Genomic DNA, 72,089 nt, shown 5'->3' on the forward strand with positions numbered 1-72,089 from the left:
TTAATTGACTACTAACAATTTATACATGTTGATTTACATATCTGAATGAAAAAAACATGAATTCCTTAACATTGCAATATATGTTTATTGCTCTTAAAATTACAAAATAAAAGACTAAGAATGCATTACTTTGCACTTGTATAGAGATAGCATTCAATAAAACCTTGAATCCTTGAAAACACATAGCTTACTGAAACAAGCTTACTGAACACATAGGGCCTAGCTTACTGAAAAAAAGTTCTTCTTTCTTCTTTCAAAAAGGTCACCCAAAATACTTGTTAAGAGCAATTAAAAGAATACAGTAACCAATGTAAACTTGAGGGCTTTAAGCTAATACAGAGAGTGCTTTTCCAAAAAAAAAAATTTAACAGTGGGAGCCAGCAGCCTGTCATGGAGAAAAAAAAATCTCGGAATGCTCCACGTGAAACTTTGACGTTCCGCCCTTTTTCTATCGTGTCTAATGATTTTGGTTAATATGCACGAGGGAGGGAGGGAGGGAGGGAGGGAGGAGAGAGAGAGAGAGAGAGAGAGAGAGAGAGAGAGAGAGAGAGAGAGAGAGAGAGAGAGAGAGAGAGAGAGAGAGAGAGAGAGAGAGAGAGAGAGAGAGAGCGCGCGTGTAGTTTGAAGACTGTGAGTGCGCGCAGCCGGGGCTCTCTCTCGTACGCGCCCTGTCACTGTCACTCACCGATCAAATAAGGCTTTGACAGCCGCCAAAAAAAAAGATCAATGCAGAAAAACCCCTGGATTGGTTATATAATGTTGGACAGAATGTTGATCCAGCCATCGCGTATATTCAGCGCACATAAGGTAAACGTTTTGCAAACGTTTTTTAGAGAAATAAAAACAGGTCGACGAATCGATGCGCATATTTTGCGTCGACGTATTTTTTGCGTCGACGTCATCGATGACCTCGACGCGTTGTCCCAGCCCTAGCTGGTAGCCAATGGCTGCAAAGACAACTGTTTGGTTACCAACATTCTTCAAAGTATCTTCTTTGAAACAACTCGATGGTGAGTAAATGATGGCAAAATGTTTATTTTTGGGTGAACTATCCCTTTATAAACACATTTCTTAGAGGAGACTTTAATAAATGTGTTCTGATCAGACTCAGACACTTTATTAACCCTCTGGTGTTGTTCGCATGGCAGTCAAAAATTTAATTTTGGTCAATTTCCAACTTAAACTGTGGTAGATCTTGAATGCTTTGAAGCTCAGACTTAAGTTTGGTCTCTTTTTAAAGAAGACACTTTGCAGATTATTGCTGGAGTGAAAAAGTTTATAAAGTGAAACTTAAAAAGTTATGTATTTTTATGAAAAAATGTGTAAAAAATACTATTTTAATATTTTACAAAAATGTATATATTTTTAACATTTGTTTTACTCTAAAACTGCAAAAAAGTCAAAGCCAAAAAATCTAAACCAGTTGTTTTCCAAATTTGTGGTTGATATCTCAAAAAAATTTGCTTCCGCCAAGATTTTTTTTGGGCGCAGTACCAAACGTTTCCACTAGATACAATTCGCTTCCTTTTCCTTTACAATGCTGTCATTTTTTAATCATGCCCATTTTTTTTATGTTTGCATAGCAAGTGCCAAAACCTTTACCAAATTTCGTTACACTCTGAAGAAGTAAAAAAGTAACATCATCATTTGTTCAAAAAATGACTGAACACCAGAGGGTTTATTAAGATGCAAGTGTTAAGAAGATAATTAATGTGCTTTAAACTTTTCATGTGTTTATTTCTATTGAATTTCCTGCTAAAGACTTTAGGTTCTGTAATCTTCGTGGGAAATCGTTAACTGGAATAACTAGTTGCAGAATAAGCGATCATGCCTGTTACAAGCCTTGACGTCTCTCCGGACATGTGAAACAGCGTTCACGCGGTGTTTTCCTGTAGCACCAGGTGCAGATGTTGGCAGGCGCTGCTTCGTAGGCCTTTATTCCCCAGGAGCTTCTCTGATTCCAGTCTCTCTATCAGTCTCCAGGGTCTTGTCTCTTGCAACGACAGCAGTTTTTCTCTACGATCGCTTCAGTACGGAACACCGTTGTAAATTTGATCAGTGCTTGTGAAAATTGCCCAGGTCTGTGCTTCTAATGAATACATTCACGAGTCCAGTGTACAAATCAGTTTAATGACCGGTGGCCAGCTGGACAAGTCAAGTTCAGAGATTTATTCTGCTCTCTCAGACGAGGGAAATCTTCCCCCCTGATGTTCCTGTACGTACTTTAGTAGACGTTTTGACGTTCATGTGGGTAACACTTCATTTCATACCTTTTCAACATATCTGTGTGACTCCACATCCAGGTCACATTTCACCCCCAAAATATATTCATTCAAGTTTTATGCATGTGCTATATATGTATTTCTTTTTAATTTAAAATATGAATTACTTTTAAAACATAATTACTTTCAAGGCTAATTTTTATCTATCTATCTATCTATCTATCTATCTATCTATCTATCTATCTATCTATCTATCTATCTATATAATACAAAAATAATATTTATCATTAAATAATAAAAAAATACTATTTAATATATGTAATATTTATACATTGAACACAACTAATATAATAGATTAATCTTAATACATTAAAAGTATTTTAGTATTTTATATATTATTAACTAACTAATAACTAATTGACTATCACTGGATTATATTTGTTTTGTAAAAACAATGTGTTTTTGTAATAAATAATAAATAAAATTCATTTTTGTTTTCATTTAATTGAAATAATAACAATATGAATCTATTATATTCATTATAATTAAAAATTGTGTATATTCATTTTGTATTTATATTAAATAAATTAAAATATTAAGGAGATAATAGTAATACGAATTGGGGGGAAATGTGCAAAATTTTCTGCATATTAGGCAAAATATTATTGTGTCTGTCTTTTGATTTTTGGGTGAAATATGGCAGGTGAGATTGATCCGTCTGTTCAGGAGGGCTTTAAATAAAGACAGGAAGTCCACCAGTCAGTTTGCTCTGTTTAAAATAAAATAAACTTCGTGAAATCTACTTCAGTGAAACGTTGTTTCTTTTCAGGTAAGAAGCGGACATAAGAGGTCCAGAAAAGGATGTAGATCCATGTGTTCTGCCAGAATACCCTCAGCGAGCTAAACTACCCAGAGCTGTTTTTGTTTTGACTATGCTGTTTGCCTAGTTACCGTTTTTATTGCATTTGTTGACACTGTTTGCTTTGCGGACTCAGAATCAGCTCCAGCGCTTTTAATGTAAGAGACGTTCATTCATCCGCACACAGTCTGGTATGAAGCCGTCTGCCTGAGCCAGACTCAGCCCTGTCCCCAAACCCCCGGATGTTTGGGGTTGGGATGTGGAAGTACGGCTGCCATCTCCAGTCCAGGTGCTCACGCTGACATATGTCAGAAGCGTTCGGTGCCCGAGTCAATTAGCTTCTCTGGGGTAGAGCAGGGAGGACAAATTGGCAAAGTGTTTTGTTTAAATAAATGGCCTTGGTGGAGTTTTTCCAGGGGGGGCAAGGCTTGTAGGAATGTGTGGTCCCATCGTTCTTAGAAATAAGTCGTTGCAGAATCGTCCGTTGACAACACGTTTACTTATTCACACCGTCGCAAAACCCAAAACTGAGACCTCCCGGCTGCGGCCGGATTGTGTAATGTGGTGTATTCATTGAGTTTCAGTCCGTCATGATGTGGTTTGTGTACAGTAAGTTCACGTTCTGCATGATGAAGCTTGTTTAATGTCATTTGGGAACAGAGAAGAGCTCGAAGCCTGAATCTTAAAGGGACAGTTAAGCTTTATTTGAAACTTTTGTTATCCTTTACTTGTTCCAAACTTGACAATATATTCTGACTTAAAAAAAAAAAATAATAATTCTATACTGTTGAAGTCAATGGCTGCCGTCAACTGTTTGGTTACCAACATTCTTCAGAACATCTTCTTTTGTGTTCAACAGAAGAAAGAAGCTCATACGGGTTTGGGACATCCCGAGGAAGCATAACTGTGACCCTGGGGCACAAAACCAGTCGTAAGGGGCATTTTTTTTAAATTGAGCTTTATGCGTCATCTCAAAGCTGACTAAATCATCTTTCCTCTGATGTTTGGTTTGTTAGGAGGACAATATTTGTCTGAGATACAACTATTTGAAAATCTGTAATCTGAGGGTTAAAAAACATATATTATATTGAGAAATCGCTTTTAAAGTTTTCCAAATGAAGTTCTTAGCGATGCATATTACTAATCAAAAATTACGTTTTGATATATTTATGGTAGGAAATATACAAAATATCTTCATGGAACATGATCTTATTTCCTGGATTTAAAAAATTATAATAAGAAGAATTTGGACCCATACGGTGTTTTGTAAGCTATTGCTGTAAAGATACCCAGGCTACTTAAAGTATGACTGCTTTTGTGGTCCAGGGTCACAAATGATGGCAGGATTTTCACTTTTGCGTGAACTGTTCCTTTAAGGATTGACCTTTGGCACAATAATGGTAAGGTTTTCACCTGCTGGATGACAAAAAAGGTGTGTAAAGTCCCACAGACGTACACTGAAGGACCCGAGCCGTATCTAAAGACCTGAAACTGTTTTTGATGCAAATGGGAAACACTTATCCCGTCTCACAGGGACTCTGAGTTTCAGCAAACATTGATAAAGTTCCCTGCCAAACATCACCATTAAACCGCAGCATTAAAACACAAGCAAAACAGTGTGTCTTGTCGAGGCGTACGAGTTTGTGTTCTGGCAATAACGCCACTGCGTTAGTGTTTTTCACTAATTGTTTTTGACTAATGTTTTTCCTCTGATTTCTCATTGTTATGAATCAGAACAGACGATTTCTTAGAATCCAGCAGTTAAGAGTTGTTTTGATGATTGGGAGAATCACAGTTCACCCAAAAAAAAAGGCAATTTATTTTAAATAAATTAATATTTAGGACTATTTACCAGGGCTATAACTAAAGCTAAAACTATCAATTTTCATTACTCAAAACAAAAGACATTTTTAATAAACTGAATTAAAATAAAATATAAAAACACAAATTTTATTTCAGCTAGTTGCCTAGGCATTTTTATTTTACCATACCTTAGATAACGTAATTAAATCTAAACAATCTAAAACTAATAAATAAAATGAATAAAAACTGTATAAATCATTAAAAATTTTAAATAAATAACTAAATAAAACTAAAATTAAATAAAACTAATTAAAAGTAATGTGAAAACAGAAAAACAAAAATAAAATACATTTAACCACTTCAGCTGTTATTTTGATTTTTTGAGAATTAGGCATATGCAATATTGGACCCGCCGGTGGGTCCCCAGAGTTGATGTAGTTAAAGTAACAAAAACAATTTAATAACGTAATAAAAACTAAAATAGTACATAGTTACCCTGTAATAATTAAAATAATATAATATTTTTTGTTTGTATTGTCATTGATAAATGTTATATACAGTGCCCTCCACAAGTATTGGGACAGTAAAGACAAAACTGCTCTGTTCGATGTGGAGTCAAGAAAACTATAAATATGATACAAATATGAATATAAGAGAAATGTCATATTTTATTATTGGGTGATTCAACACAAAGATGTTTTATCAGACACAAGTACACACAAGATCATCACAAAGTTATGATCAGCTGTGTCCTGCTGCATTCATTCTTCAGATATTAAAAACAGGGCATGTGTTGCATCAGTTATTTCCATTGCTTCTGTGTTCTGAGTCTTGCATTCGATGACAACACACACAAACCAGGATGAAGACGAGGAGGAGCTGACTTTGAGAGAAAAGCAAGTCATTTGGACGCTAAAAGAAAAGAGGAAGTCAATTAGAGCAAAGAGGCATTGAGAAATCAAGAGTTCAACAACGACCTGATAGACAAATCATAAAAGCTGTGAAAATGAACCCTAAAATACTGTACATGTCTTTGAAATCACCAACAACCTCCAGAAAGCTGAGCTGATGCTGATCTACAGTCCGCAGGAGACTTTGACACAGAATTACAGAAGCAAGATGCAAACCTCTGACCAGCAACGAAACTATAAGACAAGATTAGAGTTTGCAAAAAAGCCAATAGAGGTGACCAGTAGAGTTTTTGAACACGAGACAAAAATGTCATTTGTATTTGATAAAACATGCATTTGTTGAAACAGCTAATAATAAAACTTGACATTCTGTACTTTTGTCTTATATTAGTCCTATAATCATATTTGCAGAAGTCTTGACTACACAGAGAATAAATCAATCTTGTCATTGCTGTCCCAATACACATATGAAACTCCTTCAATGTTTTACAATTTAACACACACGTATTACATACATAAATAATTATTTTCTTCACAATTAATTTTCTCTTGTTTTTGGGTAAAAATTGGGTCAAATGTGCTTGCTTGTCATTTTGCATGAATTATTTCATTTATTTAACCCTTTTCACTTGTGGAAACTATGACCCAGGCGTGTTTTTGACAGTTTTTTTGTGCATATCCTCATCAGTGACTTTATAAACCACTGCAGTTCTTCAGTGAAATCTGCCTGTCTATGTTCTGAATATATCACCGCGTGTTTTATTTTGTCGTCTTTCAAAGGAAATGGTGTAATTGATCTTTACAAGGACGCTGTGAGTGGAATTCTCCCGGCTCTTCCTGTTACCTTTTCCAGTGTAATCAAATAATGGATTTGGTTTCAGAGCGCCGCAGTTACAGAAGAGAGGAAATTATCTTCAGCAGCCTTGTTTATTTGACTTCTGCCGTTCTGTTGCATGAAAGTTGGCCCTTTTCCTCCGGCACTGTAATGTGACATGAAGCAGAGACCGCCGAGGCCAGCGTCGCCTGAAAATGTGTTGTAATTAAAACTGATTCGTCTAATTAAGGAACAAGATCTGTGTGCTTTCCTCAGGCCAGGAATCTGTCTCTGGAGTCGCTGGCACTGGACTCAGTCCTGTCGAGCTCTTTCAGTCTCTGCTCTCATATGCAAACCTGTTTTTGTACAGCATGATGCATCATATTTCTGAACTGGACTTCATTTGCTCACCTTCATGTCGTTCCCAATGCATGAAGCTGTTTTGTTTTGAAACAATTTTGTTTTGTATAATATCTGAGCTGTTTTTTCCTCCTATGATGATAAAATTGAAGAACTTAAGATGTTTGGTGATAACATTTACTTTCAGGTGTTAGTTCAAATTTAAAAAATGAAGTAAAATTATATTTTGAGCAAATAAAATCTGCCTTTTAAACGAGGGTTTATTGGGGCTGTTTGTTATTGTAAAAACCATAACTATATATCTTCATACTTGAAACTAAATGAATCTCATTTTCATGTAGTTTAAGATTAAGTTCTAAACTGAAAGTAACTCAGACTAAAACCACTTAATAAAAATGTTTTTATTTTATTTTTTGGAGAGCATCATAGGAGAATTGTTTTGATGATTGGATAAATAACATGAAAACACATCCAGATCACACGTCACACCAAATTAAAAGAAAAAGAAGAAAAAAAGAAATTATATTATGTAAATTAAATTAACCGGTTTTAAGACTATTTATTAATATAATATAATATAATATAATATAATATAATATGTCATTTTTAATTATAATTTTTTATAAGAATGACATTATTTTTATCATTAATGTACAGTATATGGAAACATACAGAATAATACCAATTACAAAAACACAATTATAAAAAAAATAAATCAAAAATTAAAATGAAAACAAAAAATATATAAACATTTTTAAAATATAAAAAATATATAATCTAATTCCAAATATTAGCAACAACTAAAATAATATATCTAAAATAACACTGCTATGTACTGATGTAATTATTTTATTACGCTAACTTTACATTTTTAGTAATTCTGTAGTTTTTTTATTATTTAAAAATGTCTATATAAATATCAAAATTCAGAATATCATTATATTATATATAATAAATAGTATGAAAATATATATATATATATATATATTATTGTATTACTTTTAAATTTTGACTTTTTTTTGACTTGGCAAATTTCCCTCTCAGTTTCCTGTTACTGCAAATCATTCTGAATGCATTTTTTTCGACTTTCGATTTTTGATTATATTCATTTCTGTTATTTGATCATAACTTGTGTTTTGCTTCTGGTTGTATCGTCATGATGGTGAGGTAATAATGCCAGAAAATGTGATTTTGCTGACAAGAATATCAATACATTTGATTTCAATTAGTCTTCTTAAGTGTTCTTTACAAAAAAAAATCAAGGAGGGTTTTTCCTGAGGCCAGCTGTCAATCAAACCATCATCAGCCCCTCCCTCCAAGTCTGTGTTTACATTTTGGATTCCGTCTCCTGTGTTTTTTTCCCCCTTTTTTTTTCTAGTGAAACCATGAACGATAATATGGAGATTGGTAAAAACACCCTCAATCTTATGAATACCGCTGCAGTATGATAACTCAGGCATCTCAGAAATGGTAAAACAGTCCTTCGCCTCTGCAGTAAACTGTCAACAGCCTCGCTGGAAAAAGACCACAGAGATCCCAGTGTTCATGACTGAATGGAATAACCCGACTTCGTTTAGCTTTGATCAACCTGTAAAATTAGAGCAATTACTAAAATTAATCTGATATTTTGCAGAAGACAGTTTTGTGAGCCAGGGATTGCAAATGGTACGGAAAAACCTTTGTTAAGCCTGAAAAGAGCCGTACTGTCAGACTTTTAAGGGACCACATGGTTTGTCCCCTTTTGGGCCAAAATCAATCAAAAGTTTTCCTTAAAATGGGTTTGTGTTTGTGTGTGTGTGTCTGTGTGTGTGTCTGTGTCTGTGTGTGTGTGTGTGTTTGTGTGTGTGTGTGTGTGTGTGTGTGTGTGTGCAGTGCCTAAAATAAACACTTGCCACGAGCCATATGCGATGAAAAATCAGCATTGGTGTGTACATGTAACAGTGTCAGACTGTCAGTTGTCAGGTTTTTTTTTTTGTTTTTGTTTTTTTACAAATTCTAACAATGCAATGAAGTGAAAACTACAGCCAGTTTTTAAAGAGATTTGCTGTTTCTGACATAAGCAAATTAAATAATCTTTTCCGAAGACAAGATCATCATGATAAGCTGTTCTGTCATAAGTGACAAGAGCAAGTCAAGTCACCTTTATTTATATAGCGCTTAAACAAAATACATTGCGTCAAAGCAACTGAACAACATTCATTAAGAAAACAGTGTCAATAATGCAAAATTATATTTAAAGGCAGTTCATCATTGAATTCAGTGATGTCATCTCTGTTCAGTTAAATAGTGTCTGTGCATTTATTTGCAATCATGTCAACGATATCGCTGTAGATGAAGTGACCCCAACTAAGCAAGCCAGAGGCGACAGCGGCAAGGAACCGAAACTCCATCGGTGACAGAATGGAGAAAAAAACCTTGGGAGAAACCAGGCTCAGTTGGGGGCCAGTTCTCCTCTGACCAGACGAAACCAGTAGTTCAATTCCAGGCTGCAGCAAAGTCAGATTGTGCAGAAGAATCATCTGTTTCCTGTGGTCTTGTCCTGGTGCTCCTCTGAGACAAGGTCTTTACAGGGGATCTGTATCTGGGGCTCTAGTTGTCTTGGTCTCCACTGTCTTTCAGGGATGTAGAGGTCCTTTCTAGGTGCTGATCCACCATCTGGTCTGGATACATACTGGATCCGGGTGACTGCAGTGACCCTCTGATCTGGACACAGACTGGATCTGGTGGCTACGGTGACCTGGAAATAAGAGAGAAACAGACTAATATTAGCGTAGATGCCATTCTCCGTTTCCTCACACTGCTTGTCTATAAGGTTCAGGTCAGGTTTTATCCTAACATTTTCTGCTGATTGGAAATTCTTAATTATTGTCCTTATGGTGAAAATGGGAATTTTCACTGCTCAAGCTGTTTTCTTCTAATTTGTGAAGCTCAATTATCTTTTTCTGCACAACAGAAATATATTCTTTGGTTTTTCCTCATTGTGGTGGATGATTAATGGAATTTGGCCTCTGTTTTCCCTCCTATTTATATTCCTGTGAAACAGGAAGCCATGGCTGGATAACTTCATGTTCATAATCACTCTGGTATGCTCAAAATTGTGAATATGAATTGGAATATACTTCACAGATATTTTACTCATAAGAATTTCTAGGGGTGCCAATAATTGTGTCCAACCTGTATTTGAGAAAAGCATTTATTTCAGAATGAGATTTTCCCACGTTTTCAATTGTTTTAGTTCAATGAAAGGTTAGATATTTGTATTATATTATATTATATTATATTATATTATATTATATTATATTATATTATATTATATTATATTATATTATATTATATTATATTTGAGCTTATGCACCTACGCATTTTGGCAAAATTATCCACAAATAACTGATTTTAAATGTATCATACTCATGGTTTTCTAGTGCAGATCACTTCGATTAAGTCATAAAATTGTTAACATATCATTGTATATCAGAATACTATATATAATTCCTCAGGAAAGTGGTTCTGGTTGTCCGAGCATGATGGGAATTTTGGCTGGGATTAGTGCGGAAAGTGAGGGATGAGATTCTGCATACTTACAGCCATTTTTGTCTATTAAAAACCATTCCTCTGTGAAACGGTGGGACAGACATGGCAGCCGGTATGTCGACCTTGGGGTGATGCCAGGCCAGAGAGATCTATATTAAAGTCTTGTGGCTCGACGGTAAATGCTTGCCCTGTGTGTGCATGTGTGGGGTCCGTCCCGCTCGCACACTCACTGAGCAAATATATTTATGACCAGCAAATGTTTACAGACGCTGAGAATTGCTTGTGTGTATTCCAGGACTCAAGGTGGATTAAGTTTGTGCCTCTTCGTGAAGAATATCATCTTTTTCTTTTCTGGACGAGTTCTAGTCGCTTCTGTGATTTTAATTGGCTCCGCACTCCAGAGTCGAGGATATTTCAAGGGCCCTTCAGTGTTTTTACCAACAAGAGCTCTTTATTGAGGATCACATGCTGATAGGGTTCTATTTTTCCAGTGCATTTTCATCTTAAATTTATAGCAAACATCAAAAAAGATGCATGTGAGTTGATATTTTAGGATTATATTTTTCATTATTCATTAATTTTAATGACAATCAAGCAAAAAAAATTCTGTACACAATGCAATGGTTTTTTTTGACAAATGTTTTTTCTCTCATTTCTCTTTATGAAGCAAGACAGATGAAGGTTTTACACACATTTTTTTCCTGAATAGCTTTAATGAAAACATTTAGTAAGTTAGACCTGCTTAAATGATGATTTAAAGAAGTGAAGAGTTTTGAATTGATTCCAATATTTATATAAATTATTTATTGATTTATTTATTCATGCTTATTTATTCACTCATTAATTCATTCAAATTAGAAGAAAGAAATAAGAAATTATGTTTTGAGTAAAATGAAATATGCCTTTTTAAAGAATATTTATTTGGGATATCAATAACTAAAACTAAAACCTTAAAAAAACATTTACTTTAAGCAAATTTTTTTATTTATTTATTTTTTTAACTGAAATAGGATAAAAATAGTTTAAATGGATTTGAAAAATATTTATCTTTACTGATTCACATATATCAATTAAGCCATTTTTAACTTTATTCAAATTAATAAGAAATAAGAAATTCAATTTTGAGTAAATAAAACCATTTTAGGATTGTTTATTAGTGCTATTTACCAGAGTTAACCAAAACAATAAAAACATTTTCATTACATGAAATAAAATAAATGAATACATGAAATAAACTATATTGTTTATCAAATATATATATTTTAAAAAAATCTAAGTTTTTTTATGATTCAGATTAATCTCAAGTTTATTATCTTTGTTTTTCAGATATTTTCATATTCCCAATATCATCTTTTATTCTGCTTAACTGTTCTGATTATGACATGAAGGTATTGCTTTACATTTTTCAGACTGTATTTTGTTCATGTATCATGTACGAGTACGTCCTCAACATGAAATCATCTTTTAACTCAGAAACCAGCTCTACGAGTAATCAAACCTTGCTCTTTTTGTGTGTTTGTTATTATATACGTCACAGATCATTAGTTGCGGTTTACTTCAGTTTGGTGCAGTATATTTATATAGCACTATTCACATTCACGTCCAAAGCAGTTTTACAAAGAATAGCTTTGTTGAACTCAATCCTCCTTTTTGATTCTTTTGTTAGGACGGGTTTAAAAATATCAGTAAGTTAACACTAGAGTCCCTCCATGAGATTTGCCATAATTCTAGAGCGTTCATGGGATATGTTGATTTACATAAGAACAGCTATCATTTGCACCATGATGGATGAGCTGTTTTTCCTCTTTTGGCACCAAAGTGAAATTATAGCACTTCACCAGACATTTTTCATTGCAGCTTTTTTGTCCTTTTCAAGCTTAAAGATTTAGTTGCATATGATTTAGACATTCCTCTGTAAACCTCTCATGCACCGGCTGATAGAAAGGTCCATTATGTCTTTACATTAAACCGGGAAACATAAAACATATAAGTTAGGCTGTTTGTCTTGTTTTCGTATCCAGAGCAGCATCACGAGATATTCTCCTGTGCCTGGTTCATTTTTATCTGTTGTTTGATGCATTTCTCTCTGTTTGCATTGCACTCAAGGACATTTTTGAGCAGAAATAGCACAGCTAGACGTTCTTGCACAAGACTTGAAGCTCATGTCATTCAAAGTGACTCAAGTCCTGCTTTAAAAATGAATCCCCTTATCATTTCCTCAAGGTCTTCATGCTGCATCAGTGACTTACAAAACGCTGATTTTAAAAACATCTTAGCAAGCGCTGATTGTTACATACTCCCGCTTTCTTTGCTGATTGAATTGTCTTCATTTCTCTCTTTCTTTGCTCCTGCAGCTCCATCAGGCCAGGGCCATTTCACCAGAGGATATCATCTTTCTAATGAGGAAAGACTAGGTAAAAGCAAACCAATATGAACCATTACCGCAACATAAATCATTAGCCTTCATATTTATAAACTAGTACTTGGGTTATTGAGTTGTTTTATTGCTTTTGTAGTTCTCTTGCTTTCCGATCACTGGTTAAAAGGCAAGAAGCAGGGCTAGATGATGTAATGAAACATCCTTTTGAGCTTTTTGATGATTTTACATGTTATTTCAGTGAAGAGGGTAAGTAGATGAAATATGTTAAATTGTCAAGTGTTGAATCGAATGCATTGCTGACAGAAAACAAGATGCATGTTGATCACCATGACAAACAAACCATTCTTTGTTAGAATTCAAATTCAGAAATTCAAACAATGGTTCGGAACATCATGAACATTCTGAAAAAAAAAAAGGTTCTGCTGAAGAAGAATTCCCAACCCTAGTTGGTGTATTCTACTTATATCTCATATATTTTGCCGCTTAGCATGCTTTCCATATGATTGATCTTGTAAGATATTCCAAATATTTTCCCCCATCAACAGCATTTTAGCATTTAGCTGTTGCATTAAAGGACGAAGCCATGCATGACGAGTGGAGTTGAGGGGTAATTTTGTACACCACAGTCAATCAGCGAGAGTCATTAACCAAAATGCAGACAGAAGCTTTGGCATGAATCTGCTTTGAACAGCCCTCCCTCATCAATATCACCGAAAAATGAGCGTGAGTGAGGAAAACCATATTCAGAAGCAGCGTAATGTCATGCAGAGTGACATTAGGACTCTTGCTCCTCATCTAGAGTGTAACTTGAGAGACGGAAGAACATTGAAATGCGGTGTTTGGATTGTGGAGTCTCCCTGTCTCAACGCAGATGCTTTTCCACGGCTCGCTGTAATGTGTTGCTCTTCTGAAAGTTTCTGACCCCAAAGAAGCACTTCAAACTGGGGGATTATTCTTTTCTGACTATTTTTTGCATTATTGCATGCAATATAAAGTCTAGGAGGGAATTGTTTCGGTGTGAGGGCTTGGAGGGCTGCGGTGGGAGCTGGCCCGTGACAGGAGGGGGTTTTGCTCTGGTGTGGTGCGTTCGGAGGGCAACGTAGAGCGAGAACATTGGTTTTGATTTCTTTCCATGCAGTGTTCGTGCAGTGACCCCTAAAACAAAACTAAACTGCAAATGAGAAACTTCTGTTCAACTGCTATTGTCTTTTTTAGGTTGGCTCAGAGACAGTAGAGCTTCTTATTATGTGTTGTATTGTGAGCAATTCGTCAAACCTACTTTCCTTTTGGTGTGACAGCAATCCCATTTAGTCGAGTCAATTTTACAGAAAATCATAATGTATAATGTTAATGATATCTTAATATCTTAATGCCAGTTTGATTAGTGTGAAAGCCTGCAGGGATTCTGTCACTACTACGGATTTCCGTCAGTTCATAAAGACAGTCACTTGCTTTTTCATTAATGATTCAACCGTTCGAATGAATCAATTGAATGAATGATTCAGTGATAAAATCATTGACTTGCTGCCACCTGCTGGTGGATTTAGTTTCATTTTAGTTTCAAAATTACCTTTTTTATTTTTTATTCATTTGTGGAAACGGGCTTCCATAGATTAGAGCTGCTAAATGCAACTATTATTTTTATCACGCCTTAAATTCTTTCGTTTTTTTCCTTTTTGAATATAGCGTTTCACTCACAAGTACAAGTAGTTTTTGTAATTAAAGTAATTGGGTTGCAAACGTTAATCAGTGTTTTTGCATTTAGACATAGGCTATTGTACTATAAAAAGCTCAGTTAAATTCTATCATGCTTTTTGTTGTTCTTTTTACAATTACCTACTCTAAGTAGGTAATTATAAAAAGAACAACAAAAAGCATGATAGGAGAACTTGTAATTTAACAAAGTAGTTACAGAAACCATTTAGGTTGCTAATGCTGTTGGGTTTGTGTTTGGTCGTGTTAGACATTTAGACATGTCTGTAAACACACTCTTATGGTAAATTACGGTAGCTAAGTCTAGAAAAAAATACATAATCTGCAGTTTAAAGCACTTCTGATCGTCAGGTGAATTAAAAAATACTTGTAGTTGCAGGATGAATTAACTAGATCAATTATTTTTTTTCCCTGCAGTTTTATGTTTTTATTTGCTGTTCAAAACACTTCCTGTTACATTTAGCTTAGACATGTAAACATTTATATTTATTTTTTTTAGGTAATTTTGAAGCATGAATTCATTAGACCATATATGGTTTTACTAGTGTAGTATTCAGTTAGGTATTAATGCACCATTTTATTACTAGTCTTCATCCAGTTGAACACTTTTCACAGTGTGTTCAATTCTCAGTGTATAAGATCAGGCCACAGGTTTATTTATTTATTTATTTATTTATTTATTGCATAATCTGCAGTGTTTAAAGCACTTCTGATCGGCCTGTTACAGGTGAATTAAAAAATACTTGTAGTTGTAGGATGAATTCATTATATCAATATTTAGTTTTTATTTGCTGTTCAAAACACTTCTAAACATCCTGTTACATTTGGCTTAAACATATTTAAAATGTGTGTTTTTTTGTGTGTGTGTGTTTTCTTTTTTTTAGTAGTTTTTAATTTTTAAGATGTTTTTACTATTGTTTATTTAGTTAGGCAACGTTTTAATGCACCATTTCGTTCCAGTTGAACGCTTTTCACATTGTGTTTAATTCCCAGTGTTTAAGATAAGGTCTTAATTTTTATTTCTTTATTTCTTTATTTTTCACTAAATATCTTGTTTATCTTGGAAATAAAAGTAACTGCAGACATAAATTGGGTCGCAATCATTGTTGGTTGATCTTGTTTATGAATTTAGACATATTGCTCTATAAACACACTCAGTTAAATTAAGCTAGGTAAGTCTAAGGGGGAAAAGATGCATTATATGTAAATCTGAATGTATTTTTAAACAGTTTTGCTGTATTCAAAGCACTTCTGTTACAGGCACATTTAAAAAGCTATATTTTACTTGTATTTTTTAATTTTGAAGGACCAGTTCTTCAGATCAGAGATGTTTCACTAGTGTTTACAGAGATTTTAATGCACCATTTCATCATTATTAGATTAACTATTTGTCCAAACCAAGATTTCCCAAGGCCTTTTATTCATCCAAATATTGTATTGCATGTCAAATTAAGGATTCTTTAAAGCCAGAAATGCATTACTAATTATGTACGTCAGCGTATTTGTATCATTTAAAAGTGAGTTTATACAAACTGACGTTTTTAACGTTTGATTGAGTTGCAGCGTTTACAGAGGAAGTCCACAATTACAGTCTGTTCGAGGTTGTTCTGTGCCAGTCCCAACGAACCTGAAGCCCATAAAACCAGCTGTTATTGAGGTGTCATAAATTCAGTAACCTTGATTAAACACATTCTGGGGCTATTTCTGTCATACACAACCAGACGTTACTTCACAGAAGTGTGTTTAATCAGTGTATTTCCTTTCATTTAATGATCATTTTCCTTCTTTTTTTCATTTTCCCACCCTGGAGCTTTAGGCAAATTATGCCCGCTGATGCTTAAATGCATGAACATGCTGGAAAAAGTGAAAGTAGTTTGCTGTGGTAGGAATTATGTACACAGATGAAAAATCTCTCATATTTCAGCTGCTTATTAGTCTGAAAAAATGTTTGATGGACATTTGATGATGCTTTTCCACCTCAGCTATTAAATTATTATTCTTTAAAATATAAGATGCATTTATTTATTTACTTATTCATGTTAATGTAATGGTAACATTAATACATTTTAATAATGTACATTAAAATATGTCGTAATATATAATTGTTTTAAATGGTCATATTAACTTTTATCTATTTTAAATATAAATTTAAATTATTTATAAATTAATAAATATGTATTATAATATGTTAATAATAAAAATGATGATTATTTGATGAGGCTTTTCCTCTCCAACTAATATATTATTATGAATTAAAAAATAATATTTAGTTAGTTATTATGTTAATGTAATTTTAACATTAATAACTGTTAACTATGTACATTAATATATATATATAGATATAATTATACATTTAAAAACTATTTTATATATAATTAAACGTTAAATCTAAAATAATATAAGTATTTACGAGTAATATACTGTAGTGTTATTATACAAAATAAGATTTTATTTATTATTTACTTAATTTGCCAATGAAATGTTATCAATAATAAATGTTAATAATGGTCATTAAATTTTTTATATATAATTATAGAATGTATTTATTATGAATTATGAGAATTTATTATAATTATTAGTAATTTAAATTAGTAATAGTATAATAGTATAACATTATTGTAACTTATATATTCTTAACAAATGAAATATAATTTATAATATATATATATATATATTAGAGATGTAACGGTACATGTATTCGTACCGGACCGTTTCGGTACAGGGCTTTCGGTACGGTGCACGTGTGTACCGAATGACCGAATGCAATATTTTGTGTGCGGAACATAGGTACATTTTCGTGTTTCCAAATGAACATATTAAGTGGCGGAAGTCTCTGCGTTCAGCGCAAATCCCGCCCTGCAGCTGATTCTAAGGCCGGCGACACACTGGCTGCGTGGCGTAAGCGTGGCGTTTCTACTGCGTGTCAGTTGCGTGACGGCTGCGTCGCGTTTTCTGTGTCTTTACACACCAGAATCGTGCCTGAAGCGGCGCTAGCGCGCTGCTGCTACTGTAGCAAACATAGAGGGAGACTGCCGACAGACCAGGATCTTGTCTTCACGACAACAATATCTATACTTCATGTTAAGCATAAATATAAAGGCAAATAGACTATGTTTGACAGGTGCAATATGCCAGTGTGTCACCGGCCTAAGGTTTTCAAAAGGCACCACGCGAGTGTGAACATCACTACAACTAGGAAAAAAATGATTGTAATTCAAACGCAGCTCCCGTCGGCATTTAAACAGACCTTTGCTCTTAATTCAGATCGGTCCAATGCAATAACGAAATCTGAGCAGGTCTAAAAACTGAAACCGTTCATGCTGGAAAAGTGATATATATTTTTTAAATATGAGCAGGCCTACAAGCTGGGATTGGTAATGCTGCACTGTAATCATAGTTATTTATTTATATTTTTCATTATATTTTATTATGTGATATTGGTTTGAGACAGAGTATTTTATTTAGTGGAGAACTTTGCAGCAGTATTTTATATCTTATTCTTTTTTTATTTTATATATATTTTATTAAAAAAGTATTTAAAAAATGTGTAAACAAATTGTAAAAAAAAGTTTATAGTAATAAACAACCTGCAGTTTAATGTTAGCATTTTGTTCCCTTACTGTACCGAAAATGAACCGAACCGTGACTTTAAAACCGAGGTACCTACCATACCATGATTTTTGCGTACTGTTACACCCCTAATATATATATATAATTTATTTATAAATAATCATAAATCATTTTAGGCTGGACAGTGAAGGAGAAGCATCATCTAGTGCTATATTTACATCCATTTACTGATTAAAAATAGTTTTGTAAAAAATTATTATAATTGCCTATAAAAGTCATTTTAAGCATTTAACTGAGGATGCACAATATACTGGACCAGTGTCAGTTGTCATTTCTTGATATTTACCAGTGAAAACTGGAGAATATTTTCACTAGTTTTAAGCTTCAGCTCATCTGATTATGGCTTAGATTAAACCATTTCAAATTCTCTTAAAGAATATTTTCCCTCTCTAATAAAATACTTAACAGATCGTTCCTTTTTTGTAACTGAAGCAGTGTATAATTTAGTTCTATACCAGATTTGAAGGGCGTTTTGGCCTGTATTTGTGTGTCAGAGGATCCGCTCGGACTGTTTCTGTCCTCTCACAGAAGAAATGTGCACGCTTCAGCCAGGGTGGACAGCACAGACTGGGATTGTGGACTGTCCTGCGGTCACAACAAGATCATGATAAAGATCAGCCAAATTGACCAAAACTCTGTATCTTATTCACTATGCCCTGCACAGTTAAATTAAGACACAACAACACATGAACTATCAAAAAATCTGTTTATTATACAAGTCCATTTACAAGTTTTACATGCAGTCCATAAACTTGCAACGCAAGAAACCACAAGAATTGGAAAAGATCCCATTTCTTCTGATATTGGCATCAAAACCTAAACATTAACATGCTCAATCGACAGGAGATCATATTATATTTCCTCCTGTCAAGTCAGAGATATTTGTTAAAGGCATTTAATTCTCACACTGGCAGATTATTAAACAATCAGTTTCTGCATGTAAAAACATTTTGTCATTTTATATATATATAAAACTATGAATTAACACATGTGGAATTATATACATAAAAAAGTGTGAAACAACTGAAAATATGTCATATTGTAGGTTCTTCAAAGTAGCCACCTTTTGCTTTGATTACTGCTTTGCACACTCTTGGCATTCTCTTGATGAGCTTCAAGAGGTAGTCACCTGAAATGGTCTTCCAACAGTCTTGAAGGAGTTCCCCGAGAGATGCTTAGCACTTGTTGGCCCTTTTGCCTTCTGTCTGCGGTCCAGCTCACCCCTAAACCATCTCGATTGGGTTCAGGTCCGGTGACTGTGGAGTGTAATGACGAAGTAGAGGCAGTCGGATCCATCTGCAGGACTTTATTGAAGCAGGTATCAAACCAAGGATGCACAGAGCATAAAACACTAAGGTAGCACGAAGCAACATGCAGCGTGGTAAAACAACACTTCACAGAGTAACACCGAACCAGGCAGTCCAGATAAAGGGGGGATAATGATTAACAGGTGGATATGATGATGCTGATGAGAAAACCAGACAGGGCTGGAAACTAATGATAGCAGAAGGGAAGGATGGGAATTGCAGTCCTAGAACTCAGGTGACAAGGAGCGCATGAGACCGGAGAGAGGTGAAGGCGCGCGCTCCGTGACTGTGGAGGCCAGGTCATCTGGCGCAGCACCCCATCACTCTCCTTCTTGCTCAAATAGCCCCTGATGCCTTCAGTGTGACTCTACAATTTTCATAGTCATGAAAATAAAGAAAACTCTTTGAATGAGAAGGTGTGTCAAAACTTTTGGTCTGTACTGTATATATATATATATATATATATATATGTGTGTGTATGTGTGTGTGTGTGTGTGTGTGTGTGTACAAACATATCGTTTTTTAATGTATTTATATTTGTTTTATTTACATTATAATTTTTTATTTAATTTTCTTTTTCCAAATTATATTTCATAACACATTAGTTTTACCATATAGCATGCCATATTTAATTCTAATATAATTCTTAATAAATTGAAAATTAATTCACTATTTAAACTTGAAACAGAAATGAAATGGGAATAAAAAATTTATTTATTTATTTACATTAATTTACAATCTCCCTGGCTTTGAAAGTAGGCTCTATGTAGTCCACTTTAGTTCTTTGATCCAGTTTCCATTTATTTATTTATTTATTTATTTAAACCAATGGTTAACATTTGAACCAATCTGAACATAATATATATCATATTGTATTTTCATATCATTTTATCATATACCATGCTATCATAATACTTTTACCATATTATGTGAATTATAACTAAAAACTGGAAATTTATTGAACAAAAATAATGTAATTCGATTACCTTGACTCTAAAAATGCTTGTAAGAGAACCTTTTGTATTTATTTATTTATTTATGGTGGCAGCAGTACCTGTACTCCAGTAAAGTAAGATTTTTTGGATTCTTTTCATCATTGAGTTTGTCAGGTTATTCTGTCCAGATTGTCCAGATCTGTGCAATATCTGTGCAGTGTCAGTCATTTTCCAGTGTGATGTCTTCTGTGAATCATGTGCTCAAGCGTGTGCGCTCAAACGACCCTCCGAACAAGTGCACTTTTTTGCTGTAGTCATAGCAGAACAGATTTTTGACCCAAACAAGGTGTTTAAACACACAGCTGAGAACCACAGAAGCACCTGATACTGAGACGACGCTGAAACATGTGGTTTTGATTCTCGTGCTCCATAAAAGTCAAGAACTCGAGACTCAGACTGCTGTCAGTATCGTCCTCCACTAATAGTCTGAGTTTCCATCGTGCAAATACACCACAAGTGAAACCAGGGAGCAGGAATTGACCTGTCACATGACAAAAGGAGTGTTTTCAGTTTAATCTGGGATGTGTGTCTTTATCAGACATCGATACGTGATTAAATGCGATATGAGCATGAACTCTGTCGTTTGGTTCTCACTGTGCCGAGTGAAATAAATGGCCACAGCTGAAAGACGTCATTAAAGGTCTGCAGCAAGAACCGTGGACAAGGCAGAATTACCATGAGATGTTATACGTCCCGTCTCAATTAGAACGGTTCTGGATGTGGCCAAGAAAGCCTGCGGTTTCCTAAAACGTTGTTCCTACTGAGTGTTTTAATGGGTATGTTTTAGCTATCAGGACAACCTTTTGGGAATAAGGAACCATATCCTTCTGGGCCTCCCACTTTTCCCCACTCATGAATGAGGTACCTTTTTTCCACTTTTTTTGTCTTTCCCCAGAAGTTTTTTTATTATTATTATTATTATTATTAATATTATTATTATTATTGTTTTTTTTTTTTTTTTTATCCACACATGTATTTTAAAATTTCATTTTTTGTTTTTTTGTTTTACAATTATCAAATTTTAAATACTAATGCTGTTTTTTGTCATATTTATATATGATTCTGCCTTCTTGTCTCTGATTTTTCTCTAGTCTTGTGGCAGGATCATGACAGGCCCATGTTTTATGTGCAAGCACATGGCCATTTGTTTGGGCCATGTGCTTGCGTTGTCTCGTTCCCTTGCCCCGCCCCCCTTGTTACCCTAGTTTTGTCTTCATTGATTTACCTGTTCCACCTGTTGTGTTCATTAGTAGCCTCCCTTTATAACCTCGTGTGTTTCTCTGTCCCTTTGTCGGTTCATTGTTTAAATATTGTCACGTTGTTTAAGATTGTCTACTGTTGCTACCAGTTGTGATTTTGTCAAGTCTTGTCTAAGTAATTGTTTGATCGTGTTTTAGTCATAGTCTAGTTAAGTGCAGTGTTAGTCTAGTTTTGTCTTCCTTCGTCTGTCTAGCCCTTGTTTTGCCCCCTCGTGGGTTTTGTTTTCCTGGTTTTTTGTATAATAAACTGTGTTGCTGTGACTACTGTCTGCATTTGAGTTCATCCCTCCACCACCCATCCTGACAAATTCTACATTTTCAAAATTAATTTAAATTAATTTTAAATTTATTTAAATTCTACATTTATTTATTTAAATCACAATTATTTATTTATTTATTTTATTTTTTTATTTAAATAATATTTACTATATTATTATTATAGTAAATATATATAATTTGTATGATTTTATTATATAAAATATTATTTAACATCATTATATTAATTATATGAAATTAAATTTAATTGTATTCTTTATAGTCTTCTGTATGTGTAAAATGTATTTATGTATGTTTTTGGTGATGTATTTAAATATTTATTATTTGTTACTATTTTGTTACATGTGTGCATGTAAAATAATATAAATTACAAAATAAACTCTTTTTTTTAAATTAACAAACATTTAGAATGTATGTAATTTTTTAATATAATTATATATATATTGAGAAAACAGCCTTTAAAGTCGTCCAAATCAAGTTCTTAGCAATGCATATTACTAATCAAAAATTAAGTTGTGATATATTTACATTAGGAAATTTACTAAATATCTTCATGGAACATGATCTTTCCTTAATATCCTAATGATTTTTGGCATAAAATAAAAATCAATAATTTTGACTATTGCTACAAATAAACCCCAGAGACTTCAGACTGCTGTTGTGTTCCAGTGTCACATTTAAGATACTGAACTTTCTGTCGTTAATCAAATATTAGAGAGTTTGAAAACCATGAGATATTTACAGAAGTCCATTTGCCAAAACATGTTCTGATTATATCAGTCTCTTACTAGTAGCACTTTTCAAAGCCCTCATTTGCATCGTCCATTTACTCTCCAGGTTTTCTCACTGCTGTGAATAAACTACAGCACTTGTGTAAATACTCAGGCCATTATTTCATAGGATTTCCAAAGCCGCAGCTCACGGGTCAAGCATCTGTCAGATGTCCAGTCCAGGTATAATTCACTCGATCAGCCGGCGATGGCCTCTCTTTTGTCAGCGGTGTGTGGATTGTGTTTCCTCCGGCAGATCATCCATCTTCCCAAGGACCCTCTAAGATCTCTTGACAATCGGTTATTTTCCCGGCCGCGTTCAGATGGGAATGTTTAAAAGTGTTTTTGTCATGATGTGTGGGATCTGCATTGTTTTGCCTTAATGCCATGATGACAGCAGGACGCTATTCTGAGACACTGCTGATCTGTACTTTGCAAATTCCCTAGGAAATCTTAAACGCTGAAAACGGCAATGTAAACTCATGCACTTCTACTTGCTTGGGTTTTCGCCACACTTTGGACAGTTTGGATTGTTTTTTTATTTTTTTTTGTCATGTTCAGATCTTCCTTGAAACAGCAGTAATCTGAACTGTAAACTAGTTAATGTAATGGAAGTTTTTGAGTCTGAATGACATGATAAAAGTCTCCTTGATAGTGTTTTTTCTGTAAAGAATCAAACTCTGATGTTTTGTGTGGACTTGAGTGAAAATGTTTTTTCATTTATTTTTTTGCGTGCATTAATTGACATTAGCTGTTTCCATCACCCTGTTTTATGCACATTTTTACGTTTTGCATCAGAAATAAGTGATTTTTTTTTGTTTGTTTGTTTTTTACTCTCACTTATTGTGGTTTTTGACTTGTGTGAAAAAGAGTTAATGAGAATAAGGTGAGATGGAAACGCATTTGGGTTGGTCTTGGATCCAAGACCATAACCAATGCCATAATAATACTTTAACCATATTATTTTAATTGTGATAATTCGTAAAATGAAAAGTTATTGTACATTAATATTATCAATCAATTACTTTGACTCTAAATGAAATGTAGTTTATGTATATTTTAAATGATTTATTTATTTAATATTAATTTTGTTTAATATGTAATACATACAATGCCATAATAATAATGCTTTAACCGTACCGTAGCAATGAAATAAGTCTTCAGCATCTTTGCATGTTACCATTATAATTAATATATGGTAGCATCATGTAATATTCAAAAATATTTGGAATTGCATGCATGTGAAGTGAAAGTGAACCTGAAGCATTTTGTAATTAACACTGCCTGACCTAAAATGGTATAAACATAATATATTAATATATAAACAGAACTTATTTTTCTTCAATACATACATGCATGTGATTGTAGCCTATTTATATTTTAATATTCATTAATATATTTACATAATAAATATACACCGTATACACACATATATAATAAACAAAAACTTATATTTTGAATGCGATTAATCGCGATTAATCGTTTGACCACTAGTTTTATCACAATGATTGTGACCCTTTATAGGTTCAGGAAGTTGCTAGTGGATTTGTTTTCTCATTCGCTCTTTCAGTGATGACTGAAACTCAATTTGTGAGGATCATCAAGAGTCTCGTCAACATGAGAGTGAAGTTACGGCTCATTTAAATCTCTCCCAAAGACTCGTATCTACATCACTGACTCTCTTTCACACAAAAACAGAGTCGCTTTAAACCCATCCGCATTTGATCGTCTAGACTCAGACGTGTGTCTGAATGAAATGCCCCACAAATTTAATTCAATCCTGCCTCGGGCTGTTAATCACATGCATTGAAACACACAGCACTACACTAGATGTCCAAAATATATCTTATGGAAATCTCATCGCTAGCACTGGTACAAATTGAGATTCCCTTTATCCAGACCACACTGGCATGAAATGAAAGCTGTCAGCGGCCAAATCAAATATTTGCCAACGTGCTCCTATACGGCCGCCTCGTCAGTTGTGGGTGTAATTTGGCTATTAGCAAGAGGGTCAACGTTTTGATTCAATCAGCAGCTAAACATAGTACTCAAAAAAACATTGAATCCCCCCGCTGCTCAATAAGCCACAGTCAAAACATCTCTCCCGTCTCAGGCCAGCCACTTGACAAGAGTTATTTAAAAGTGCAGCGGCTCCAGTCTCGTATCGCTCGCGGCCCAATTTGGAGCGGGACCTAGACACCAAGACTGCTGTGAATTCCCCCTCGGAGTGCAAAGTTAGACCTCCGTTCGGCTCTTAACGACGCTAATAGAAATCGCAGTTCCAGCGCTAGTAACGAGCAGGCGCTCGGCATCATTAATATGTATTTTCAAAGATGGAATTTCCAATGAATGCCAGCTAACTAAATAAAAAGACTCCGGTTGGTTTGGGTGGCCTGAAAGCGATCCAGGCGAGCGTCACGTCAGACTGTCCTCAGCCTCGAACCCGGCGCTTCTCGGAGACATGGCTCTCTGTAGACCGTAAAACAGATCCTCTGTGGCACGAGGAGGAAAAAAAGCAGTCGTAAACCTTGAGCCTTTATGTTTTATGACACACGGCCTGGTGGAGAGCTCAAATTGACTGTTATGTGAAGGTATGAAATGGGTCCAGGATGAGGAAACGTCTAATTATAGGTTCTGACCTGCAACTTAACACTCTCTGCTGTAAATCCAAGTCAGACCTGTTGGGTTGCTATTAAGAGGGTTCATTACTGCGCACGGCTCTCTTAAAGTTTACACAGACGCTCCTGCTCTTGTTATGTTATGCCGTTCCATCGCAGGGCATAAAACGAGGAAATAATGACGTCTGTCTTTTTGTTGGATCCTCAGAGTAGCTGATAAAACTGCTGTTTAAACCGTTTCATCACACAGGAGCTCCATATAGCAGTAGCTTTTATATATATATACAGTAAATTAATACTTTTGTTCAGCAAGGATGCATTCAATTGCTCAAAGGTGAATGTAAAGCAATTTATAATGTTGCAAAAGGTTTCTGTTAGACTTTTTATTCATCAAAAATCCTGAAAAATAAAAATGATGGCTGTTTGCACAAAAATATGGGTTTTCGACACTGATAATCATAAATGTTTCTCAAGCAGCTAATCAGCATATTAAAATGATTTCTGAAGATCATGTGACGCTGAAGACTGGAGGAATGATGCTGAAAATTCAACTTTGATCACTGGAATAAATTACATTTTACAATATATTCAAATGGAAAACAGATTTTTTACATTGTAAAAATATTTCACAATATTACTTCTTTTTATCATTTATATGCAGCCTTTGTGAGCTGAAAAAACATTTCAACAACAATAGTGGGCTTGCATTGCTCATAATTTTCTTGAGCTGTTTTTAATTATGTTGACACATGATATTAAGAATAATAGTTAATTAATTTTCTTTTCTTTTTTTAAACAGAGAATTGAGAAGATGACCAGAAACATGGATTCCAGTCAGTACAGCGATTTCTGTGACAGTCGACAGCTGAGTTTCTGTAAGTATTAATTTACAAACACAATTTATTTTCCATTTATGCATTTGTCAGACACTTTTATTCGAAGTGACTTATATTGCATTAAAGGTGTGCATCAGTTCATGCATTCCTTGGGAATCAAACCCATAACCTTAATTCTGCTGATTGAGCTACAGGAATGTTTTAGGATTCTCTGCGTATGCACTGATGAATGCATCTGTTTTGTCGCTCTGTTAACGTCAGGTATGGTTTGTATTGTCAGTCTAGAGTGCAGCACTTGTCAGATATCGTCTCTGATGGGTTGTTTGGTTGGCAGTTCTGCGCCCGAGGGCTTGTAAGAACGCAGCTGTGGGATTGTGAACACACCACTGCTGGCTTCTGAAGGCCACATTTCAGCACTAATAACATGTTCAGTGGCTTTGTGCCGCTCCAGGAACTGTGATGTCTTACTGGCATCGAGCTGCAGGTCGGGACAACAGCACAGTAAATGTGCCTCGATAACCCTGTTACACAACACTGATGCTGAGCAAACACTAAATCTGACCGAAAACATGTCACAAGCGCGAAAAAAAAGCATTTGGGTTGCAGTGTACATTGCATTTTGCCTGATATTTTTTTTTATAGTGTGTAGAAAAGGAATGCAATATGCATTGCCTAACCTTTCAAGCAGTTATGTTAGTATGCTAGATTGTTGTCACGTTGCATGCATGTTTAAAGGAATAGTTCATCCAAAAGTACAATTTTGCTGACAATGTACTCACCCTCAGGCCATCCAAGATGTGCATGAGTTTGTTTCTTCATCAGAACAGATTTGGTGAAATGTAGCATTGCATCACCATCATCATCAAGGTGTTTTTGAACTTTAAACTGTTGCTTCCAGCTAAAATACAAGTCCGTAATCCATAATATTGCTTCCTCTAGTGAAAAAGTTGTCTCATCTGAATCAGGAGAGAAATCTGCACAGATCAACTTATGTTTATTAGATAAACAATCCTAAACGGCTCTAAACAAATATGTGGGTGGATTATTATGGATTATGGACCTGATGTATGCATCAATAATGGATGTTTCTTTTGTCTTCTCAAGATGGTAATTTATGGGCTGGTGTGGATTATTGGGATGTTTTTATCAGCTGTCTAGACTCTCATTCTGACGGCACCCATTCATTGCAGAGCATCTATTGGTGAGCAAGTGATGCAATGCTACATTCCTCCAAATCTGATGGAGAAAAACTCTTGTGCATCTTGGATGACCTGTCCTGGGGGAGAATTTTTATTTCTGGTTTCTGGTTGATCTATTCAATTAAATGTCAAATCAAGTGCATTGCTTTTGATAGCATATATATTATCTCACAAAGTTCTATCCTGTACATTTTGGCAGTATATGTTTACTAATCTATTTTTTACTTACATTTGGCACTGTGTACTATAAAGTTGTACTATATAGTTGCTATTCACCCTAACTGCTCCTCGCATCTAAATACGTCATCCATATTCCACACATACAGGAAACTTACCCAGTGTACACAGTATGCATATTGTATACTGTTTACTCACTAATAGGAAGTTTTCCATTCTGAAACTTCCCTTTACTGATCTTCTGTCAGCTATCCTTGCCAAGATAAATCATATAATTCTTCATTATGTGGTCACACTAAACTTTATAAATATGTTTCTGATGAGTAAAAAATTCATTGAACAGTTTGAACTTAAATTTACAGTAAAACCTACATTTTATTAACCTGCTGTATGTTTAACAGTATATTTATGCCCTGTTAGGGTTTTTCACCATATATACTATAGTAAGAGAACCAATTAACAGGTTTTTACTGCAGATCATTTTGTATAGTGTGCATCAGCAGATCATATTGTCACTCAAACTGTCTGTCAGTCTGAGAACCAAATAAAAAAAATGACAAAGTTTCATTACAGGAAATCACTCTGACATTTGCTAAATTGCCGCTTCATTTTCGCTCGTTCTGTTTCCAATGCAATAAAACCCTGAAAATAAGCTCTTTTGAAGTGTTCCAGTGCTTTCTTCGTTTCCTGGGAAAAATATTATCATCTTGTCCTTCATATCAAGTGCCATTACTCATAAGCTGATATGGTTTTATATTTTAGGTTGTTGACCAAGATATGACTCCTAAAACAGGCGATCCGTTTCAACACGCCATATCAGCATCTTTCATCCAGTACTGCAACTCCTCGGCTGAGGTAAACAAAACACTGTTCAGTCTACTTTTTGCTAATCAGTGTTGTTATTGTCAACTAGGTGACTATTAAAAACTATTAGAAATCATGAGCCTGGAAAACCATGAAATGAAGTTTAAATAGCATTAGATAAGTTTCTATGAAAATTAGAAATGCTTAATAGGCAACTAAGTGTAATAACATAAGTTTGTTGATTTCCTGAAATTAACTAAAACTAAAAACTCATTAGTCAATATTTTTTACATTTTAGTTTTAGGTTATTTCAGGAAATCAACAAAAATGACCAAAAATTACACAATATAAGTATATGTGATATATAAAACAAATACTATAAAAGTATATAAATAACACTTTGGCAATTATAAATAGTTTTTAAAGGTATATATCCCCCCAAAATTGTGTGTGTTTGTGTGTGTGTGTGTATACTGATATATATATACAGTACACATAATTATGAGACTATAATAATAATGAAATATTTATTTGGAAAATCTAAACTATGGACAAAGGGATAGTTCCCTCAAAAATAAAAATCCTGTCGTTTATTCGCCTTTATTAATTCACCTTCAGGACAAGGAGATGTTTAGCAGAATACAATAGAAGTGAATAGATACAAATGCAAGCAAGCTCCTAAAATTGCAACATAAAAGTGCAGTAAAAGTAAAGACCAGCATTAATATATTTTTATGCTTTCAACAGAAAATGATTTGGGGTGAGTAAATGATGACAGGATTTCCTATTTTTTATTTTTTTATAAACTATTCCTTTCAGTCAATCAGTGTCTTTTAGTTTGTTTGGTTTGATATTCTTTACCTATAAGCCTCTACATTATCCATTCTTATGTTCTAATCCACTTTTATTATGTTTTAAGATGATAGTTGCTGTTTGGTGACGCTGTAGAATAGTTCAAATGGTTTTTCCGGGTGATAACGGTCATGTCAGCAGCTTTCTCCGAGCGCTTGTCCATTGGAGAAGAAAACCAAACAAGAGCGTCCTGCTCCGTGGTTTTGACCTCTCGCCAAGTTTGTTCAAGGTGGTTTTGAGCGGCGGGATCCGTTCCATCGATGGACTTCTGTGTCACTGAAACCACAAAACCTCATCTGTCTCTCTCTCTCTCTCTCTCGGACTCGGCCAAGGCCACTCCGGGTCTGGAAGCGCACATGGTAGTTTTTATCCTGAATTCCAGTATTGTTTTTCTCCTGGTCCTTGGGGGTCGGCGGCGTGACCCTGTGGTTCGAGTGATAGGACCGAGACGTGTCGTGAGACTGCAGCTGATGTTTTCAGGGTCGTGTTTTGTAGCCGTGACCTTTTTTGTGACGAGAGTTTCCTAAAAACGAGTGTCTGACCTCCTCATACACATTGTGATTTTGTACTGCGTCTGATGTCACTCTTGAAAAAATAATAAGGAATTTGTGCTCACATATGTGATTTTTCTGGTGTGTCTTTAGGCTACTAGCACCAAAAATGAGACGGACTCTCCGGAAAACACACCTCCGTCCACTCCCAGCGGTCCTCTGATGGGACACCAGGGTAAGATGCACTCCTCGGCCCAGGGCAACAGTGGGACGAACCAAGATAGCAGCAGTAAGATCAAACAGAGGAAGAGGAAGAAGGTACACAAATACTGACGGATCATCTATATCATGTTGAGATTATATAGTGTCTGTTAGCACCACTAGTGTCTGTTTATTGGAACTGCAGTCTGTTTATTTGAGAAACCCAACTGGACCGGACATACAGCTGGGCTCATCAACCATTACTCCTTCGAGGACAGCTAGAAACCTAGGAGTTGTGATGGATCATCAGTTAAGCTTCACAGACCACATTGCTACAACTTCCCGGTCCTGCAGGTTTGCCTTATACAACATTAGGAAGATTAGACCCTTCCTGTCAGAGCAAGCAACCCAACTTCTTGTCCAAGCTCTTGTTCTCTCCAGACTGGACTATTGTAATGCTCTCCTGGCGGGCCTTCCTGCATGTACTGTCAAGCCTCTGCAATTGATCCAGAATGCAGCAGCGAGGGTTGTCTTCAATGAGCCAAAAAAAGCTCATGTTACTCCTCTCCTCATCAGGTTACACTGGCTACCAGTAGCCGCTTGCATCAAATTCAAGGTACTGATGCTAGCCTACAAGACGACCACTGGCACAGCACCAAGATACCTAAACCCACTGGTTAAATCTTATGTGCCCTCCAGAAGTTTGCGCTCTGCAAGTGAACGACGCCTTGTGGTACCATCCCAAAGAAGTTCAAAATCACTCTCACGGACCTTTTCCTGGACTGTGCCCAGCTGGTGGAATGACCTCCCAATCTCAATTCGTACAGCTGAGTCTTTACTCATTTTCAAGAAACAGCTAAAGACTCATCTTTTTCGCCTGCACTTAACCAACTAACACTAGCACTTTTCCTTTTCTTGTCTTTTAATTTAAAAAAATAAATAAAAAAAAACCTACCTATGCATTCGGTACTAGACTAACTGAGACTTGTCATGGCACTTGTATACTGTTGTTGTTCTCTTGTTGACCTGACTGCTTCTATTGTTCTCATTTGTAAGTCGCTTTGGATAAAAGCGTCTGCTAAATGATTAAATGAAATGAAATGAAATAACAATAGGCTCAACCAATGGGGAAGTTGGGGGTGGGGCTAGCTGTTTCTTTATAAAGTAATGTTGAACCAGAAATATTATTGTAATATAACACAAGATGAAGTTGTTTGTTCACATTTAACATTTTATGGATTGCCTCAAAAGTTTTGTAAATCATATAAAATAATATATTTTGAATGTAGATTTTAGCTGAGAATTATATATAATTAAGAAAATATTGATATTACTATGAATATTATTATTAATAATATATAAATAATTTGTAATAATTTTTATTTTAGTGTATTATTAATAATTCACTGCTTAAGATTTAATCATTATATAATAATAATATTAGTAATAACAACAACAACAACAACAATAATAGTAATCTATTATTATTATTATTATTTATAAAATAAATTATTGATTTTATAAATGTTATGGCATTGTATATTACAGATATTATTGGCTCTGATTAATTGCTTTTGTTATTCCTTTGATGTTGCTTTGGATGAAAGCGTTTGCTAAATGCATATAAATATAATTACCTTTTTATAATTAACTATTTTACTAAATGCATTAATGTAAGTGATTAATCATATTGTTTATTTAAATTCTTCTTCTTCGTCATCTTCTTCGTTAGGTGTGTTTATATGTATGTATGTATATATAATGATACATTTCTCAAACAATGGCTTAATAATAGTACATTTTAAATAAATTATTTTGAATTATTTTCAAATATAATAATAATAAGAATACAATCATCGCCATTATTATTTATCATTCTCAGCTAAAATATACATTAAAAACATATTTTATATCATTTACAAAACATACTTCAAAAATCATCATAATTTTAAGGCAGTTGAATCTTTTATTTCTTTTTCAAAATCTCCCGTCTGCCAGACAAACAGACAATCTTGCCCCAAGCTTACACCAATGGGCCACTCAAAACCAAACAATCAACCTAACTCTGTTTATTTTACACTAGAAGTAACACCCAGAGGTTGTTTTAATACTTATCATAGATTCCAGCCCTTTGATATGCAGTGGAAGCATTAGCAAGAAAAAAAGTCTGAGTATTTTCCTCCCCGTCCTATTTTATTGACTCCAGCTTCTCTGATGTTTATTGCACACATTCAAACAGGGAAGTTGTTTTTCCCTCGTCTGCTAAGAGATACCGAGTCAAAATCGTTCCCTTCCCTCCAATGACATCAGAGACACTGCAATTGCAGCCAATCACACGCAGCACTAATGTTTACTGTCAGGCCTCTATATATCAGAATCAGCCTGAGCTGCGAGTTCATAAAGCATCTAATGACACGTAGCATTTATATCTCTCCAGAGGTGAAGCGCCGGCCGATTTGGATTGCCAAAAGTGTGCGGCGTTTGTGTTTGTGCACTAAACTGCAGGACTCCCACAGTGTTTTTGAATTAGTAATAATACAAGCTGTATTTTCTCCATTGCAGAGCGCGGCGGCCTGTGGCGCGGTGGCTCAGAGCAGTGCCATCCAACCAACCCACATCAGAGAAGCCATCAGGCGCTACAGCCACAAGATCGGCCCGCTCTCCCCCTTTCCCAGTACGTAATAACAGAGCTGTAAAAGAGTTATATTTATAATCGCAGCGCAGCCCCATTTTAAAGTGGTCAAGCCCTAAAGTATTGGAATTGTTTAGCGCAATTTGCGGTTAGTGTAATTTTCCTCATTAAAGTCACATAATTCTACTGGAGACTTAAATAAGTGGAATTTCGATCCCTTTTGGAAATACAAAGGAGATTTAATTTTGTTTTGTTTTCTGTAAGTTCTGTTTACGGCTGAAGAAATGGCTGCTTATTTCGCACGCTTACGTATGCGACTGTGCAGCGAGTTATAATTTTCCATCAGGCGCAGAAGTGTGGGTGTCTTAAGTGCTAGGCTGCGTTTGAGATATGGCTCTTGGAGGCTTCGAGGCTTTCTCAGAGCCAATTTGGAGGCTTTTGCTGCTGTGGTCAATCTGCAATTCACAGGTGATGAGCAATTTACCAATGACGGCCCACTTAATGCTTCCTGAGCCAATGGCTGCCAGAAAACCTGCCAGTGTTGGTTTTCTGTGGCTGTTTTTTGTTTTAAATAATGATATTTGTTACTTTTTATTGTGATGTCATCTGGCAAAGCACTAAATCACAGTTTTAATTCATTTTACACCAGATTTAACTTGTTTTTTTTTTTTGCAAAATAACTTCCATGGTAATGCACAACATCCTGAGATATTTCAGTCCCATCTCTTGCATGTTTGTTCCAAATATTCAGTAAGAACTGCAAAGGCAAACCAAAGCATGATGGGAGCATGTTCTTACATTACATCTCTAAAAAACCTACAATTTAAATGTTGCCAAGCAATGCAGGATAAACGTGACTGGATTTCTATGGCATAAACATGAGCCCAGCATGTAGGAAAGTGGGAGTTGTGCAGGAACGCTGTGTATTGTTTAATATATAAAACAGGTGTTATATGGTTTCCAGTGTATGATACTGAGTGAAGAGTTCCAGATGTTCTCGAGTGCCACTCGTATTCGCCTTTGATGAGTAAATCTCGGCTCCTTACTGGGAATGGCACAGGAATAATTAGACGGGTTTGGTGCAAGTGACTGAGTGAGTGCCGTCAGAACCAAGTTATCATGTAATTGGCTGAGTTTTATTGCGACTGGAGCCAGTTTAAACACATGATTAATTGCACCAATAGGCACTTTTCACTGATCTTTTAAAAAGCCTGAAAGGTAGAATTAAGCCCTTGTTTGGATGGTCGAGTGTACATGGGGTCTCCAACAGACACAAGACACTTTCTCATTAACATGGACTGTTATCTATTGGTGTGGTCGACTTCCAGACTTTCGACGTTGCAGCAGTTAAGTCTACGTATTACCTTTAAATGCATGTGAGATTCTCAACACTCCCCCAGACTGAAACGAAGAGAAATCGCCGATCTGGAAACGGTTCGCTTTCACTCAAGTTTCACCTTGTGGATGTATAGCATCATGTAATTTAAACGTCTGCCCCAGTGACTGCTGTTGGAGGCTTTATCGGCCTCAAATTACCAAAATCAAGTCATTGTGAGATTATTAACTTTGAAATTGAATTAAGAGGGTAACGCAAGACCTACAATCATTCAGAGATCATTCGATTACACTCACGCACAGGGCAACGCAATTACCTCCCCGTCCTCAAGGACAGCAAGTCACCGGCCAAGAAGAAGTATACTTTTATTTGATTCCACAGTCTGCTGTTGTGGGAAAGCGGCTCATCAGATGGAATTGTTTTTCCTTTTATGTGTTAGTTTCTGCCAGTTTTTGTAAACGCCTGGCGAAAACATCCTTCTCTGATGCTTAATTTGACCTGCTAAAGCGAGAAAAACTTTCTAGTGCTTTCTAGTGGCGTAAGTACATGCAGTGTTAATTTAACATCCAGGTTTATTTCTAGTGCACAGATATCTGAAATTCACCTGTCTGTCTACAAATATTGAGAGTTTGAAGAGTAAGACTTATTAAACAGTGTGGTGAATTATAAAACATAAGCATAACTAACTGAATTATAATAATTATAACTGAATAGAAAAATTGGGAGGGTGTTCTCAGTGGTTTTTAACCTGACTTGTACCTTACTTGCAGTTTCCCCTGCTCTTACTTTACGTAACTCTTTGGGCCAAAGACAACAGACGATACAGTGATGTGTCTCCTCTTTCTAGTTTATTGCTCCGTCATCTCTGTATCTGAGGCCGCTGACATCCACTGAACTTGCTGTTTCTGTGCCATTTTCAATGCCTCATAAACACCTCATTATAAGCAGCCCATTGCAGCAGGTTTTACATCCCCAAATTCCAGTCGCATCCCTCACGTTGGCATCGGACGCCATTTCCTGCGAAACCTTCCTTAACAATTACACATTTACAAGTAGAGACATTCTTCCCCGTGGTTTGAATAGCTTGTTATTACTCCGTGAAATTGCTTCTTGGATGTCAAGCGAACGGTCGAACTGGCAGCGGTGTTCAGAAGTGGGTCAGTTGGAACGGGAAAATGACATACGGTAGTCTTCCAAAGAGGCAATATTTTATCGAAATGATATTAAAACCTCCCAGTGCAGAAATACAGGCCGAGTACTGGCGCCATTTGAAGTAAAGCGTAATATTTGTCTTTGAAATAAGTTTATCGGAGAAAGAACAGCAACTTCCTGGATTTTGAGCACAAATAGTTGGATTTGTTTTTATTTCACGCCAAAGTGTTGGCAACTGCAGCCTTTCTTTTCTTGTTTGCTGAAGCATCGATATGAAAATACTATGCCATTTGAAGCATGCCAGAAAACGCTTTGCTGTTTCTCTCTCCAGATTTATGGAGTCGTTTTTTTCTCCCCCTTCTTCTTAAGTATAATTTCTGTTGAGCCGCATCTGGAAGTATTTATTTCAGTGCCATGTAATCCATCTCGTGGCGCAGTAAACAGACTGGCTATTATTTTTGAATAAAGTCTCATCTTCAGGCTTCGAGAGCGCCGAGCGCTGCCTGCGAGCCCTCCTGGCTGTTTCAGATGCTATTGATTTACGGTGGGTTTTTCCACATGCTGACCCCCAAATCCCACTTCACAGCGAGGTGGTGTACAGTACGGCCCATTAAGTCGGAGTTCTGGGGATGCACTTCCCCGCTGGAGTGCGCTGGATCTGGCTGAGTTTCGACTCCCCAAATAACGGTGCTCTGCAGCACAATAACAAATCTAATCCATTAGCCTGAACTCTCGAAGGTGCTGCTTTACTCTAAATCACGCCGCTTTTCAGTTCATGCTCGAGGACAGAGCTCACATTTGGATTACAATACTGTTGTTTACAGCAAAGCATCATTGGGCATTTCCAGAGAAATTGAGCAATATCAAGATCAGTTGGGTTTTATGATGCAAAGCCTTTTATTTACTGACTGTGGCATGACTCGGATCAGGGATTCACAAACTAACCAGAGATCTTGACTTTCATTGAAACTTTTTTGTGATCATAACTACTTGCAATACTATTTATAATAATAATAATAATAAAATTCAAAAATTCCAAATATAACAAATAATTGAAATGAATTATTGACCTTAACTTAAATTTTCTTAGCATCATAGCTATTTGCAAAGGCTACTATATATATATGTATATATATATATATATATATATACACACACACACATACACACACACACATATAGACGTGAGTGTATATATATTACATATAGATATTGTAGTCTTTGCAAACACATGTGTGTGTTTGTGTGTATATATATATATATATATATATATATATATATAAGAATTTACATATGTCTGTAAAATTATATTTTTACATGTTTACATATATGCAATTGAATTATATAAGCTGAATTAAATGTTTATAGATCGTTTTTATTAGAATTATGTTTATTGATTGAATTATGTAAAGTATCTATGTAACCTATCAATGCAATATTATATATATAAAAAAACAACAACAACATCATATTGACACGAGTGATATTTCAAGCTGCATTAGTGAGCGTGTCCACTACACCGCTCAACCCAGCTTGTTCTAGCCATCAAACTCTCACCCCATGATTTTACAGACACAGATACGCCCGAGAGACGGTCTTGCATTAAAGCCCACACTTAGCCTTGTCTATTTTCCTAAGCCCTCTGGATTTCAGATGGAAGCGTCTGAAGCAGGTTCTGACCCGGGACGACTGTACATCGATACAGTTGAACTCGAGCGCTGGCGGTCTGACGGCGGGGAAGTCCCGGTCATACGGCATCTCGTATGCACCACAGCCTTGATCCAATTCAGCCGGCTCCACACAGACAGGACCGTCCCGCCGGGCGCCAGCGCACACACACACGTCTCCACATCTGTCTCATGCAGCTCATGAATATGCACGAGCAGGAGTTACACTTATGGCAACGTCTCATTACGGTCAGTGAAATGCACATGCATGCAGCTCTCTGCTATCTTGTCTCGAGACCTTTCATTCACACGTTTAGAGGTTAGTCCACCCAAAAATCAAAGTCCTGTCAGTTATCATCATTTACTCACCCTCATGTTGCTGCAAGGTGTGCTTTGCATCTGCAGCTGTACAGCAGAGCCAGCCATAGCTTTATGTTCGGAAAAGACATTATCTGAAAAGTCATAAGAAAAGTTAATATTTGCTGAAAATTGTGCTTTTGCTGCAGCTCTCAAATCCTATTTGTGTGGATGTTTCAGTTTGAAAATATGAAAGTGTGAATAAGAGCTTTTTAAGAGAAATTAAGAGCTAAGGAGGAGGATTGAAAAACAGCTGGAAATTGTCTATTCCACATTAAAACTTTCATTTGATTACAGAAGTAAAATACAGCATGTAAGTAGTATGGCCGTGTTATTTTACTTTCATTGTTATCTATACTGTTATAGTAACATTCATATCATATTGTTTATCTCTCTTCTGGTTTATTTTATCTTTAGATTAGTTATTTTTAGTAAATTTGCTGTTTTTGTCTTCTCTTGTTGTTTTTGTATGTCTGTATAGTTTTATTAATTATTAATTTTATTAATTGCACTGTTAGTTTGCCATTTAAGTACATGAAGTTAAACTGAATGAAAAATAAATAGTAAAATAAAATACAATTATTTTGATATTTTAATTTATTTCAGTTAAAGTTTAATTCATTACTTTTTATTTTGTGTATATATGATTTTATATTATACAATTTTAATACTTTTTCAGAAAAATTACAGAGAAATAGCAGTTCACTTTAATTTAAACATAATTTTTTATTTATTTATTTCTTTATTTTTGTCAAATGTACTCCAATAATCAGTTTTATCACACTATTATAACACCTTTTTGAGCTCAACTTTCACTGAATGATAAAGAGCATCTGAGACATTCTGCTAAACTCCTCCTTTTGTGAAAGAAGAAAGAAACCCATACAGTTGGAACTAATGACAGAGTTTTCATTTTTTGGGTGAACTATCCTTTCTTTTTCTCGTCCAGTTCCTGCCCAGGCTCAGTCTGTGACAGATCTTTGTTTTTCTTCGCTGGTATTTATGTTCTTTTTGTACTGAAGTGTTTAAATGTATTCCTGACCCTTTTGTCTAATGTGTATCTTGGCCTGTGGACCTTGCGTAAAAATGACAAGAGAGAACTATTGGAGGTGTTGGGGCTGAAATATGCACACCACGCAGTTTTATGGAGCGTGCGAAGGACTGGCTTTTGTTTATTGACACTAACAATGTTCCTGTGTTCATCAAACCGGCCGGCCAGCGTAAAACAATGACTGTTTGAACAGTCACACACGAGACCCATGTCTTATTGTTTATTACATGCCATAAACAATGCCTGATGGCCGCCTTTTTTTTTATCAGGCATAAAAATAAGAGGAAGACAGAATGATATTGTAGCTGATGAGTTGCATCTGGTCCCTTCAGCAGTGGACTGATAATTGGAGTGTCATCTCTCGGCGGAGAGGAGACAGTTTGTCTCTCACATTTACACGGCCGGCCAGCGAGAGGACACAGCGGCGCTGATCAAAGATAAACCTCCTCTCTCCAGGGGTCAGCCATCTTTTTTCCTCACGATCCTGGCAGTGATGCAGCTTAACAGGCTAGAAAAGAGAAGTGCAAACAGTTTCCTTCCTCACGCAAACAAGACGACCAAAGAAGCTTTTCTTTTAACTTGGCTGGGGTTTTGCCTGCCAAACGACCGGAGCACTGGAGGGACAAGCTGTTCTCCCCTTGTAATGGTGATCAGATCAAGCTGAGTTTAATATTAGAGCCATTCACCTCTCGTTACCGAAAATATAATAGAGAATAGACTGCCTAGTTTCCCTAATAGGTTTAACAAATGGCTGTGTGTGTGTTTGGCGTATAAATAGTTTGGTATCAGATTCTTAATGTTTTTTTTTTTTTTTAGAAATTGTTTTCAAAAAGGCTGCATTTTTAATCAGAAAAACAGTAAAATCAGTCAAATGTTGAAATATTATAATGTTGAAGAACTGCATTCTAATATGCTGATTTATTATTAGTGTTAGAAACATTATAGTTAAAAAGAACAGCTTTCGTAAAAAAATAGAATTTTTTTAGAATTTTGTAACAATGTAACTTTTCGAATACATTTCGAAAAAAAGAAAAAGAAATTCTTAGCCTACTTATTCAGCAAGGATATTTTAGATTGATAAAAAAAAGGTGATAGTTAAGACTTCTGTCATTTCAAAAGATTTCTACTTTGAATAAATGCAGTTTTTTAACTTTTTATTAATTGAAGAATCATGAAAAATGTGTCACAGTTTTCACAAAAAAAGGAAACAGCACAACAGATTTCAACACTGATAATAAATCGGCATATTAGAATGATTTCTGAAGGATCACTGAAGACTGGAGTAATGATGCTGAAAGTTCCTAAAGTATGTTGAAATAGAAAAACATTAATAATAATATTTCACAATATTACAGTTTTTTCTATAATTTTTGATTCGTAAATGCAATCTTGATCAGCAAACTTTAGTTTAATTATATTATATGGAATATAATTCATTTAAAAAATTGACAGTCAATTTGAAAACTGATCACACTGCTGTCATGGATAAACCTGTATGATTTGCATTTGTATGAAATCCCGAAATTTTTAATTGTTGAGGTGGCCTTTTCTTTTAACTCTTATGATGCTGGGCTGACCAAAATGATCCCTTGTATATAAATGAATCAATGAATGCGTAAAGTTCATGTGACTCTTTTGACCTTCGTGTAAATAACTGCAGTCCAAGAGCAAATACTCTTCCATGTGAATATTAAACTCTTTTTTTTTTTTTTTTGGACTGTCAGACTCACACAGTTAAAGAAAATCATTAATTCACATCATGCAACCAATGCAAATTCAACAGCTTGCACAAATAACCGCCAACATATGGTGACCATTCACAGGAGTGACGGACACGAGCGTGCACCCAATAAAGCCTTCCAGACCCCTGCCAGCCTTCCGTATCCACCAATCCCAGATTTCTGATCCATTCGCTGTGGATTTCAGCACAGTCCGTAATATATACGGGCAATAAAATCAGCGAGGGTCAGATGCTGCGCTACTGGAATGCGCTTGTGTACGCGGCCTCTCAAACCGCACGGCCTCTTCCTTCTTGTACTGTCAGCAGGCAATATTTCATCAGAAAGCCTCTCTCTGCACAGATGCTTGCAGAGTTTTTCTTGGACCCCTTCGGCTTGGTTTCACGTCTTGCCACCCACTGCCAAGGCCAGAGGCCGGCCTGGATGAGCCGCGTCTGAACCTGGAGACCTCCACCAAGTGTTTCTATAAGGGGGGAGCGAGACCTTACTTAGCACTATTGAATGCAAAAATGGAGATTTATGAATGGCCGAGCCCGGTGTGTAAAAGCACGAAGGCAGAATGTTTTATTTGAGTTTCCACTAAAGTTATATTCTATTTCGGTGCTGTTAGTGTCATTTAAAGAGGATGGAATAAGATCAGCAAACAATTGCATTTGACACTGTTGTTTTTAACAACAGTAAATTGAGTAAATTGCAGGGGTTTGTGTTGAAATGCAGAATTGTTGGGTGAATTCACTCCTGGATTTTATGACATTTTAGGTGGGAAAACAGTATCTTTCTCACCAGGGTCAGAAATTAACCAGGCCTCAAGAAAAAAAGTCTAGAAATGACCAGTAGCTTTCTGATATTTCTATATGCATTTCAGTTTGAGTGTTATATAGTAACGCTAATATAATGAGATTTTTGATTAAAATATGACATAAAATAAGCTTTGAAAACACTAAAACAACTAAAAAATGTGATTTAAGACTTTAACTTAAATAATAATTAAATGTAATTGATTTATAAAATTATTAAAATTGTTAATTTTAGTTATAATTTGATAATTTTATTTGTTTTAATTCAGTTTAAATATTTGATGAATGTGACATGAAATTGTTAATGTAAAATAATAAAATAAATCATCTGTGACAGTATTGAGTGGTTTAATCAAGCATGGAAACCTTTTCTTTTGGAAATTATTTAACTTTCAAAATTGTTATATGTTTACAGTGTTCAAAATGAATTTAAATATAATGCTTAAAATATACTAAAATGTAATACTTTAAAAATTATTTATTTATTTATTATATAATGTTCTGGTCTAAATGTTATGAAATAATCAGATAATTTAATATTTTGATATGTACTGTGTTTTACTGCTAACATCCATAATTGAATTAATTAAATATAATTCAATTATATAATTATTATGAATTATAATTATATAATTTAATTATAGTTTTAATTCTGTTAAAATATGTAACAAATTAATGTGGCATGAAATGTTACTAAAAAAATTCAGACCCTGTTCCTCACTGTACAGGAAGTAGAATCTGTGCTGTTTTCCCTTCTTTTCTGTTTGCAAAGTATAAATGATTAGCAGAGGGGAGGACGAGGCTTGAGACGCTGCGACAGCTCTCATGACTGAAAATATATTCCATACAGGAAGGAACCCTTCCCTGAGATATATCTCCATTGCTTTCCGTTGAACGTGCACATTATATACATACATCAGGCTGGATTTATTTTTCAGGATCTTTAGGGAAACCCTCTTGGTCAGCTTCCTCCGGGATGTGTATTTATATGTTGGAAAATAAGCCTGTGATGTTGTGTGAGACCGAATGAAACTGAGAATCTGCTGTGATGGAAAAACCCAGCATGGAATAAAGCGCCATTCATGCTCAATCTGTCAAACTGTGCGACCCAATCAGAGCAGGATTCACACAGTCAATCAGTTCAGAGACACATTGCATGTTTTGAATCAAAACTTTTATATTGTTTTCTTTATGAACACTCTAGATTTTCATTTGTAGATGCTTGTTCATGTAATTTATTCATTTCAGAGAGCTTTTACAACTTTAAAGGTTTTCAGTACATTGCTAGGGAGTGTCATGCGGTTGCTAAGGTATTCTGGCTGCTTGTTATGTGATACATGGAATGTTTTTTACGTTTTTCAATTAATCTCAGTGGTTGCTAGTAGTGGTCGACCGATATGTGTTTTTTGACAGCCGAAGCCGATATATTGGAAAGCAGGGGGCCGATAACCGATATAATGCCGATATTATTTTTTTATTATTATTATTAATATTTCAGGAATTTGAAATCATTTGACAATGGATTAAAAAATAAATGTGTAAAAGAAACATACTTAAACTGTAGATGACAAGGTATTTTTCGCGAATAAATAAATATTTAATACAAAAATAATTAAAAAGAAAGTAAACACTCTAACCAACAGGGCACTCAGTATTCTAAGAAATTTGTGTGCATTGGGAATCATTTTTGAAATAAAGCCAGGGTAACCCTCATTTTACATACAGCACACAGTGAAAATTACATGAATATGACAGTCACGAGTTTAAAGATTAAAACATTCAATTCACACAGACAGACCGTCATGCATAGAATACGCGATCATGCTGGATACACACGCATACTTCACAAGACCTCACAGCTGGATTCGACTAAGTTTGCAAGGTTTGTGAATTTAAATGTTCATTAATCATTCAAAAAATTTTTTAATTATATAAATGCGTATTTGCTTAATGCTGACGGCAAACGAGAAAGTATTATAATGTTTGCCTTTCTATAACTAATAGGACTAATATAAAAAGCAATCATTAGAATACTTTCTGTATACATTAATTCCTTTGTTTAACTGTTCTGTCTGATTATTAGACAGACTTCTATCCGTATTAGAACTGTTAATGATGGTGACGATGACCAAGCGAGAAAGTGTGACCGTCAAAATAAAAGTCTGGTGTAACATCAAAATAAAAGTCGGAACACATCAGCCATGCAGAAAAACTTATCGGTCGATGCCGATATTTATAAGTGACGTGACATTCAGCCAAGTATGGTGACCCATACTCAGAATTTGTGCTCTGCATTTAACCCATCCGAAGTGCACACACACACACTGTGAGCAGTGGGCAGCCATTTATGCTGCAGCGCCCGGGGAGCAGTTGGGGGTTCGATGCCTTGCTCAAGGGCACCTAAGTCGTGGTATTGAAGGTGGAGAGAGAACTGTACATGCACTCCCCCCACCCACAATTCCTGCCGGCACGGGAGTCGAACTCACAACCTTTCGATTGGGAGTCCGACTCTCTAATATCGATATATCGGCCTTTTAATAAATTATTTATTTATTTATTTATTTATTATATAATGTTCTGGTCTAAATGTTATGAAATAATCAGATAATTTAATATTTTGATATGGACTGTGTTTTACTGCTAACATCCATAATTGAATTAAATAATTAAATATAATTCAATTAATTCAATTATATAATTATTATGATTATATACAATTATATAATTACAATTATATATATAATTATAGTTCAATTATATAATTATTTTAATACCTTTTAATATCGGCCGATATATCGGCCTTGGCGATATATCAGTCGACCACTAGCTGCTAGGCAGGTTTACATGATTTCTACTAGAAGTTGACTGATAGTGGCTTTTACCGATAACAAGATCAGGGCCTGGACCACACTGGCCGATAACCCATTAAGTTTCATTTTAAACATAATACTATGTAAAATAGTACTGAACTTTATCACAAAAATAAAAAAGCAGTTCTGAACCAGGAAAATGTACTGTACCACATCCCAATTATCAAAACTCAAAATATGCAATTCCCATATGCCATACCTAAAGTATATATTTTATGCATATTGAAAAAACACTATATCGTAGTGTTCATAAACCTCACCAGTGGCCTTCCTTGACAAAACAAAACATCTACCACCGTTTTACCATTAGTAGAGTCTAAAATATTTTAGTACTAGCATTTCAGTGAAATAATCCTTATTTCTTAACGTATATGAAATATTTATGGAAATGCTTTTGGAAATATTGTGGTTTATGGTTGATCACAATTGTAACTGGTGGGTTAATTTGTATTTCTGCTGTCATCAAATTCTTATAAATCTCAGACCAGTTATTAACACTGTATCATCAAATTCAATGTTAACTATTATAGATAAAAACCCTTATACATAAAAACCGAACTGATAGGTATAATGAGATAAAAGACAAAAAAATGCTGTTATCCAGGCGGTCTAATATTGCCATAAACATGTTTACTCGTTCTACGACAACACTCAACAAAATTGAACAATTATAAATACATTTTTATAATTATAATTATATTATTTATAATTAAAGCTCCAAATCAATAGGTTAGTAAAGCATGTTAACCATGAAATACTGCACATACTTAACGGAGACCCTTCATTTTTTACACATTAGCAGGAAATGCACTGAAACACCAGTCAGTTACATTTTTAGAGCTTTATAAATGAAACCTTCTTTTGGTTGCCCAAGTCCAGAGGGGAAACCACAGACTTGGCAACCCTGGAGGAATCAGTGACTCTAGAGGTCACTTTCACTCTCGCACTGGATAACTACAGCAACGGATGCAACCCAGAAAACTTTTGGTATGGATTTTTGTCAATAATCAGACTTTCCAGCAATCAATTATCGGTGAGGATTAATCAGCAAAACCGATAAATCGGTCGAACTCTAATTGATAGGGTGCTATGAGTGATTGCTATGTGTCATCTAGAGAGTTCACAGTATATGGTTGCTAGGGTTTCTAAATGGTTGTTGGGGAATTGTGCATGTTTAAAGCTAAATTTGCATGCATTCAGTGTGAGATGATGAACAGAAGTTGAGTTTTTCCACATCCAGTGTAACAGATACAGGTGCAAACTTAAAAGCGACTCAACATCACATGTTCTCCTGTTCCTCATTGGTCCTGATTAGAAATCTGCTCTCCAGTGTGCTGATCCTATAATTGGACTCGGAGATAATGACCCAAAGAAACAGAAGTCGACAGCAAATCAAGCCTCAACCTTTTAGCTTTGATACACGAGTTTGGCTTTATAAGTTCCAGCTTGTCAAAGCTTTCACAATATCCTTTCTTTCTTGCCTTATTCTGTGGTTTTATTTCCAGTCAGTTCATGTTTCTGGGCCTGTATCTAGTTTGAGTCGTCTGTTTTCCTGAATCCAGCTCCGTCCTGTCTGGGACCTGTCTCCATTTCGCTTTTGTGTCCCGTTAAAATGCCAGACAAATGAAGAGTTCGCCATAATACGAATGCAAAAAAAAAAAATGCATCAAAAACAAATTGTATCGCATGGAGGACATGGCCAAACAGTGCACATCTGCTTTTAATTCTCAGTTTCTTTTATAAAAAGGAAATTAAATGACATTTATAACGATCTACCACCCCGAGTGGCTTTGGATTTTGTCAGCTCCTTTCTTTTTACCCACAATGCAGCTGTATGTATTGTCTTGCTGCAGTCGCTGCAGTGCTTTCTCTTCTTTTCTTCTCTGTGGTTAAATAATGATAATTAACGGCGCTTTCGGTGGCGTTTGCAGGGTTCTGTTCATAAAGACACTTGTTATTTTTATATGTTGCCCGTGACTGGATCCGCCTTTCACTCCGGGATTGTGGTGACCTGATGGTTTCCTTCATGAAATACAGATCTCTATTGGCAGAAACTCAGGATCCAGAGTCGTGTCCTTATGTAATTACAATGATGTTTGTGTGTGACCACTTATTACTGTCCAGCCAAGTGCTTATGGGAGCTCAGATGACATGATGTTGAATGCCTCATACAGTATGAAGGATATGCAACGGACTGAGAACATCACATTCAGAGTGCGTCAATGACAAATGGATGAACATTGAAGAAGATTCATGTTGGTTTCATAAATTTTTTATGAACATTTATACCGATTTTAACAAAAACTTTGATTGAATGGCACTAAAAACGTCCATTGGTTAACCAAGTCACATTAATGCTTCATTTACACATTGAATACACTGTAAAAAAAAAAAAATCTATGTTTTTGAATTTGCTTATATGATGATTGGACCATTTTTTGATCAAACTTTCATGTTCGATGTGTTACCTGCATTTTTTTTTAAATGCAATGTTTCAGTTTTTGTATTAAAATTACATTACAGAAATGACACTTGTAGATTTTCATGACCATTTTTAATATTAGCAAATTTGAGCTTTTTTATGAAATTTTAAAAAGTATCATACAATGTAAAAAGTTTGACATCTTTTCTTTGAAAATAAGTACTCAGAAATTGCTAGTAGAGTAATGTAATTAATAAATGAATAGTTATGATAAAATAAATCACCAATTTTCAGAAAAATACCCTGCTTTTAGAAGGTTTGGTGACAGTAAGATTTTTTTATTTTTGAATAATATTTAATATTTTTTATATCTATTTCTAATAATTGCTGTTCTTTTAGAACTATATATTCATCAAAGAATCCTAAAGAATAAAGTGCATCAGTTTCCACAACAGTATGAAGCACACAACTTTTTTCAACATTGATTATAACCAGAAATGATTCTTGAGCATCAAATCAGTATATTAGAATGATTTCTGAAGATCATGTGACACTGAAGACTGAAGTAATGATGCTGAAAATACAGATGCGCATCACAAGATTTTACTATATAGTCACATAGAAGAATAAACATCTGTTTTAAATAGTAATATGTCAAAATTTGTCTGTTTTTACTGCATTTCTGATTAAATAAATTCGGTCTTGGTGAGCAGAAGAGACCTTTCAAAGACATTAAAAATCTCTAACTTCTGACTGGTAGTGTTTAAGATTTCTGTATGATTATATGTATTCTCTGTGTCTTTAAAACATTATTCAGGCAGAAATATTTGAATCATAAAACATATTTGCAACCTAGTTGTTATACGGTTAAGAAATAAAATATGTGAACCATATAACAACTACTTTGCAGTCGTGTGGACCCTCACAATTACACCCCTGTGACATTTTTAAAGTCGAGCCTTCAACAAATCAGAATGCCTTTCCACAAATAGATTCATAAACCACTTGTTAACCACATTTGTTTTGTATCTGTGTTTCTAATAGATGAGGATGGTGTTTCATAACCCGCAGAACCAGAAATACTTCGATTAAACATTAAAGAGGGAAAAAAGCAGCACATTCCAGACCATGTCGTCTGTGAAACCGGAAAACAAGAGCCGGCTTTCTGCCTCTGTGGAACTGGAGCACTAATTCATAACAGATTTGCTTTTCTCTTGAGTTCCCCGACAGAGTGCCTACCGCAGGAACGGGATGACTTTCCTGGCCTGCTGAGGTGAGCGAGAGGAGGTCTGGAGGAGACTCTGTCTGCGTCTGTCTTTTCCGTGTCTGCAGGTCCGTTTGGACAGGAAGTGCTCTGGACTAACGCAAATCTGGATTGTACGCTTTTAGTTGGGGTTCATTTAAACTCTAATAGTACGACTTTGCTCTTTTTTAATCAGGTTTTAATTCGTAGTTCTGGTCGGTTACAAAAAGTTCTCAATAATTTGATCATTTTAATAAAGAAAAAAAAATTTTTTGGGGGGGGGGGTAAAAGTTGGGTAATGAAAACCCATCTTCTTTTTGATGCTGTAATACATTATTTATTAAATTGTAATATCTGGCCATAGTATTTTTATATCATTACTGTTTGGATTTAGATTTAGAATAAAAATGTATAAATTAAATTAAATGTATTATTATTTATTTATTATTTATTTAAAGATTGTTAATGAAGGAGTCATGGTATTACCATAAAAAATTACAAAAAAAGTTAAGGGTTTTTAGATTTTTGTTCACTAAAAAAATATATATATATGTTTTTTTTGTTGTTTGTTTGTTTGTTTTTTGAAAATTCAAGAACAAGAATCTAAAAACCCTTAACTTTTTGTCATTTTTTATCCTTATGGTATATAGTCATTTTTTTCAGGTATGTAAAAATCATTACTGATTATCCATGTCTCTCTCTGTATGTGTGTGTGTGTGTGTGTGTGGCACAGAAAGGTCTTGAAAACGATTAGATCAGAAGGTGTGGAAGCCCTGTATGGTATTGTCATAGTACATGTGCAAAATATGGTAATATGATAGTACTGTTAGTTCTTTTTTAGTTAGTAATAAAGGTGTCAGTTGGGTGTCTCTCGTCGACTCGAACAGATCTGAGCTCTAGATTCTCAGAAGAGCACAACATAAATAAAGCTCACGATCCGATTCCCCAGCAGTTCCTCGAGTGGGACGCACTAACATACAGCGCTGTGTGTCATGCAATGCTCTGCTTGACCTTCCATTTCCAGTATGACAGATGACCCAGGATTTATGCAAACCAAGATGATGATAATGCCACTCACTTCATTATACATGCAATGTGATGTGACATTTTAGATATTTAAATTAGCAAATTCTTTTTCCCTTTCTTAAAGGGGCTGTAAGTAGGAATTACTCCCATCTAGTGGTGAAATTGTATTTTGCATTCAAACTAATTTTGCTCTCCAACGCCTCGCTTTTTCAAATGCGCGTTGCATCTACGGTAGGCGATATGTACCAAAAAGCTTTGACAGGATGTCTTCTAATAGCACTTCGTTTTGGCGACAATGTTTTCTTCTCCTGTGGCGCAGCATATGTATGGTCCATAATAAGAATGCAATCCAGACTTTTAAACTTGCCGGTGCAGTTTCAAGCGCCTCTCACTGCTCTGCACCTGCGTTTCTGGCTCTGACCGAAAACGCGTTGGCTTAGTACTTTTTGTCCCTCTCTGCTATTATAGTTTTGCAAGATGGCGGAACTACATGGAAGCCTCCGTCGACCTACCTGTCCCATGTATATAAAGATAATAAATTCTTCATTTACGAGGATTAGTTTAAACATTGGCATAGGTATTTGTACACCATTGAGGGCATATTTATGAATAAAAATATTGATTTTAGATAATAAAATACCTAAAAAGTTACTTATTGTCCCTTTAAAGTCCTAGCAATGGACCTTGTTCACATTTCCGTGTTTCTCAGCAGCGGAAGTCGTCATAGTTGGGTTAACTTGAAGAGCAGTGAATGGGAGAGTACCACAAATATATTTTTTGCATTCAAATAGCAAAGGAAAAAAAATAGAGAGAGACTGATAACAGCTGTCAGAAGAGAGAATGATGTCAAATTTACTGTCATTAGAAACACCCTTGCATTAGGTATTTTTTTTTTTTTTTTTTTGATGCAAAGGCGATATAGTGTTATATAGTGTACAAAAATTTTTTTAAATACAAACATGAAAAACTTTCGAGGATTTATGTTGCTGATGGCCATTCAATGCATCATCACAGTCTTGCGAAAAGGGTCCATGGTCTTATTTTTATGTATGTTTTATTTATTTTATTATTTTTGTGTGTGTGGAAAGGTGCTATATGCAAAAAAAACCTTTTTCTTTTTGTATATAACTTTTTTGTCACAACTCAGTTTAAACTGCTATCTTATTATATTTCTTACATTAACTTTTGCATATTTAAATTAGCTAAGTTCCCCTTTCCTATAGAATATTTTCAGATGACTTATCAGAAGACTCAGTATTAATTTAACAAAATTGCTTATGAACGGAAAAGCTGGTCATTGAATCGGCTCACATTTTGATCTATTTTAATTGATGATTTTATTATTCATTATCTTTAAGTAGGCATCATGCAGGTTTTGCCTTGCGAGCCTCAGATTGTGTCCTGACTCATCCTGAGGAGAACGGAGGAAAGCTGCTGGTGAGGTTTCATTTCCATTCAGTCCTGTTCACTCGTCTGTCATCGGCTCTGTTTCAGTTTAATCCAGTCTGATGTCTTCATGTAGTGACCTGTTGCATTTAAACAGATAATACTGATGTCCCGTCCCAAATGCCTTTAATGTGTTCACATTTTCCTGTCAGCACCTTATAAACGTCCTGCAGTAAAACCCTCTATGATATTTCAAGGTGTTCGGCGTAAGCTCGACGTTTTGATGTGTAGATCCATGTGAAATCCCAGAGCTTTTCTCGCAGGAAATGGACAGAGATTTATGGAGCTGAAGCGATCTGACAGCCTGCGTTTTATTTCCTTTTATTATTCACACACAGCTCAGGTCTGTGTGTGTTACAGTACGACTCTACAGATCTTCACTGAAGGTTTAAGATGGGACAGTGTTCGTGTGTTTAACAGCACTTTAGATCATGCTTTCATTCACACAGTGACTGTTACATTAATATGAGTCTCTGGCAACACTAATAACGTAGGTTTGGCCAAATCATTAGACCACTTGGCATATCAATCATGCAATCATACTAAACGTGATAAAAAACAGCACGACTCACTTCATCTGATGTTTGTTGTGCTCAGTGCGTCTTGCGTGAACATTATGAAATTAAATAATGTTTTGGAGGCAAAAAAGGTCAATATTTTCTGATCTGTCATGTGTTTTAATAATTTTGGCCACCACTGTATAATAATGAATAGTTAGCCTATTCATGCTCAATAGTTTATAATAATAGTGTAATAGTTTAGAATCATAATGAACAAACTGTTGTTGGTGTTGTTATTATTTTCCGTGAAAGTGAGACGCTTCCGATCCATTTAACGTGAATAACTAGAACAACAATGCAGCAAACGATAAAACTATTTGCGCTACTAGTGTGTTAATGATCATGATAATAAATAAAATAATATGATAGCAAATACTTATTGAAATACCAATGAAGCAGATGAGCAAATGACCTCGGAAATCTACATTCAGTGGCTGCACTGCTCTTTAGTTTGTCAGTGGTTGCAATTAGTTATGACTGGTTTATGTCTGATTATAATACATTATGCATGTTGTTATTAAACAAAAAATCTAGTTTCAAAAAGATGTTTTCCTTGTTGATTTCCAGCATGAATATTGTTTAAAATGAAAAATGAATGTCTTGAAAATTGAAGCAAGTTTAATCTAAAGCAGAAAACCCCTGTGACAGTTTATTAGTATTTTTTTTTTCACGTTTCAAGCACCTAAGTTTGACACATTTTTTTCAGAAAACAATACCTAATAGCCTCTGAAGTTATTTTGCTTCTCAAGTAAATGTATCATGACTTAGAAGAATATATTGTGTCGAGTGTATTATATCTGTGGTTGCAATTATTTATGTCAACATCTGATTATAATACATTATGAATCTTGTTGTAATTCATTATGCGATACAGGCTTCTTCACAGAACATTAAAGATGTAATGAGCAAATGTGTTTAGTCTAGTAATAGAATCTTTTCAGGAAGCTCCACTGGAGAATTTAGACTGAAGAAATATTGCATGTTTATGAATATGAAATCATAAGCACCTGCTTTATATCATGCTCCCGTTCCAAAATTACATTTCTTCTGTAAACCTTTCAACCATTCGAGCGCCAACAAGCAAAGCAGATCCTTTATATCCCAAACCTGAAGCGTTTATGGTTATCAACCGCAAGTAAAACGAAGCAAACCGTTATTTAAGCTCAATAAAGCATGGCACTGCTCTGTTATATTGTATGTTTGCAGTGTAGTGGTATGTTGAACGACTGTTTATTATTCATACATTTCTGCCAGATGTATTATATTAACAGACATTCAGACCTGTTTTCTAGCATCCACAGTTCAGCGACAGTGTGAGCTTTTACTGTCACATGAGAACTGTTTTACTTATAAATCATAATGCATGGATCTATTTAAAGCTTTAATAAACATAATGCATGCTCAACAGTTTGTTTTAATGCATAATGCCTTGTAAAGAAATAGTGTACCTAAAAATGAGTGTTTGCTGAAAATATACTCGCCCTCAGGCCATCCAAGATGTAGATGAGTTTGTTTCTTCATCAGATTTGGAGAAATGTAGCATTGCATTACTTTCTCAGCAATGGATGCTCTGCAGTGAATGGGTGCCGTCAGAATGAGAGTCCAAACAGCTGATAAAAACATCACAATAATCCACAAGTAATGCACACCACTCCAGTCCATCAGTTAATGTCTTGTGTAGAGAAAAACCCACAGGTCCTCTATCCTTAATATTGTTTGTTTTCTCCAGTGAAAAAGTCGTCTCATCTGAATCAGGAGAGAAATCTGCAGATCAAGAACCATTTGCAAGCCAAAACAGCTCTAAACAAAAATGTGGTTGGATTTTGATGTGAGAGGATCATAGGGGGTGGACTTTTTTTTTTTTTTTTTTACTGGAGGAAGCGTTATTATGGATTATGAACTCATATTTTGGCCAGGAGCGACGGCACCCATTCGCTACAGAGGATCCATTGGTGAGCAAGTGATGGAATGCTAAATGTCTCCAAATCTGAACGAACTCATCTACATTTTGGATGGCCTGAGGGAGAGTACAATTTCAGCAAATTTTAATTTTAGTGTGAACCGTGCCTTTAAAGTCTTCAAACATTCACAAAATGTTGTTTCTGAAGTTTTTCCTGCACAGTAAGATCTGGAGTATTGTACTTTAATTTCTTGTATGCATGCATATAATTCTTTACAAAAAGCTGCAGGCCTCTACGAAACTGTTAACCAGAATGTTATGATCAGTTAACATGGCCAGCCTGCATGCGCAGTGCAGTTTGTCACATGTGAGCTGTGTGCCATGTGAAGGGGAACATGAGTGTTATGTAAACTGTGCAATCTGAGCGCTAGGAGTCCCACTGCATGCATGTGCTCACATAAGAGAAGCATTGAGCAGCCCAGAGTGATAAAAGACATGCATCACTGGATCTTAGTTTGTTTCAGGCGGTGAGCGCGATCGCTTTATTACAGTGGGCCGCTCACAGACGCCAGCACAGTGGCAGCGGCCTTGCTCTAATGAGAGCTGACAGACGTGACAGAAAGAAAATGTCACAGCAGAAGTGAGAAAATAAACAGCTGCACATGAGAAACCCAAGCTGTGAGCGCCTGCTTTCTGACTCAGGTACATTTAATCACCTTTAATCCCATTATGTTCCTGAACCCTGACCAAAGACTGAAACCTGGGGATCTGTTTGATATGCATGACTAAGTGTGGAGTTTTTTGGGAATATATGGATAATTTCTCAATTTTGCACGTTAGTTTTTACTCTACAGAAATAAATTTATTTTTGCCTTGTTTACATTGTTTACATACATTAAATTGAGAGAGAAAATAACTTCAGACATTAAGTCTTGTTTTCTGAAAAAAATAAAGATGATCAAAATCAAAAAATGTAAATGGGGTAAGAATAATAATCTTGTTTTCCCTTTGAATTACGTTTATTTTTTTCTGACCCGAATTTCTTGTTTCAAGCATAAATGCACTTAGTTTTAAATGTATTTATTTTATATATATATATATATATATATTTTTTTTTTTTCAGAAAGCAACACTCAATATGGTAAGTAATTTTGCTTCTCAAGTAAATGGAAAACAAGGCAAACTTTTGCAATGCAAGCATGTGTTTTAAATGTGTTTAAATCTTCTCCAACAAATGTGTCCAACTGCTAAATGTGTGAAACAACCTTTAAAAAATCACCCCTTACTTTACCTTAGTCATTTATATAAATATATATATATATATTTAGAATTGTTTTCTCCTTCAAAGAATGTGTTCTTGTTTCTTGTAGATTTAACACTGCTCAACATGAATCCCCTTCCTCAGCAAACCCATTTTTATGCATATGTTTTTGCATTCAATATGCATTTATTTTTTATATATTATGCATTCGTTTTTATATATTAAAGCTCATAAAAAAGCATATTAAAGAATATAGTGATACAGCAGCTGTCTAATCAAATGTACTATATTCCATGTCTGCTTTGTGTGAATGAAATCAAATTTGATATTGCATGAAAATCTTCTGAAATGTACATTTACATTGTAGGGAAGAGAGAAACATCATCCAAACATCTCCTTCTGAGTTGCACAGAAAGTGTAAAGCTGTACGAGTTAGAAATGACATGATGGTGAGTAAAAGTGACACAATTCCTTAAATGCTTTCAATTACGTACTGCTTTTATTTGTAGATGGACTATCTAATCTCAGATGTGATTCGGAAACGCTTTGTCGTCAAAGTGCATGATGGATTGTATCTAATGCATGTTTCCAACGATCATCTTTCTAGTCAGTATATCAGTAACTGAATACAAACAATAATCACAGAACATGCCAGCACATGTCTGAAAGCATCCCAGCAGTGTATCAGATAATGTGCAATTTCCTCTGTACGTTATTAAAGGTCCTGTTCGAGTTTTATTCCTCGGCTCTGGATGATGTTGTGATAATTGAATGCAGTCTTGAGTTACTGATCAGATTCATTTCATCTTTGCGTTTTGTCGTCGCCGGAAAACAAGACATTTAACACTGATTGGCTGCTGTATCCTAATTACATTCAGCTATTTTAATAGCATTTTTCTCGTTCCACGAATATCTGCTCTATTCAATTGGGGGTCTGTCATAAGCGCTCAGTGTCTCTGATCGGGACCGTGTTGTCACACAGGCAGCGGCTATAAAAATGGAGACAGTCATTTTTGGGGAGGACTGACGCTCATCAAAAGGCCAGTGTCTGTCTTTCTGAGCAGGAAGAGGTCGTGATCGCAGCAATTGGGCGTTTGATTTATTAGACACTATGTGAAATGAGGAATGTTTCCTGTGTCCTGCAGCAAACAGACTGCATTTCACATAAAACTCTTTAACTGGAGACAAAACAACACGACTCCAGTAGAGACAGTGTAATTGTTGTTTTGAAACGGGGAAGAATGCAGAAAGCATCTCTCTTCTGCTCGCTACATCTTTTATTCATTTTTAGAAACATTTTTGTCCAGCCATCCCTCTCAAAACTCTAAAATCCACCCAAGTAATGGTTTTCAGATGTTTGCATTTACTAAGAATGAAGTATCATTTCCATTTTCACTATAGATGTAAGATTTTTTTTTTAACCCTAACCCTTTTAAGAAAGTGTCTTTGTTTTTACTGATCAAAAAATACAGTAAAATTGTGAAATATTATTACAGTTTCAAATAACTGTTTTCTATTTAAATATATGTTAAAATGTAATTTATTCCCATGATGCAAATCTGAATTTTCAGTCTCATTAAACTCTGTGTTTTATGACTTGCTGCTCAAGAAGCATTTCTGATTATTGTCAGTGTTGGAAACAGTTGTGCTGCTTCATGTTTTTGTGGAAACTGAGACGCATTTTATTTTAAAGGATTCTTTGATGAATTGAAAGTTCAAAGGAACAGCAACTATTTGCACCAATAAAAATGTCTTTACTTTACTTTTGATCAATTTAAAAATCTGCCCCAAATATATATTACATATACATTTCCCTGTCAGGCGTTAAATTAATTCCTTAAAAAGTCTCACAGTTTGAGATACAGGCATGTTACGTGTCAAACCTTTAACACTTTGGGGTCAGCGTTTGTTCGATCCAAGGGAAATTAACTTGGCTGTTTAGATGGTTGGAGAAAGACCATCTCCGCCAAAATGGCTCCTAATGGATGTGTTATTTTTTTCTCTGTTCTTTTTCAGGGCTGTCAGATCAGACTCAGAGTGGTTGGACTGCAGAGACGAGCTGAAATCCCAGATCTGGATGAGCTCCATCAGGGATCCAGTAAAGGCTTTGAGTAATGAACGCAGTGCTTCCTACACCAGACTTTTATTAGGCTGCGCTCATGGGCACCAAATCTCACCATGAGCTTCATCCGTTTCTAATTCAGCAGACTCAGTGGCTCCCGTTGGCCTCGAACGTCACCGACTCGCACAGCCTGCCAGATAATAACCGCGCTTTATGCACAGGTCAGTTTTCATTCTGATTACAAATGAGTTGTTGTTTTAAGACATCCTATGCACTTCTGTCCGACTGCAGAAATAATGAAGAACGTCGGCTCCGGTTGCGTCTGGCCTCTTGAATCAGGAGCGTCACGATGCCATGAAGTCATCGCAATCATCTGGCCGTCTAGATCCAGCGTTAGTGCTCTTTCTCAAAGCGAAGTGAGCAATGTAATTTCTTGAACATTCCCGTTTGATGTTGTTGAGGTCATGTTTATGACTAGTGTCTTTAAATGTATGAAACACAAAGCAGATTCTTGCATCAGCCTCATAAATCATCGGGAAATGTATTGACTAATACGGAGTCCCGAAGGGGGTAGAAAACCGCTTGGGAAAGCTGCAAAGGGCTCGTAAATAGTGTAACTTCTTGAAAAGGGGCGGCTTTTCCCTTTCTCGTTCTGCAAAATCACTTTCCCCCAACGTTTGTGCGGGTTTCCCGTAAGGAACGCAGCGACTGCAGATGACTGGAACTTCACACCTCAGTGGCTAAATCATCTGTCTTGTGCAACTGGCAGAAGAAGAGGCTTCCTGAGCAGGTGTCTGGATTTTCACAGGTCCGGTGTGTCGCGTCCCAACAGAGTTCACGATCCACAGGTTTCATCGCATGCTGGCAGGCGCTCCGGGTCTCGCTGTCACGTATCAACCCCGAACAAACACGAGCAGAACTCTTGTAAGGTCATGTTGTCTGTTCCTAAGAATAACCGACTGAATTGAGCATTGTGCAGAGAAGAATCTGGACAAGGTTTTGACGGCTCAGTCCAATCTCCGTGATTCCTGATCCAAAGCAGCGGCTGGCAGATAGGCCCGAAATCAGTAACTGAGAAACTGAGGAAACAGCCTTCCTGCAGCTCAAACTTTAGAGCAGGCCGCTAGGAACGCAGAGGTCATGGGTTCGATTCCCATAGAAAGCAAGAACTGATCAAATGTAGTGTACATGTTAAATGCAATGCAAGTCTCTTTAAGAAAATATGACCCAGAATACTTTTTAATTTAAGGCACGATCACTCCCATTTAAGTTATCGGCTGATATTTTTCATTTATCAGCATTGAGCAATATTGTATATATATATTTGTGCTCATCTCACTTAAAACATTAATAATTAAATAACACCGTTAAAATTGTAAATAGAAAATTTCTAAATGAATATCCAGTTTTATATTGTATGTTATAATGCTTTGAAAGTCTTGTAGCATTTAAAGCAGTTGTCTTAAGAAATATACAGCAAAATGTATTTTCTTTCTATTATCTAAACATTGATTAATGAAGATGCATTCACTTTAAAAGCAAAATGACTTTAGATCATTAGTATTGCTTTCTGAAAAATATCTTCAAATGGGATCAGAAAAATATGCTTGTTTTGCCTTTGAAATAAGTTTATTTTTCTGACCCCATTGACAGAGAAGTGTAAACTCAACTTTGATATGTTTTACATTTCTGAAGCCTTGATATCTTAAGTCATTTCGCTTATCAAGTAAATGTGTCTTGATTTAAGAATGACAAAAGAAAGAACATTTTTGCTCTGTAGTAGCCCACATTTTAATGCACATTTTTCACATTGCATGAAAACATGGGTTCATTAGTATTGAGAATAACTGTAAAATCTGTACATCCCTAAATCAAATGCATGCTGTTACATCTGGATTCTTGAGCAAAACCATTTCTTTCTTTACATAAAGACATGATCGCAAAGGCTTTTAGCTGCACTAGTTTGATTTAATGAGTTTATTCATTAGTACTGCCAAAATGCAATGCATGTTAATTATGTACAGCGTGTGCACTTACAATGCATTGGCAAAGCATTCTGCATTTGCATATATGTTTCTCGTCTAAGGCCAGGACAGAGTCCCTTTGGAGGTCTCTTCATTTAGAGCCAAACACTGTGGGACGGAGGGTCACGTGACCCATCTAATAAACAAGTCCAGCGCTCCCAGTGGGTCACGGATGAGAACAGGCTTTTAAAATACCTTCTCCCTGTTTTGGAGAGTGATAGTGGAGCGATTTACACAGAAGTTATTGAATAAAGCCGTCTTTCACTGAGCTCTGAGAGAACATTCTGACCAGGACGAAGAGCCCGGTGCATTATGGGATGCTTATCCATAACAGCGTCAAATTTTCCAAAGCCAATATTGATGGCATTTTTAATTAACATCTAGATATCTTTGGAAAAGCTTTATTTTGATTGTCCATGAGAGTAATAGTTAATATTCTGATTGTAATCAGAGTCCACATAGGTATCCAAATATAACTTACTGTATGATTTGATCTAACTTAACATTACCGCATAATTGAATTACAGGGAATTCTCGGGAAGTCTTCATATTACTATAATGTTCCCATTACATTATCACGCAATAAGCTGCACGTTATTCAACATGTTACACCTGGAAGAGTGTAACTGGATTTTGTTTGCAATGTCAATCAAGCTTAACCCTCTGGAGTCGATTAGTGCTTGATTTTAAGGTTAAATGTCCTTAGCATCGTGTTAGAAAACGCTGTAGACTCTGAAGTAGCTTGAACGGTGTTTATTATATTATAATAACTGGAGTATTTAAAATCGGAGAGTTAGAAAGTGTATCCTGGTTAACTGTACTTTATAAAGCTTTTGGAACCTAAAAGAAATAGCTTTAGCACTGATTTCATTTTAAGGACCAGTGGTTTGTAAAAATACGCGAACATGTGGACACGGCTAATTGCAAAATGAACAAAGAAGTGGCGCGTAAAATTATAGCATGTCCTTGCTAATGAACGCAGCCGCGAGCTAGCCACTACTAGCAAAGCATGTGGGGCAAAGAATATGTTTTTTCATCCGCAGCCTGACTAATTATACGAAAATAACAGCCGAGATGGAACAGCATAGCTTTTCTTCTGAAAGAAGGAGGATTTTTGCTTAGCTTGGCATTTGAAACGGCTTCTCGATATTTGACACCTCCGCGAGGTCTTTTGCCAAACTGAACCGTATCCCAGAGCACAAATACAGCTCTGAACACCTGGGTGTCTTGATGCTTGACAAGAAACAGACCACAGCCTAAAAAACCCTTCAGCGACCCTCTGTTTCTTTAAACAGGTGATCCCGGGGCAGGCCGTGTTTAAAGTGATGTTGAGAACCCCTTCAGTAGATTTACTAGACTGAGAGTTTGAAGAGCAAAACACCTAACGCTGTTTGCATTTTGTTCACTTTATAAAGCAATGTATGTAAATATGTAATGTTTATTTGTAATTTATTATTTGAACATTTCAAGTCAAACATTTTTATAAAACTAAATATATACATTATAAAAATATATTATGTAAACTTAATAAAGTAATAAATTATTATATTAATAATAATGTATATTAATTATTATATTGCACTTTTTTAAATAAATGAATTTATATATATATATATATACAACCCGAATTCCGGAAAAGTTGGGACGTTTTTTAAATTTTAATAAAATGAAAACTAAAGGAATTTCAAATCACATGAGCCATTATTTTATTCACAATAGAACATAGATAACGTAGCAAATGTTTAAACTGAGATATTTGACACTTTTATCCACTTAATTAGCTCATTTAAAATTTAATGCCTGCTACAGGTCTCCAAAAAGTTGGCACGGGGGCAACAAATGGCTAAAAAAGCAAGCAGTTTTGAAAAGATTCAGCTGGGAGAACATCTAGTGATTAATTAAGTTAATTGATATCAGGTCTGTAACATGATTAGCTATAAAAGCTTTGTCTTAGAGAAGCAGAGTCTCTCAGAAGTAAAGATGGGCAGAGGATCTCCAATCTGTGAAAGACTGCGTAAAAAAATTGTGGAAAACTTTAAAAACAATGTTCCTCAACGTCAAATTGCAAAGGCTTTGCAAATCTCATCATCTACAGTGCATAACATCATCAAAAGATTCAGAGAAACTGGAGAAATCTCTGTGCGTAAGGGACAAGGCCGGAGACCTTTATTGGATGCCCGTGGTCTTCGGGCTCTCAGACGACACTGCATCACTCATCGGCATGATTGTGTCAATGACATTACTAAATGGGCCCAGGAATACTTTCAGAAACCACTGTCGGTAAACACAATCCACCGTGCCATCAGCAGATGCCAACTAAAGCTCTATCATGCAAAAAGGAAGCCATATGTGAACATGGTCCCGAAGCGCCGTCGTGTCCTGTGGGCCAAGGCTCATTTAAAATGGACTATTTCAAAGTGGAATAGTGTTTTATGGTCAGACGAGTCCAAATTTGACATTCTTGTTGGAAATCACGGACGCCGTGTCCTCCGGGCTAAAGAGGAGGGAGACCTTCCAGCATGTTATCAGCGTTCAGTTCAAAAGCCAGCATCTCTGATGGTATGGGGGTGCATAAGTGCATACGGTATGGGCAGCTTGCATGTTTTGGAAGGCTCTGTGAATGCTGAAAGGTATATAAAGGTTTTAGAGCAACATATGCTTCCCTCCAAACAACGTCTATTTCAGGGAAGGCCTTGTTTATTTCAGCAGGACAATGCAAAAGCACATACTGCAGCTATAACAACAGCATGGCTTCGTCGTAGAAGAGTCCGGGTGCTAACCTGGCCTGCCTGCAGTCCAGATCTTTCACCTATAGAGAACATTTGGCGCATCATTAAACGAAAAATACGTCAAAGACGACCACGAACTCTTCAGCAGCTGGAAATCTATATAAGGCAAGAATGGGACCAAATTCCAACAGCAAAACTCCAGCAACTCATAGCCTCAATGCCCAGACGTCTTCAAACTGTTTTGAAAAGAAAAGGAGATTCTACACCATGGTAAACATGCCCCGTCCCAACTATTTTGAGACCTGTAGCAGAAATCAAAATTGAAATGAGCTCATTTTGTGCATAAAATTGTAAACTTTCTCAGTTTAAACATTTGCTATGTTATCTATGTTCTATTGTGAATAAAATATTGGCTCATGTGATTTGAAAGTCTTTTAGTTTTCATTTTATTAAAATTTAAAAAACGTCCCAACTTTTCCGGAATTCGGATTGTATATATAGTTTTTTAATAAAATAAATCAATGCATTTAAATAATAGTTTTTTAAATTTATTTAATTAAATTAAATGATGCTAAGAATTCAGCTTTAAAGGCAAAGGAATCAATTACATTTAATATATATATATATATATAAATAGACAAATATAATTTTTTTATTAATTATTACTTTAAATAGTAAAATTATTTTTTTTATATATAATATAGTTTTTGCTTTACTATGGATCAAATAAATGCAGGCTTGGTGGGCAGAAGAGACTTCTTTAAAAACATTTAAAATTTTACTGTTCAAATACTTTTGATTGATAGAGTGTGTATATATTAAATTCAAATATTTTAAATATTTAATTATTAAATTAATTAAAATAAATAAAATTCATACAAATACATTTTTATTATGATTTGAATATTTTGTTATATATATATATATATTTTTTTTTTTCTTCTTGGGGGGGCTGTGTGTGTGTGTGTGTGTGTGTGTGTGTGTGTGTGTGTGTGTGTGTGTGTGTGTGTGTGTGTGTGTGCGTGCGTGCGTGCGTGCGTGCGTGCGTGCGTGCGTGCGTGCGTGCGTGTGTGTGTGTGCAGATGAGGTCGTGATGAACTAAAATGCTCCAACTTTACAAGTTACAGTTTGTGATTTAGAATTGCATAACTCTAATTTGTTATTTAACAGTTGGTGTATTTACATGTTTGTCAGTTTATGAGGATGTTTATTTGTATTTTATTCCAACCACATCTGAAATAGATATTAAAATATTTTTCATGTTTAATTTTATCCTGCAGAAGATCTTTCATTAACATGATGAAATCTTCTGAAGCTTGTGTGATAATTCCTCGAGTCTGAACATCAAAGGAACAAACAACACACTGCATTCATTATAATGCTGAAATGTTCCTCATTAAACACTTGTATTAAAATGGAATTACTCAGCTGTAGATGTTTAAACTGAACTGCACATGAAGTGAACAGTAGGATGAATCAGAATAAGTGACGTGAATCATTGAGGAGTTTTCTCCTGGTTTACTGACCTCCTCTGAAGCTGCAGGAGATTCAGACTGGATGTGATGAACAGATCTTGTTCTTCAGCGATTAAACTGGTTCTGACAGTGTGACTCAACACTGTTACTCACCATGGAACAAAACAATCATCTTCAGCATCATTCTAGTTTTAAAACAGCAGTTGTTAATGAGATCGTTTGAGGATAATGTGAGTGACTCGTGTCCAAGAAAAACTCTTGGCGTATGCGATATTGGTACAAATGAATCTCCATATTTAGTTTTTTGTTAAGATATTTTGCTAAGTGTGTTTTTGTACTGGTACTTAGGCTGGTTAAGAACTGACGTGAAAATAAATTAGACTAAAACTGCCAATAGGTGGCGCCAAGTCCCTGTGTAAATGTGATGAATCATTCATTTTAAAACTTCTGATTCATTCAGAATGTATCATTGAATCATTGACTCAAATGATTTGTTCCAAAACAGATTCATTCAGTTGCTGTTGAGACGCACACATGGCTTTGTTTGGAACTATTTCTTTTTGGCAAAACAAAACAAAACAATATTGTGTCTTAAATATAACTTATACTTTGTTTAACTGTTGAAGTCAATATCAATAGGTGTATCACATTTGCGATCACGTTCACGTGCTAATAATATTCGGGAAAACAGTACTCTTGTTTGTGTGCTATTACTCAAATATAAACATAGACGAGCTAAAACTTGACTTATTCTAACCCAATTCTAATAGGCTTCATTACACAGTGAGTTATTTAATATCAATAAATATATTAATTTATATTGTATATATTCACAACATCAGTACAAATATTGTATCTAGATCAACTAATTGTTTTCAATAAAAATTAAGTAATTAAAAATATAGAATAAATTAAATATCATGATCCAATTATTATTGAAATGTAATTAATATTTATCAAATACACTTAATTATCTAATAATTATATATTTATTTCAAATATAATACATCACATATGCATATATATATATATATATATATATATATCCATATCTTAATTATCGTATAAATATTATATGAATATTGTCTTTTTTTCTATTTACTTTTTTTTATATAGCCTAATCTTATAAATATTATTGTTATTCTTTTACCAACCAACGATATCTGTAAACTTTGTATTACCAGATCATTATTACATTTAAAAGTGAATATCAGCAAAAAGTCAGATTTGTTAGTTGTTATGATTATGCGATCATACAGATGAGCTTAAAGCTAAAAGAGCATGTCACATGTGAAAAACTGAGCTTTGACCTTTGTCCTGTTGAATGCACTTACAGTGATCGCAGAAGAACTGTATTAGATCTACATCTCAGTAATTATTAATGGCAGAATAACTCGCTCTTTCCCAGCGCTGATGACTTCAGCAGAAACTATTTTCAGACGCTGTTTTCTTAGATACCCACACTGAGAGTTCAAGCCATGTAGACTCAGCATATTTCATATCAGAACAAATATATGTTTTCACATGTTTACACTCGAAGCCAGCGTGTTTTTTACATCTCCGAGTCCACATGTCCCGTGAATGAGTTGTATTCATTTCATCTATCTAATACATCAAGACACTTCTCGCAAAAAAACATGCACGCCTTCCAAACGCCGCCATAAAATAGTGTGAACATATTGAAGATTCATTACAACGCAGACCCTATTTTCAGATATTCAAATCAGGGGAGTGTGATGGAGGTGATTTACACCATTAAACCTGGTAAATCTGCCAGAGCTGGCAGAGGAGGACACAGTACAGACAGACGCAAATCTACGCGTCTCCATCCAGACGCTTTTCCACTCCTGGAAGCACAGCTCAAGGAAAACTGTGTGTGTGTGTGTGTGTGTGTGCGTGTGCGCGTGCGCGTGCGTGTGCGCGTGTGCGCGTGTGTGTGTGAGAGACCTTCTCGACTAACCCAAACGTTGCCCTGTAAGGAGACCACACTGACTGTGTTATTCCCAAAATGAGGAATGTCATTCTGAGGCTAACACTTCCATTAAGTAGCTCTGAGTCTGGATATGTCTTATGAATGAGCAACAGAAATGAAGGCATGAAAAAAAAAAAGAAAAAGCAATAAAAAACAATGCATGCATTACAAAAATTATGGAAAATATATGTAATTTATAAATTAATCAATTAATAAAAAATATGAAAAAAATAGTTCATATTATTTTAATGCACACACACACACACACACAAATTATATACATTAATCAATTAATAAAAAATATGAAAAAAATATATATATAGTTAATATTATTTTAATGCACACACACACAAATTAAATGCAATTTCTAAAAAGTTCTTATCCACTTCAGAGTTATTTAAGTGTTAAAAAATAGGATTATATACATTTAACAATATTAAGTTATTATTCAGTTATTTTATAATAATAATAATTTTGTTTTGTATATATTTTAGAATAATAATAAAGCTACTATTAAATTGTTTATATAAAATAATTATTAAATTCGCATAAAAATATAAAAAAAAAATTATAAATACAATAATATATATCTATGTAACAATTATTATATTAAATATATTATTCATAAATCTTATTTTATATTATTTTAATGCACACACACACAGAAATGATATGCAGTTTCTAAAATGTTCTCATCCACTTCAATGTGATTTAAGTATGAAAAAAGGAGTATATGTATTAAAAATATTTTTTTTTATTATTACATTATCTTATGTTATGATAATAATAATAACATAAGATAATATTATTTATTTGTATATATTTTAGAATAATAAAGCTAGTATTAAATTAATAATATTTAATATTTATCTAGTATATTTAAATATATAAAATTATATAAAATAATTATTAGATTCATTAGAAAATACAAAAGAAAAATAATAAATACAATCATATATATATATATATATATATATATATTAATTGTTTCATTAATAATAATAATAATTTCATTAATAATATAACAATAATACTCATTATCTCATTATTCGTTATATATGTACAATTTCTAAAATTTTCTTATCCACTGATTAAGATTTTCAGTATTATATTAGTGTACATCTGGAGCATTATTTATCATTTATTTTCTTATATATTATTATTTTTTAAATATATTATTAATTTATTTGTATACAATCAAGATGCCTGTCTATTATGAAAGTGTTGTTCAAGGAATACATTATGATTAAATGATACCCTAAACATGAAATCATGCTCAAGCAGTTAACTGATCCTGAAGTCATGTAAAAGTGAGTGATAACCGTCTAGTCGTGCAGTCTCTTTCATTTGTGTTTATGAGATCCAAATCAACCCAGCAGCACAGTTGACTCGTCTTCGAAAGCAGCTAAACTGCTTGTTGAAAGTTTAATTAATACTCATAAAACACTGCATGCCTGTTGAAGCGCTGCCCATCGGGCTTCTCTTGCTCCGAATTCACGTCATACACTGCTGACACACTGAGAAATAATATTTTCATGAGATATTTTACACACAGATAAAGTTTAAGAGCTTGGCTGAACCCAGTTACCACATGCATGGAAGGACAGCGTCCAGATGTCAAGACCAGGACAAGAGCGCCACCTACTGGACAGTGTCCTGAGCTCAACTTCATGAGTGCATTGTGAGATACATTGATGCATATAGTGCATCATTTTTTATTTTTATGCTTATCTGTTCGTGCATGATTCCTCAAAGTAATAAGAGGCGTAATATTTGAAAATGTTACTTATGCAGAATTCCAAAAACTAGTTGGAACTGTTGAGTGTCTGAAGGTTTGGGTCTTATGGCTATTACACATATTATGCATTTGATATGCATACGGTTTACCGCTGTTAAACAATTAATCGTGATTAATCACATCTAAAATAAAACAATTGTTTACATGTGTGTGTACTGTGTATATTTATTGTGTTAATATATAAATACACACACATACAGTATGTATTAAATATATTTATATATGATTGAATTAATAGGAGTATAAATATATACATGTAAATATTTTTTTAAATATATGCCATATGAGTGTGTCTTTTATTTTGGATGTGATTAATTATTTATTTGTCAAAGCTGACATGCTTAATAATTAAAGTTGAAATCATTACATGAAAAGTTGACCGTCATAATTATGACTTTTTAGGTCATAATTAATAATATAGATATAGTATCTCATTTTGCCAAATAACGTTTTTGTAATGATTTCAACTCAAAATGTTGACTTTTTATCTTATAATTATGACTTTGTATCTCATAGTTATTTTTGTAAATTATTCAGATTTTTTTTAAATCATATTTATGATGATTTATGCATAATTATGTCTTTTTGTATTTTATGACATCCTATAATTGTTTTCTTTTTTCTTTTTGGCCATACTTTTGACTTGATGTCATAATTATGATTTACCAAAACATTATTTTCTTTTTATAATAAGAAAAGTATCATCAGGTAAAATATTATTGTTTGTTTGTTTATGGAAACCCATTTCCACCACATAAAAATTCTAATTATGACAAAATAAGTAGAAATTATGAGATAGCCAATTCATAATTATGATTAAAAAGTCAAAATTTTGAGTTGAAATCAGTTGAACTCATCAAAAGTTGAAATTATGACAATAATTGTAAATTAACAAAGATTCAAAATTGATACAAAATATTTTTTTTTGTCATAATTGTGACTTTTAATCTCATAATTACAACTTTGTATGTCGAAAAAACAAATGTTATATCAGCTTTTCATCTTTTTTTTCATAAATGAACTTTGTATGTCGTGCTGTAATACCAGTATTGGACATGAAGGCTGCAGTGAAGTATTTGATCCTCTCTCATCACATGCAGAATCAGAGCCTTTAAATCCATCTCTCTCTCCTGTAAATTACAGCCCTGCATTTTTAATTTCCTACGCATTGTACAATGATATTCAGCGGCATCCAAACCAAACACGGCCATCGTACAGATGAACCAGCTATCATGACTTTTCACTTCTCTAGTCAAACAATAAAAATACAATGTTCCTGTGAGAATTCCAAATTCCTGAACAAAAGCAGTACAGTGATACAATAAAACATGGTTTTGCAATTTAAATGCATCAGCTTTCGATGTTGCCATATGCAGTATGTTTAAGTTTAGACTCACAAGACTCATGTAGCTATAGACGTGATTACGGAAGATGTTTTGGATTTGATTTTGGACTCTTGGAGCCAGACTGTGTCATGAAAAAAACGAAAGAGAGTATTTGTTCATCATCTTTCACTTTCTTTCTTTTCCAGCTCGAGAATGAAACGTCCGATTCAGAGAAGCCCATTCTGGCAAATGTGCGCTCATGGCCTCATTTGTCCATTTCTGATGCTTGTTTTCTTCTTGTTTCTGAATGTTGGGTCTTTGATGGTTTATATGAGTCTAGCAGTGTCTGTTCTTTTATAAGCAATGCGACATGGGCTAAAATCCTGCTTATTACAGAGCTACAACCGCATTTAACCATGTACCCCTATATGCGTGTGTGTGTGTGTATTTATATATATTTATCTACTTTTTTTCTGAAATGATACTGTGTAAAATGCAACTAAAAAAAAAAAAGATTCCAACAAAAAAAATCCAATATTATTACAGGAAAATTGTTATCAGTGTTGCAAACTCATTGAAATACAGCATTATGAAACACATTGTATTATTTTAAGATGAGTTTTGAAAGGTGCCCATTTGGTAGTACATGTCCTAAAATATACAAAGGAATTTAGAAATTGAATATTATTCATGCATTTAAACATACAGTGTAAAAATGCATTTGTTCAGCTGATCATGTGATCAAGTGCACTTTCAGATTCAGATATTTATAAGGAAAACGTGTGTGAGCACTCGTCAGAATAAAGCTTATTAAATAGTTTTCATCGTTTCTGAACGTCAACTTTGTTTCATTAAAAATTACATTGTCAGCTACACTTTTAAAGGGCTTCTTATTGGCCGCTTCAACTAACGAGCTCAAACTCAATGCAGCAGCAGAAGATGTAAATACCAGCAATGCTCTGAAGCACTTTATAGAGGTAAAGATGGCTGGAAAGATTCATATCGAACTGAACCAGAAAAACAATGCTTTCTGTTCCCTCCACATGGCATTAGATTTATTAAAAGCGTTTGGAAACAACGGCATTGGGACAAACGCTGCGTCTCGCAGACATCTGATAGTGTTGTGTCGTTTCCAGACAGAGCTGTTTCCAATCACTGCACTTTCATTCAGACCAGTTCACGTCTAAAACAACTCGAGATTTCTCCATCTTGTCGAACAATGGGACTTAACAGTGAAGAAATGTTGGATTGCATGAAGTGAACATGAAGTGAGTGGAGTTCACGGCCCTCAAGAGCAGAACACCACAGGCACCATTCATTTCAGCAAAATTAAAGAATATTATTAAAGAAAATATTAAAGAAAACCTGAACTGATCACGAGACATCAGCACTTATTCATCAAATAGAAGTGTGTGGACTCAAAGTGATTCATCAGGATCTTTTCTCTTCATACACTTCTCTCATCATGGTCCAAGTTTCACGTGTTCGAATCAGCTGGGGTTGTTGTTTTTTAAAGATTTTATAGCTACCAGTAACACTTTGCGAAATGTATGCATTTCCAGCATATTTTCTCATCTAAACCTGTCATTATATATGAGAAAAATTGTCAATTTTTTTTTTATTGCTTCTTTTTTGCAAGTCGCTTTGGATTAAAGCATCTGCTAAATGCATAACGCAAATGTCAAAATCATTGTTAATGTTAGCTAACAATAATCAAGTCCATAAATTAACATACATTTGAATTTTATTAATCATTAGTAAACATTAAATAAAAAGGGGATTTTGAACAATTATAAAAAGTTGCACCTTGGGTTTGTCTTTATTTTTTTTTTTAATTAGTAATATGTATATATAGATATAAACATTTAATATCTGTTTATTAGTTTTAAGCTTAAAAATACAATGTTAAACAAAGCATGCATATAAAATATATTTTTATATTCATTATTTCATATTCATTATATGATTATATTCATGTTAATAAAAACAACCGCTCATTGTTTTAATATATTATTTGTTTTAATGTAATGGACTTAAATAAATAAATAATAAATAAATAAATGCTGGAAAGAACTATGATGAATATGCATTAGCAGTATTTTTTTCATTGATAGGTCATGTAAACGAAGGTAGCTAAAGCTTATTGTAAAGTATTCCTAAGTTCATGTCACGTTGTGTGTGTGTGTGTGTGTGTGTGATTGTTCCTTTCGTTCCAATCATTCATTGAGAGAGCAGACGAGACGGTCAAAGCTCAGATCGAATCAGCGCTTAGGATTTATTTTGTAAATGATGTACGACGTCAATGCCAGTCATAATTCAAATTTACACATGACAAGGAGAAACAAACCTAAAAATGGCTTGACATGGAAAACGCATACTGCAAAGCGGACGATATTTACACTTACGAGGTCAACATGAAAAACTATTTTAAAAACCGAACGCTGTGTGAAGTCTTTGTAAAGTCATCATTGAGAAGCTGAAAGCCGTTCTATCAGCAGAAACACATGGATGCAGACAGTGAAGCATGCTCTTCTGTAGATCAGAGATGCTCAGAACTTCTGCGAGAGCGTCTGTTTCTCCAGAAGCAGGTCTGCGAACCTCTGCTGCAGCTCTTTCTCTCGGTCCTGCTGTCTCTGGACGTCCTCTCTCAGGGCCTGCACAGAAACCACAACGTGTTGATGCATAATAGATCTAACTTGCCATGTTGTAAATCTTTTGTTTGTTTGTTTGTAGGAGGAAAAAAGAATACAATATTAACATTAACAAACCATACATATATAACGTGTACTTATATATTTTAACATTTATTTGATTATTTATTTGGGATGTAACTATCAAAATCTCTCAATACGATGATATCGCGATATTAAGTCTACGATACGATATTATTATTTTTTTAAGATATATACGTCATCTGAAAGATTAATAAATAAGATTTCCATTGCTGTATGATTTGTTAGGAGGACAATATTTGTCTGAGATACAACTATTTGGTCGAATTGAATAATAAATAATATCTAAATATTAAGAAAATGTATTTTAAAGTTGTCCAAATTAATATTCTTAGCAATGCATTTTTGCACTTTTTTTGCACTTTGCACTTTTTATTTCTGATATTCATAAGTCTTTATTAGTCTCGGTCATATTGTACAGCTGCACTGTAAAATAAATGAAAATTAATATTCCAGAGGTATATTATTTTTGCTTTACACTACAGTAGGTGAAATTCCCAAATTTCTTCTTTCCTAATTGCTACACTTGAAAGAGATATTTTGAATTTGGACTGCATTTAAACCACTAGATATCAGTAATTAATGCTGCACTTTAAAGCTTTTATTTTGACAAACCGCAGCAGAGCTTTTATTTTGAAGGAAAACTCCAGCATCAATGAAAACATGCTTACAAAAATGAGTCTTACTACAAATTTAGTGAAATAATGTAATCATATGAAGCAAAAATTAAGCATAACTGGTGACAATGGTTTTGCAGCACTAATATAAATACAGGTGCACCCAAACATCTGACCTCCTGTCTGCGTGGAATGGCATGGTCTTCCTGTTTCTTCAGCTCCTGGAAGGTGTGGAGCTCCACGTTGGCCTGCTCCACCTGATCCCAGAGTTCACTGAGCTGTTTGAGCAGACCCATGGCCCTCGACTGATAGCCCCCCAGCAGGATCTTCATCTTCTTCTCCATCTTCGCCGCACGCTTGGCCTCTGTGGTCATGTGACCTCTGTTGATCTGTCATCAACACACGAAGAGAGAGGAAGACTTACATTCGCTAATGGTTTATTCAATCATAATTCAGTCTGAAACTACCTTTTGCTTAGTTTTTGTTTTAAATTTGTATTTTTACATGAAAACCAGACATAATTTGTCCAAACAAAAGGAGAAAATAATGGATGACGTAAAATACCATTTTAATGAAAAAAACTAAATTAATTATATATATGTATATTTATATGTATATTTATATATATATATATATATATATATATATATATATATATATATATATATATATATATATATATATATATATATATATATATATATATAAATAAATGAGGTACCCACCAAAACCATAAAGAAAAAAATTAATGTTAAAATTTGTATAATATAAATACAAATAACATATTCAAATGCACAGCAAAATAAACTCACACACACACACATACATATATATATATATAACACATATAAACATTTTATATATATATATTTAATATTTTGTAGTTTTAATATTTTTGGGGTAGGAATTTTTTTTATTTTTTATAATACATTTTTCTTTTTTTCTTATATATGTATGTATATATATATATATATATATATATATATATATATATATATATATATATATATATGTATATATATATATATATATATATATATATATATGTATATATATATATATATATATATATATATATATATATATATATATATATATATATATATATATAACTAAAAAATACTAAAGGATAAATGTAATAATAAATTGCTTTTAATCTCTGCTCAATTTAAACATTTCATTACAACTCTTGATCTTGTCATGTTGCGATGGGAGGTCTGAGAAAAAGCAGGATTCAGTTTTGCCTTCAGACACTGGCACCACCAAATACTGAAACCATCACAAACGTAGACTATTTTCAGACGTTCAATTTTGCAATCATGTGTGACATGCAAGAATTCTACAAAGTTTGGAGATGGAAACAAAAACAATAAACCTCCAATGTCGACACAGGCCACGTCTTTGGCCTTTAACAAACCATTATGCAATTATAATGGATCTGTTTTCATTCGAGCGCCTGCCGTTTTCCAGTAAGAGTCCCGCTGCCAGCTGAAAGTCCTGACTGGGCACTTCTCCGAGTAAAACATCTCAGACGAGCCGAGACAATGAGAGATCAGCGAGAACAGGACGTCATGAGCCAACGCATGACTGTCAGACAATTATCAGCTAAAAAATATGATGATATCATTTATTAAGGAAAAAAGCTATCTAAACCTGCATGGCCCTATGTGAAAAATAAATGGCCCTCTCCTGTTAAATCATGAAAGAACTGTGATCAACCACATTATTTTAGAAAGCAGAGTTAAATTTCACTAGCCACACCGAGGCCCGATTACTGATATCAAGAAATCACTTTAATAGAAGCTGTGTGACAAAGTGAAGCATGCGTAAAGAGCCACACATCATGCCGTGATCTAAAGAAAGTCTAGAACACAGGAGAAACAAAATA

The 72,089-nt window shown here is 34.8% G+C and overlaps 2 protein-coding genes and 1 long non-coding RNA gene across 4 annotated transcripts in view; 2 read left to right on the plus strand and 1 right to left on the minus strand.

The window, feature by feature from the left end:
* The first annotated feature begins 24,447 nt into the window (after positions 1-24,447).
* On the plus strand, positions 24,448-33,229 carry LOC132113355 (transcription initiation protein SPT3 homolog). The gene is made up of 5 exons (XM_059521150.1): positions 24,448-24,453; positions 26,248-26,323; positions 26,546-26,550; positions 28,423-28,515; positions 32,571-33,229. Exons 1-5 carry the CDS (start codon positions 24,448-24,450, stop codon positions 32,688-32,690), a joined length of 300 nt encoding a protein of 99 aa, XP_059377133.1. The 3' UTR covers positions 32,691-33,229.
* Positions 33,230-52,760: 19,531 nt separating this feature from the next.
* LOC132113146 (uncharacterized) lies at positions 52,761-56,736 on the plus strand. Of its 2 annotated transcripts, XR_009425093.1 has the most exons (4): positions 52,761-52,908; positions 53,330-53,347; positions 53,835-53,916; positions 55,484-56,736. It is a non-coding gene; the product is annotated as an uncharacterized LOC132113146 (long non-coding RNA). The 2 variants fall into 2 exon arrangements; XR_009425092.1 differs by lacking the exon at positions 53,835-53,916.
* Positions 56,737-69,103: 12,367 nt separating this feature from the next.
* LOC132112382 (cell division cycle 5-like protein) overlaps positions 69,104-72,089 on the minus strand; it is a 16,823-nt gene continuing 13,837 nt past the window's right edge. Inside the window, exons 15-16 of the mRNA XM_059519837.1 lie at positions 70,378-70,590; positions 69,104-69,506 (exon numbers count right to left, since the gene is read on the minus strand). Coding sequence (XP_059375820.1) covers positions 69,402-69,506; positions 70,378-70,590 — 318 coding nt within the window. The 3' untranslated portion in view covers positions 69,104-69,401. The remainder of the gene's footprint in view (positions 69,507-70,377; positions 70,591-72,089) is intronic.

The sequence above is a fragment of the Carassius carassius genome, chromosome 32 (genome assembly GCF_963082965.1).
Source record: "Carassius carassius chromosome 32, fCarCar2.1, whole genome shotgun sequence".
Taxonomy (NCBI): domain Eukaryota; kingdom Metazoa; phylum Chordata; class Actinopteri; order Cypriniformes; family Cyprinidae; genus Carassius; species Carassius carassius.

Excerpts from the sequence above, each read along its gene's own strand:
- LOC132113355 (XM_059521150.1), top strand. Across the intron at positions 28,516-32,570 it reads ACTGCAACTCCTCGGCTGAG|AGCGCGGCGGCCTGTGGCGC; the intron begins GTAAACAAAACA and ends TCTCCATTGCAG.